Source organism: Bremia lactucae, linkage group LG3, assembly GCF_004359215.1.
Source record: "Bremia lactucae strain SF5 linkage group LG3, whole genome shotgun sequence".
Lineage (NCBI taxonomy): Eukaryota > Oomycota > Peronosporomycetes > Peronosporales > Peronosporaceae > Bremia > Bremia lactucae.
The window spans coordinates 3,994,395-4,064,144 of record NC_090612.1 but is presented as its reverse complement, the minus strand read 5'-3'; the positions used below and the strand labels follow the sequence as shown (position 1 = coordinate 4,064,144).

At 44.6% G+C, this 69,750-nt stretch overlaps 14 protein-coding genes across 14 annotated transcripts; 5 read left to right on the top strand and 9 right to left on the bottom strand.

Annotated features, from left to right (window-relative positions):
• Nucleotides 1-20,664: 20,664 nt before the first annotated feature.
• CCR75_003808 (uncharacterized protein) lies at nucleotides 20,665-24,933 on the bottom strand (the record flags this gene model as incomplete). The annotated part of the gene is made up of 1 exon (XM_067961901.1): nucleotides 20,665-24,933. One exon carries the CDS (start codon nucleotides 24,931-24,933, stop codon nucleotides 20,665-20,667), a length of 4,269 nt encoding a protein of 1,422 aa, XP_067817580.1.
• A 257-nt stretch (nucleotides 24,934-25,190) lies between these two features.
• Nucleotides 25,191-27,206, bottom strand: CCR75_003809 (uncharacterized protein; the record flags this gene model as incomplete). Its single annotated transcript, XM_067961902.1, has 1 exon — nucleotides 25,191-27,206. One exon carries the CDS (start codon nucleotides 27,204-27,206, stop codon nucleotides 25,191-25,193), a length of 2,016 nt encoding a protein of 671 aa, XP_067817581.1.
• Nucleotides 27,207-27,291: 85 nt separating this feature from the next.
• Nucleotides 27,292-28,288, top strand: CCR75_003810 (uncharacterized protein; the record flags this gene model as incomplete). The annotated part of the gene is made up of 5 exons (XM_067961903.1): nucleotides 27,292-27,424; nucleotides 27,495-27,652; nucleotides 27,714-27,815; nucleotides 27,882-27,998; nucleotides 28,062-28,288. The coding sequence occupies 5 exons, from the start codon at nucleotides 27,292-27,294 to the stop codon at nucleotides 28,140-28,142; spliced, it is 591 nt and encodes a 196-aa protein (XP_067817411.1). The 3' UTR covers nucleotides 28,143-28,288.
• Nucleotides 28,289-28,335: 47 nt separating this feature from the next.
• On the top strand, nucleotides 28,336-29,950 carry CCR75_003811 (uncharacterized protein; the record flags this gene model as incomplete). Its single annotated transcript, XM_067961904.1, has 6 exons — nucleotides 28,336-28,731; nucleotides 28,798-28,921; nucleotides 28,984-29,224; nucleotides 29,292-29,406; nucleotides 29,465-29,722; nucleotides 29,797-29,950. The coding sequence occupies 5 exons, from the start codon at nucleotides 28,336-28,338 to the stop codon at nucleotides 29,615-29,617; spliced, it is 1,029 nt and encodes a 342-aa protein (XP_067817391.1). The 3' UTR covers nucleotides 29,618-29,722; nucleotides 29,797-29,950.
• Nucleotides 29,951-30,012: 62 nt separating this feature from the next.
• On the bottom strand, nucleotides 30,013-31,377 carry CCR75_003812 (uncharacterized protein; the record flags this gene model as incomplete). The annotated part of the gene is made up of 1 exon (XM_067961905.1): nucleotides 30,013-31,377. The coding sequence occupies one exon, from the start codon at nucleotides 31,375-31,377 to the stop codon at nucleotides 30,013-30,015; it is 1,365 nt and encodes a 454-aa protein (XP_067817413.1).
• A 609-nt stretch (nucleotides 31,378-31,986) lies between these two features.
• On the top strand, nucleotides 31,987-33,324 carry CCR75_003813 (uncharacterized protein; the record flags this gene model as incomplete). The annotated part of the gene is made up of 1 exon (XM_067961906.1): nucleotides 31,987-33,324. One exon carries the CDS (start codon nucleotides 31,987-31,989, stop codon nucleotides 33,322-33,324), a length of 1,338 nt encoding a protein of 445 aa, XP_067817412.1.
• A 512-nt stretch (nucleotides 33,325-33,836) lies between these two features.
• Nucleotides 33,837-35,690, bottom strand: CCR75_003814 (uncharacterized protein; the record flags this gene model as incomplete). The annotated part of the gene is made up of 1 exon (XM_067961907.1): nucleotides 33,837-35,690. The coding sequence occupies one exon, from the start codon at nucleotides 35,688-35,690 to the stop codon at nucleotides 33,837-33,839; it is 1,854 nt and encodes a 617-aa protein (XP_067817389.1).
• A 6,936-nt stretch (nucleotides 35,691-42,626) lies between these two features.
• CCR75_003815 (uncharacterized protein) lies at nucleotides 42,627-44,119 on the top strand (the record flags this gene model as incomplete). The annotated part of the gene is made up of 3 exons (XM_067961908.1): nucleotides 42,627-43,017; nucleotides 43,086-43,137; nucleotides 43,199-44,119. The coding sequence occupies exons 1-3, from the start codon at nucleotides 42,764-42,766 to the stop codon at nucleotides 44,117-44,119; spliced, it is 1,227 nt and encodes a 408-aa protein (XP_067817388.1). The 5' UTR covers nucleotides 42,627-42,763.
• A 560-nt stretch (nucleotides 44,120-44,679) lies between these two features.
• Nucleotides 44,680-46,530, bottom strand: CCR75_003816 (uncharacterized protein; the record flags this gene model as incomplete). Its single annotated transcript, XM_067961909.1, has 9 exons — nucleotides 44,680-45,025; nucleotides 45,119-45,219; nucleotides 45,260-45,422; nucleotides 45,491-45,526; nucleotides 45,609-45,686; nucleotides 45,764-45,876; nucleotides 45,954-46,103; nucleotides 46,239-46,319; nucleotides 46,450-46,530. The coding sequence occupies 9 exons, from the start codon at nucleotides 46,528-46,530 to the stop codon at nucleotides 44,680-44,682; spliced, it is 1,149 nt and encodes a 382-aa protein (XP_067817390.1).
• A 1,211-nt stretch (nucleotides 46,531-47,741) lies between these two features.
• On the top strand, nucleotides 47,742-51,568 carry CCR75_003817 (uncharacterized protein; the record flags this gene model as incomplete). The annotated part of the gene is made up of 11 exons (XM_067961910.1): nucleotides 47,742-47,805; nucleotides 47,856-47,935; nucleotides 47,960-48,116; nucleotides 48,186-48,304; nucleotides 48,378-48,483; nucleotides 48,561-48,670; nucleotides 48,735-48,805; nucleotides 48,873-48,985; nucleotides 49,044-49,133; nucleotides 49,212-51,212; nucleotides 51,295-51,568. The coding sequence occupies 10 exons, from the start codon at nucleotides 47,742-47,744 to the stop codon at nucleotides 49,370-49,372; spliced, it is 1,071 nt and encodes a 356-aa protein (XP_067817550.1). The 3' UTR covers nucleotides 49,373-51,212; nucleotides 51,295-51,568.
• On the bottom strand, nucleotides 49,753-51,417 carry CCR75_003818 (uncharacterized protein; the record flags this gene model as incomplete). Its single annotated transcript, XM_067961911.1, has 2 exons — nucleotides 49,753-51,221; nucleotides 51,303-51,417. 2 exons carry the CDS (start codon nucleotides 51,415-51,417, stop codon nucleotides 49,753-49,755), a joined length of 1,584 nt encoding a protein of 527 aa, XP_067817415.1.
• A 20-nt stretch (nucleotides 51,569-51,588) lies between the features above and the next one.
• Nucleotides 51,589-52,988, bottom strand: CCR75_003819 (uncharacterized protein). Its single transcript, XM_067961912.1, has 2 exons — nucleotides 52,751-52,988; nucleotides 51,589-52,663 (listed from the first exon to the last, which is right to left on the bottom strand). Exons 1-2 carry the CDS (start codon nucleotides 52,879-52,881, stop codon nucleotides 51,625-51,627), a joined length of 1,170 nt encoding a protein of 389 aa, XP_067817414.1. The 5' UTR covers nucleotides 52,882-52,988; the 3' UTR covers nucleotides 51,589-51,624.
• Nucleotides 52,989-64,064: 11,076 nt separating this feature from the next.
• CCR75_003820 (uncharacterized protein) lies at nucleotides 64,065-65,294 on the bottom strand (the record flags this gene model as incomplete). Its single annotated transcript, XM_067961913.1, has 1 exon — nucleotides 64,065-65,294. One exon carries the CDS (start codon nucleotides 65,292-65,294, stop codon nucleotides 64,065-64,067), a length of 1,230 nt encoding a protein of 409 aa, XP_067817527.1.
• A 411-nt stretch (nucleotides 65,295-65,705) lies between these two features.
• Nucleotides 65,706-66,008, bottom strand: CCR75_003821 (uncharacterized protein; the record flags this gene model as incomplete). The annotated part of the gene is made up of 1 exon (XM_067961914.1): nucleotides 65,706-66,008. The coding sequence occupies one exon, from the start codon at nucleotides 66,006-66,008 to the stop codon at nucleotides 65,706-65,708; it is 303 nt and encodes a 100-aa protein (XP_067817451.1).
• Nucleotides 66,009-69,750: the final 3,742 nt, after the last annotated feature.

Genomic DNA, 69,750 nt, shown 5'->3' with positions numbered 1-69,750 from the left:
GATGAGCTGCTGAGAACCCGTTCGTTCTCTGCAAAAATTACCGCTGACCGAATGTCGGTTACGTAATCGTCCTCTGTGACGAGTACGCAGATCTGCTTGATTTTCCCACAATGCAGATCTCTCAAGAACCGCTTAGGTTCTAGGGTTGGTAATTGAGTTATCTCCGAAGTTAACTTCGGAGGCGCATACAGATCAAGAGTAGAAGCGCCTACTCTCGATCCGTCATTAACCAAGACATTTAATGTCTCGGTTTCTTCCTGGGATTTATCCACAGGCTGCCGGGGGATTAATCCCTCGGGATTTAGAAGTCTAGTAACTTCTACCATTTGAGGGGATTTCTCCTCAAATACGTGGGGACCTCTTCCCTCAACGTCTTCCGAGTGTGATTGCGCTATCACAGTCGGGTCCACTACGGTCGACTCTCTACTCGACCTTGGATCATCGTGTTGTCCTTTCTGGGCAACCGGTATACTCCTTGAATGTCGCCCACTAAGCGTACATTCATGTCCCAATCCACTCGACCTTTTCGAGTGGTGGACCTTCGGCGCTGCCTGTGCATTAACACAGCCGCCGGCAGCTGACTCCACATTGTGATTGGTAATCACACTGTGATCTTGTGCGGTTGTACTAACGACCGTACCACAAGTGAGGCCATCGCACTCACTCGTAGTACATCCACACGCTTGTGGACGCTCCAAGACGTTCATCAGATGGCCATCTGATGAACAAGTGGCAGGCATCTTTACGGATCGATGCTGCCAGCTGATCCTTGGCTCGTATTTTCTGAGCCAAGGTAAACCTAGGATGACATCAAATTTGTCATCCAAATCCAGTACGATGAAATCATCATCATACTGTAAATCTCTTAACGTGTAGTGAAATTTCACTACGCGTTTCATTACTGTTATCGATGCGCCTGTCGCTAGACGCACCGTCATCCTCGTTGGAGGGATGTCGCGCTCAACATATTTGAGCCTACGACCCTCTAGTGACTGGCGACGAATAAAGTTATTCGACGCTCCGCAGTCCACTTGGGCTCTAAGTGACAAATCATTTGTCCCTTATAATTTCAAGGTGATGAGGGATACCTAATCACCAGGTGTAGAGACACATAATGATTGCGCGCCTGGAGCAACTTTAGTCAAGAGATTTGCAAATTCTCTTGAGGTTGCTAGATCAGTAGGGCGTTGCGCCCCTATTGACCGCGACTGTTTTTTGGCGGTCCGCCTCGCTGTTGCGATTTCGCAACAACGTCGGACCCGCGACCGTTGCCCTTTTTGGTATACGGTCCAAATTACGTTCAGTACGTTTCGGTGCTGGGCGTGGGGCACTACCCTCATGAGCGTAATGTCCTAATTTTTGGCAGCTATGGCATTTCTGCAATCGCTTATTGCTCGAAAAGCGAGGTCTCTCGCTTTCGATGAAAGAGAGGTCCATGGGTTCTGGACCTCTTAACTCGTGTTCCACAACGGATATTGCTTCTTCGACCGTATCCAGTTCCAAGCGGAACAGGTGGCCCTTACGGGACCATCCGTAAGACCTTGTATGAGCACCGTAATCAACGTGTGTTCATGAACTGGGTTATTTGTTATACAACTAGCTAAGAGTCGTATGTGCTGGGCATATGCGTGAACATCACGCTTGCCTTGCTTGAGTTTCAGAAGCTCTGCACGAGCTCTGAACTCAGCCCTTGGCGGTTCAACGTCTGTTTGGATCGGTTTTAAAAGCCTCTTGCGACCCAAAGACGTATAAGTCGCGCCTTAAGGGCCGATGCCCAAGTTTTGGCACGACCTGCCAAATTTGATTGAGCGAATGCGACTTGCATTTGCTCGTCGACGATGTGACGTGCCCTTATGGCATCGTCCAACTCGACAAACCGTCTCAAGAGGGAGTCTTCTTCGACTCTCCTATAGTTGGAGGTGTCAATCTTTAAGGTGACGCGTTCGCGTCATCCCAGGTATAGGGGTCTGTACCTGTTGTAACCTCAACAGTTCTGCCTGTTGAGAGCCTTGTTACACTTCGCACTGCTTCAGTTGCAATTGGTGCCTTACGTTATTTCATGTACACTAGTACGTGCAGAGAAAGACTTTTTCTAAGGTAACTAGCTTAAAGAGGGTAAAATGAAAAATGTACTAATATAATTAAGTATCTCTTCTTTCTATCTGTTAACTCCAACTTAATCATACACTAATACTAAACATGCAACTGAATTCTTATCTTATCTTATCTTATCTTATATGTCTCTCTCTTTTGTTTGTATCTACAGCTGATTAGTCTGCGGAATAAATAGATATAATGGTCTATACCTATTTAAGGATAAGAATTCTGAGCATTACTATATAAAGAAATATCCTCCAAATATTATCTACCTTTTCGATAATATATTAATTAACAACCTTTAAGTATTAATTTCGTGTAACGATATGCTAACGATATACACCCCGTTACAAATTTGGTGCACGTTGCTGCGAGCTAATAAGTTCTTACTTATCCGCTTGCTGCATACACACTCCAGATCAAGTTCGGTTCTACCCGAATTTGTCTCTATCCAACGCAATAACTATTGCAAAACGCTTTATGGAACGGCATCGCATACCGATGAATAATTTAAAAATTATCCGAACAATACACAACCGTCTATAATTCACCTTTGCTCCAGCCCCGACAGAGCGTCGATGTAGTTTTTTGCAGCGTCCGCAGTATTTTATAAACGCAAAGATCCTACGCTCGGGTTACTACCCCAATAGTATTCACTTATTGTCGACTCTACACCGCTTTCGCACAAAATGCCCAGTGCAACGCAATACAATGCTTCAAATTAAGCAATATTCTCATGCATAGCATACGAACACAATCTCATTCACTGCTCGCACGTTAAATATTTCAAGTTTCCTCAAAAATCATTAACGCACTATACTATGTATTTGTTTCCTACACCAGTCTTAGGAACAGCGTAACTGCACCTGCAAAACCTACATAGAAAACCATTCAATCGCGTGAAACTTTCACTATCCAACTAAGAACAGCGAAAAAATATTCAATAGTATAGCAAACTTGTCAAGAACCAAAGATAATAGTATAGATAGACTTGCCATGTAAACTAAAACTTTTGTCCTCAAACTTGTAACTCCATATATATATGGGAAAGCGCTACAAGAACGCTGTCCTGGTGATTACACAGCGTGTAGTTATACTTTACTATTGTAGAATTCCTGCATTTTCCATACAAAAGTCCATTAATCTGAAAATGTGGATAGCATTCATTTGAGGGAATTCACGGTCTGCGAGTATCATAACAGGGAGCACTCCTTCAGAGAAAATCTTGACAACATGAGCAACTGCCCATGCATAGTCTGAATCTGTCTCCCGAGTCATTAAGCAAAATGCAGCATAGAACGCATGATTTGTGCTGGTATTCCCAACTATATGCAAAAGTGGCATTTTGAATTTATGCATAATGTTACAAGGTATCCGGTACATTTTTGGTGTTTTGAAGCTATGCTTGAAATTACATAGTACCAGGCTTGTTTTTCAAGCTACATTCAGACTTACGTATTGGTTTCGTATGTTAAATCCGTCAACAAGATCTTAGGAAATTCCCTGGCCAGTTTTACTGCTTTAACAGGTGCAAAAATCAGCTTTGTGATACAAACAACCATCCTACGAGTGTAATCATGCTCAATTCCATTGACATGCAACTGATCGAGTGGCATTTCAATTGGGGTGCGTCCGTTAATCTTGTTGTTGCGAAATTTAGCCCTTTCATTGTGAATGTCTCTTGGATTTAGAGGGCATTCTGGATAGGTTAGGCGCAGTGCTGCAAGAATAACTTTGGAGTGGCTGCCACCTCCGAAAGTGCTTTGATAGTTTATGCTCTTAAGGCTAAGGCTTTTGTGTCGCAGGATGGCATAGCAAAGCTTAATTTCGTCATGATTGGGCCACTGCAGTTAAAAACAACTGCCATTCCCACTCATCATCTGCAGCAGCTAAATTGTTGCGGAGGAAAGAACATTCTACTGCCTAGAGCTTATCTGGCGCATTCAGGTTACCTCTGTCAAATATTCTCTAGAGTTCTTGTACTTTCCTCCATGGGCACAAGCCAGCCGGACCTTTCGGACTTCATTGCTCTTGCTTTGCTTTAATCTCTTCTTTTTTAAAGACAGTGAATCCTTCGGACAAAGCATGGACCTGAACAGAAGCTTCAGCTTCCATGTGAGTTGGATAGACAAATTGTTCTGTTGTAAAAGGAGAGGCGTTTTTTTTCTCTCAGCTTTTGGGTGCTTTCTCTGGGCTATAAAGTGATTTCTGTTGAGATTCTATTTTTAATTAATTAATCCTGCGGGTCTGCGTCCTCTATCCAAGCGGGAAGGGTGTGTCTTCATCAGGGGGGTCCTATAATTCTTCTAAATATACAACCGACTTTCATCTGTTATGCTCTAATTTTTGTACTGCGCACTACTGTGACAGCCACCACCATTCAATTCAATTCAGCGCCTTTCCAACAGTTTGATTCCCTTTTGCCAAGGCCGTGCAATTCAGCGCTTCCTATCCTAAGATCCTAAGAGGGTCGGCCGAAACGCGATTGAAACTGCGGTTACATTGGTGTAACCTCCAATTCCGACACTCCTCCACGGTCGTCGCCTCCTAAGCCTTCGAATAACTTGAAAATTTCGCCCAGTTCGGCCATCCTGGGCGCCGGCATTGCCTTCGTAAGAAGGTCTGCCATCATCAGGCGTGATTCCACGTACTCGGGCTTTACTATGCCCTTTCTCGCAAAGTCGCAGGTGAATTTGACACGAATGTCAACATGCTTAGCGCTCGCCATGCTATCCTCTGACTCCAGCGGCCTTGAAGCCGCTTGGTTGTCCATGAACATTGGCATAGGCTCCGCTACCTCGGATTGCAGCTCCCGCAAAAGCTCCCGCAGTCCGAGTATTTCTCGACCGATGTGTGAAGCAGAAGTTAATTCTGCCTCCATTGTAGAAAGCGAGACTCCAGTCAGTTTCTTGGGCATCCACTAAAAAATCTCCCCGTCCATCGTGATTACTCCGCCGGTGACAGCCTTCCTATCGCTTTTGCTTGCCGCGAAGTCCGCATCACTCCAACTTTCAATACTGACCTGGCTCTTCTTAGTTTCCTTGATACTCATATCAAGCTTGAGGCCCTTAAGGGCCTTCAGATACCGCGCTATTCGCTTCGCCGTCTTCCAGTCCGCCATGGATGGCTGATGAGTGTGTCGTGTCGCTTTGTGGACGGCGAAACTAATATTGGGCCTCGTGCACCTGGCAAACCATAGCATACTCCCCACAAGTGACTGAAAAAGCCGTATCGTAGGTTCTCCACGAGTTCCCGTATTCTGCAATAGTTGCGTTTCCTGAGGCTCTACTTCTTTGCTTCTATTCCTAATCGGGGTTTTTACGCCATTAGCACTCTCGAGACCGCACTGTTCCAGAAGCTCCTTGATAGCAGCCTGCTGATCTAGCGTGTAGTTACCCAACTCGGCGTGTGTTACACGCATTCCCCAGAATGTCCGTACTTCGCCTAGGTCCTTGATGGACAAAACACTCATTTTTTCGAAAAACGCTTCCATTAAGCCGCCATTAAACAGTGACCAGAAGGTCGTCGACGTAAACGCCTACAACAGTCATCTCGCCTCCTTGTCGCTTGTAGTATAGACACGTATCCGTTACGCAGCGCGTGAAGCCAATTTCAACGAGCTTAGCGTGCAGCAATTGGCTTCATAGCCTCCCCGCTTGCTTTAAGCCATGTAGTGATTTTTGTAACCTGAGTGACAGTTTAGTGCAACTGTCTACGCCAAATGCAGTCAGCACACCTTTTGGAATTACCATTCCCTTCGGGATCGCCAGATAATTTCCAAGTGCTTTTTCTTCTCTGCCTTCACGTAGGCATTAGGAATATCGCCGTGTCTAGCGGGCACGCGCCATCGCCTCGCGAGTACCAAGACGACCTTTACGGTGCTCAATTCCATCACTGCTGCGGAATTCAGACTGTAAGCTACAACAAACAACTGCTCGTTACCACAGGCCACAAGCCTGGCCTTGTAACGTTCAATAGCTCCGTCGGCGTCCGTTTTAGTCTTAAACACCAACTTAGTATGCAGTACGTGACTCTTAATCGGTGGGGTCACTAATGTCCATACTCCAATCTCTTCAAGTACCGTCAGCTCGTCGAGCATCGCCACGGTCCACTTTTCCTTAATCCGCTCTTCATAGCTTGCCCGTAGTTTTCGGGTCCGGCTCCCGTACACTGTTCACTATATCCGGGGCGGGACCTCCCAGATGCTCATCGGCTGATGGCTGTACTGCGATAGCAGGTTCCTTTCTGGACGCTGACCTCGCGTCCAGCTGCTCTTCTTTTTGGGTTTCTTCTTCCGAGTCGTCGTTTCACCGCGGGCAGCCGCGCCTTCGGCATCATATTTCGCCTCCTCCGAGTCTTCGAGGTGTACGCGCCTCAACTGCTCATTCTGCACGTCTGTGAGAGTCTCCACGTCCCTGACATGCTGTGTAACGACAACCACTTTTCTTTCGGGATGAACACTCTGTATCCCTCATCTCGTCGCTCCGACCAATGATTAGTGCGAACTTCCCGCGCTCGCCTAAGGACTTGTTTCTTGCGTCTCTGCGCACAGTGCACGGTGATTTAAACATCAGAAATTCACCCAAATCGGGGGTGTTCTTCGTGAGCATATACAGCGGTGACTTACCTCCCGGGTTACCTTTACTTGGACTCCTGCCTGTTCAGAATATAGGCTGCGTACTCGGCAGCGCCTGCCTGTTCAGAATATAGGCTGCGTACTCGGCAGCGTCCCTCCAGAAACTCAATGGCCGACCACACGCAAACAGCATGCCGCGTATCATGTTCATTACAGTACGGTGCATTCTCTCAGCCTTACCGTTGCTTGCTTGATCTCTCGGTTCGCTTATTTGCCTTGTGATACCGGTATCCTTACACAACAAGTCAAGTGTCTGGTATTCTTCTCCGCCGTCCTTGCGCAGCACGTGAATACGGACATTAAAACGCCTCTCAAGGAAAGCCATCAAGTTCTTGAACTTTTGTGCCGCCGCGTCTTTAGTCTTGGCCAAGAAGACTCTGCAGTAGTGTGTGCAATGATCTGAAGTTGATCATGTACCGATTTCCCAGTCTATGGCGCGGAGTCATGGGACCTTTCAGGTCCGAGCAGATTATGCCCCCGATGACGGCTATAGGCGAATTTTTGCCACTATCTTCCTGAACTTGCTTATTCTTGGTCTGCTTGCTCTGAGCACAGGCCAGACAATTAGCACGCTTCTCATCAGCTAGAGAAATCCCAGAAGTCGGGTCCTTGGCCATCTTGAGTATGGTGTCGTAGTTCAGGAGCCCTAGTCGACCATGAAAATGCAATAATGTTCCTGTCTGTGCGTCTGATCCGACATCGTCCTGGTCTTCCACCAGCACCGACGTCAGCACGTTCCTCGCGTTCCTCGCATTCCTCGCATTCTTTTGTCCGTCTGCACGAATCATCAGTACATTGTTGCGTCTCTCCACCTCAAAAACTGCGGGTCCTCTAGCCGAATGTGCAATTACGCGGTGCGAGCCTATATACTCAATCTAAACCCTTTTTTATCCAAAATGCCATATGAGATAATGTTCCTCTCCAAATTTTCTGCGCACTGCACGTCCAGCAGTCGCACTTTAATCCTTTTTCCCAAAACCGTAGTTTCCAGCATCACGCTGCCACGTTTGGTCACTCACAGTGCTCCGCCGTCCGCGGCCACGCACTGACTTTCAAAGTCTCCGGACTTTCCAGCAGCTGCTCATCTTTACCAGATCACGACTGGATCCCGTATCCAAGATCCGCACTCCCTTTTCTGCTGCTTCATCGCCAGTGAGTACAAAATCCGCATCACCACCCTGGCTCCTTTCCTTTTTCTTTACCTTGCACGCTGCTTTTAGATGCCCTTGTTGGCCACATCTAAAGCACTTTCGCGTGTCCACCTTTCCTTCGTGAACGTCATTTACAACGCAACGCCCGAGTTGTTTCCCACAAAGCTCGATCTCCGTTGACTGTGCGAAATGCGTCAGTTCTTCCGCTTGGCGCAAGTAATCCGTGCGTGCCAAATTAAGCCGCGATAACACGCGTCGCTGGATCTGCATAGTGCACAATGTTGTCCAGCACCAAATTATTCGCGCCACCAGACGCTCCGCTGACCGCTACCAAGTATAGGTAGTGCTCCGTCCAACTACGTTTCACGCCCTTCGAAGCCGTGAGCATCTTCATACTCTGGGCAGGAGTAATCTTGGTTGCAAAGGTATGCAGCAAGCGCTGCATGGCGTACTCTAGTGTAGGCTCCTCCAACCACCAGGCCTCAACTTGTTGATTGTAGTATTTCTCCGTTATTTCGGCAAGATGGTGTCCGAGGATATCCACCTTCACTTCCTCTGTCCATTTAAATCCGCACGCACGTTCCGCGAACTGGATTTGCCGTACAAACTTCTTTTCCCACGATGTAAAACCGCTGCCAAGTCCCTGGTAGAGCTCTTTGCCATCGAAATGGTGTATCCTGAGCTTACGCTGACGCGTATCTGGAACACGTAGAAAGTTGTTTACCGGTGCCTGCGTGCCCTGAAGCATAGTAGGTGCCCTGACAGGCTGCTGATAGACAGGATGCGGCACGTAAGGCTGCGGCAGCTCTGGCTGAGGTGCTTGGGCTATTTCCACATTAATCGCAGCATTCCCGAACCCGTGCTCACGTTGCTTCACGCCGAAATACGTAGCCGGTGAAATTGGCTGCTGTTGCCGTGGTGGAGGCGTCTGGTCCAACGTCATCCGATCCATAGCTCTTCCGAGTCCCAAGGCTGACTCACGTCCCGTGAAACGCTCCTTCTCCTCTTTTCGCTGCTGCGACGCCTTTAGGCGCTCCATGCGTTCTGCAAGGTCCGTGAGGAGATCCAGGAGTTTGTTCTGCGTGTCCACCGGCTTAGCCGGCTTCTTGACTTCATGTATACCTCCATACTGGCCGTCGTCCTGTTCCTGGTCGACTTTGGCTTTCGGAGTGTCTGGAGCTTCGCTCCCGGCGACGGTGTTAACTGTTGGGCTCATAACCTGTTAGTTGTGTGAGGATGCTGTTGTGCATAAAGAAGTGAGTAGTTCTCTAGCTAACTACTTACATGCATCCTTCCTTATAACCACCCGTGCAATTCGCGCTTCCTATTCTAAGATCCTAAGAGGGTCGGCCGAACCGCGATTAAAACTGCGGTTACACTAGTGTAACCTCCGATTCCAACAATAAGTACTCCATTTGCCTTAGTAAAATTGTCCTTATTAGCGTTATCAACATCAATAGATGGGAAACGTATCCGAGAACGTGTTTCCAGAGCTCAATCTGTCCTCAACTAAATGACACGTAGTATTTATCGAAACTTTTAAACAAATATTTTGCCGCCTTCCGCCACAACAGTTCTTCCTCTATTCTTGACGAATAACGAACGCTTCGAATTTACAATCGTCATTGTTCCCTATGTAAACATCTATAAGTTTGATGAGGTCCTATAGTCCCAAGCCACATTTTAGTTTCCTAGCCTGTCACCATTGAGAAGAAACCATTAGTATAAGCTTGTCAAGTTTGAATTGGGAATTCAGTTTTTTATAAAAAAGGAGCTAGTGCCCTTTTTTGCATCTAGCCAGTATGCAAAAATTTTATCTCATTGAAACTAAAGACGTCTACTTCAGTACGTATTTAAATGCACGAGGTAAGCGAATAGAATAACTGTGGCGTAATGTACAAGACTACCTCGACATCCTCATCTGACGGCGAAGGGTTTCTCTGACGGCAACTCTCCGACGGTGACCGCATCAACAATTATAAGTACGAGCAGGAAACAATAAACAACCTAATTGAACACACTTCGCAATTTTCTTTGCAGCGCGCAAGAACGCAATAATAATCGCTATTATACATAGTGTATGAAGGTAGATAGAATGATTGCTGCTGAGAAGCATTTCTTTTTGTTTCTTCATGCATAATTTATATCTAAAATCAGTCTTTAGCTCACAAATATCCGTGTCCTTTCATCCAGTGGCGCGCTCTGATCTCCATATCAACATATTATGTGCAACAATTGTCATCGATCACTGCATATCCAATCTTACAATAATGCACATACCAATAATAAAACAATCACTTCCGCATCTTTAGTAAATGTTTACTTGATGGGTCTCCGTTCATTAATTTCGTGTTACGTAATATTTGATCTGAGTTTGCACTCACTTTACCCGCGGTTTAACAATAAAAGCGGTAAGCTCATCCCCTCTGTTGATGCTGGTCGAAACTCCTTCCAGCTACACTGGCTTTTTCGGCATCTCCTCAAATTCAGTGGCGGTAATTGTAAAGGGGTGTTTCGTTACATATATATTATTTCCAAAATATTAAATATTATTTCCTTTGGCATGAAACAAATGAGGAATAATTATCCTTTATTAATTTTGACTTAATAGAAATAATTCCAAGGTTGATAATAGTGACGCATTATGACATCAATTCTATTGATTGGTTGGTTAAAGTTCAACCCCACCAATCGTTGCATGACATGATTAGGCGTCGCGCAAGGAGCCGCCTTGCGTAGTTAATATTAATATGTTAAAGCCAGTAGATAGAAGATCATTACGTAGGAACTTAATGCACTGACACTATTTTATTTTTTTCCATTTTAAAGCCTTATAATTTACCTTTAGTAACTAAGCCTTCTTAGCTACTTAGAATTTTCCTCTGCACGTTATGTACGTGGAGTAATTAACTCCACTATACTTAGCGTAGGTTGACTAATACAGTTATCAGCACAAGCAAAAGGTTCCCCGTAAATTAATCCACGGTGTGACAGTTCCTCTCGGCTTGGTGCAACTTTGGCTCCAATTAATCTTGCTAAGAATTGCTATTTTATTTATGCCCTTATGTCCGTTGCCGCTTCCATCAATGACTCGACCTTTCACAAACTAAGATGCATTTTTATGGCAAAAGCATCTATCAAAGATAACATTTAATCGCGCACAATATTTTACAGCCCGCAATATGCATATCTCTTAAGCACGTCGTGATGGCACAAACGCTTGCCACTTCTTGATTAGGCTGACACCGCTATTACTACGCCATCTTGAGCGCTCCCATCGAGCCACTGGCTCTGCGGTAGTATAAAGCGGTGTCTATGCTATTATCATCGGAAATAATGTAAAAAAGACAGAATGATAAGGTACATGTTGTCTAAGAAGTTATACAAACTTAAAGTTGATAAATTGCAAAGTCAAATACCTGTCCCCAACATTTATTGTACCGCGAAGCCATGGAAGATGCGAAGCTTGCTTTATTGGCGTTTAAAATGAACCCATATTTGCTGCCTTTAAAGTCGAGGCGGGACATGATGATTATATTTGCTGCGTGTGAGTCAAGATTATTTGTTGCTTAGGGCCGCGCCAGGCAACTTCACCGTAGACCTTTGATGAGAAGGAGCGCCTCTGATTGGTTGGGTGGTATATGTGCAGTGGAAGGCAATTTTGAAAGAGAATACATTTTAGGCCTCAATTCGCTACTCTGTATTAATCTTCGGCATTTCCGCTAATAGCTTTTAAAGATTCTGACGTCATCTGCTACCTCGTGTAAACGGCGGCAGTAATCATAATTGTCTTAAGGTAAAAAAAATACCTCGTTATTTGGCTAGCGACACGCATCAGTGGATTAATCTGATTCCACTGTCCTTCTCCAGTTCTTAGACGGTTGTTCAACGCACTAAGGAAGAGTAAATTCTGGTGAAACATGATGCGCATTTTCGTATACATGGCTATCTAAAGCCAACCTCACGGACATGCTATAAAGTTTTAGGATGGCGCAGTGAAGAACTTTCTTTAATTTTGTTGGCAGCAATGTCGGTATCTTTTAATGACTCTAGCTTCAGGATCGTCGGCCTTGATACCGGCGCGAACTTCAAGCCTCATCACTCATGCTCTCGTTAAGGAAATCGCGCAATTCTCTTTGTTGGCTTCCTGTATTGAACTCGTGGCTCACCAGTCTGGCGCGTCGCCATGTGCCGTAAACGCAATGAGGGAAAACGTGTATGGTGTGACCAATGGCAAACTCCGGCCAGCGAAGGAGTGCCCTTCTGCTGAAGCTTTCGTCTCTGTGACGAGAAGGTCATCAACGTGTCCACAGACGCGCCAGTCAGACCTTTCCCGTCGTACTTGAAGTAAAGGTACATGTTTCTGATGCTCTGCGCAAAACCTGCGTCGGGTGAGAATTAAGTGCTGTAGCAGACCCCACAGTCGACCCGCCCATTTGAGGTCATATGAGTGCGACTTCGCTTGGTGTTACCACAACAAACGAGTAAAGCTGTTCGTCCTTGATATGTATGCCACTCAGCACGTAGATAAAGTTCAAAGGCACCTCCATGTCAGTTTTGACGTATGCATTCGAAATGTCGCCATGTTTTACCCGTAACCTCCACGTTGACGCGAGTACCTCTGCAGTCGATATGTCCATGACGGCGGCAAATGTCAGAACATAATCGATTTTAAATACAGCGGCGAGGAAGGCATCCCAATAGGATAACCTTGTTGTTAGTAGCGTATATGTTTTAAATTTGCGAATCCTTCTTAGTTCTTATGTATTTTTACGACGTCGTTATTGCAACGAAGAGATCGAGCATTATGAAACTGCCAATTATTACAAAATGTGTTGTAACAGTTGAGTCACCGGCTTGCAAGTAGTTTCATTTGTTTCTAAATATTCAGCAGAGTTGAATGTACACAAGCTTCACTTTCGTCGCAGTTGGGGAGGATTCTCCCTAAATAAAACCCCGTTCGCATCAGTTTTAGTCTTGAAAAATCTACATTTTAAGGGCACATTTTTTTTATTTTAAGGGCACATTTTTTTACTAGCAACACTTGCTGCGCAGCATGTCGGTACCAGATGTCTGTGATAACGTTGTTACATTGGTGTAGAATAGGAAGCTTATTGACGAAGTAGTAAATGGGAAACTAATCTGTATTATCTTAATCCTACTTGTGCGTCACTAATTAGCCTGTCCAAATTACGTTATAGGAGTTAAATAGTATCTGACACGTTATAGAGCATGCGACGTGTAACGTGAGTAGTGAGCCCTTAATTTGCGCTCACTGTACCTTCTTTGTTTCTATCTTGAAAAGTCGCATTACGCACTTCTCTGCACGTAACTTGAAATGTCGCCCTATGCACCTTCTTTGAGCATATTTCAACACTCCTCCTCTGTTATATGCTCACCTCTAGCCCTTAGTTGATATGCATCAACTTTCGCAATTCTTGAATCTTGCGCGTATCTAACGCCTTAGTGAGTAAATCACCTAGCATTAGTTCGGTCTTCACATAATGAGCTGAAATTACCCCTTTTTGGGCATAATCGGACAAAAACTTGACTTGCACATCGATGTGCTTGGCTTTTGTCAATGATGCTTCACCCGTAAGTTGACTTATAGCTGCTTGGTTGTCCACGTGCATAACCATAGGTAAGGCTGCTTTAAACCAATTTTCATAAGCATTTCACGTACGCCTAATAGGTCCCTTGCGGCTTCCGAAGCTGCTACAAACTCGGCTTCCATTGTTGACAAACCAATTCCTCCTTGTTTTTTGGATTTCCAACCAATAGCCATACCGTTGAGGAGTAAAATGCCTCCGCTAAGCGACTTGCGATCTTGTTTGTTAGCTGCAAAGTCAGCGTCACTGTACGACTCCAAACATATGGATGTTTTTCTCTTAATTCAGCTTCATTTATAGCTTTAGAGCCATTGGTTCCTTTTAGGTACCTGGCAATCCTTTATGCAAGCTTCCAGTCTTGTAGTCTTGGCTTGTGTGTCTATCTCGTAGCCTTGTGAACCGCGAAAGCTATATTAGGTCTAGTGCACCTCGAAATCTACAATAAAGATCCAACAAGTGATTGAAAATCCTTAATTGTGGGTCCCTCATCCTTCGGTGAGTTCTCGAGAAAGATGACATCACTTGTTACCACTTCGTAGTAGTCGGCGCCAATTAATGCACGCGTGGGGTTTGCTACCAGCATTCCATGCTCATGCAAAATTTCCGTGATAGTCTCCTCCTGATTTAGGATATTTCCTTGAGCATTTTCGAGTTTCACTCGCATTCCAAGAAACTTGCTAACTTGACCCAGATCTTTATTGGAGTGAAAAGATCTTCTACAGCCGTTGAGCTTGTCCCTGTAGCCAGAAGATCATCGACATATACCTACAACAACAATACCAGTATTGTCGAATTTCCAATAAAGACACATATCTGAGGTGCATTGTCGAAACCCTGCATCTTTCAGTTTCTTATGTAGTAATTGGCTTCATAGACGCCCGGCTTGTTTCAAGCCGTACAAACTTTTTCGTAATTCCAATACAACTTCTTGATTGTCTTTGACGCCCAATTGTTTTGAAATTTCAGTACCCAATTCCGTCGACTGCAGTACATGGAGGTATATCTTCAATCCTGGCTCTTTATCTGCCTTAACGTAGGCATTCGGAATATCTCCATGCTTGGCTGGAACTCCCCAAGTGGCCGCCAATGCCAGCAACACTTTAACTGTTGACATATCCATAACAGCAGCAACAGGTGAATTCATAATCAATTCCATATACCTGCTCGTTACCACATGCCACAAGCCTGGCCTTTAATCGTTCGATATCTCCATTCGAATTAGTCTTCGTCTTGTACACCCATTTAGTGTGTAAGGCGTTACTGTGGGGCGGTCGCTTAATTAATACCCGCACCCCATTATCTTCCAATGCCTTTAATTCTTCAGTAATTGCTATCTTCCACCCTTCGCATTTCGAACTTTTCATGGCTTCAACATAATGCTTAGGGTCCCTCTCATAGACATGGGCAACGACTTCGTAGGTCTCATTGGCTCCTCCCGAGCATGTATTACTTCATTTGACCTGGCCTTACTTCTGGTTTGATGCGCATCCCTTTTCCAGGTCTTAGTTTTTTAACACCTGTCTTGATCTTAGGTTTCGAATGGGATACTTCTTCTCATTGATCTTCAAACGTCAATGTTTTTTTAATTTGATTGTTCTGATCCGTGCTCAAAGTTTTAATATTCTGCACGTGTTGCGTAAGCGTGACCTTATTGGTTTTCTGCATGAAAACACTGAAACCCTTGACTTCATCCTTCTTCCAATGATAATTCCTACCTGAGATCGTTGTGCAAGTGAATTTTTGCCTGGGTTTCGATACACGGTATAAATAGAACCAAAAGCCACAATGTCCCGTAAATCTGGCACTTGATTTGTTAGCACTTCGATTGGTGATGCCCGTTTTGCATTTGCACTCGTAAGACTACGATTTAAAATTTAGGCGGCGTATCCTACGGCATCCCCCCAAAATGATAAAGGTTACCGACTCGCGAATATCATTGACCTTGCCATGTTTAAATTCGTCCTGTGCATACGCGCTGCTTTGCCTTTCGAAGCTTGATTGCGAGATTCGCTGACTTGACGAGCTACTCCAACGGTTCTGCAATAACAATCCACATTTTCGTATTCGTCACCCTATCTGTACGTAATACGTGAATCTTACATATCCAAATCTCCTTTTAAAAAATGCTAAGAAATGTTCAAACTTCTTCGCTGCCTTGCCTTCTGTTGGTGCCAAGAACACCCTGCAATTATTGGATTTGTGATCGATAAAGTTGACTAGGTACCCGATTCCAAGTCTGTCCTTAGGCGTCTTAGGACCCTTCAAATCTGAACAGACTACCCCCCCCCCTCCAATTCGATCGATTGGGGAGTTGATACCTGTGTCCTTTTTCGACTGAGCGTTTTTGGTCTGCTTCCCTTGAGCACACGAAATACATGTTGGTCTTGAGAATCTCGTAATCACAATTCCAGAGTCTGGTTCCTTTGCCGTCCGTTCAATGAGATCATACGAAAGGTGACCCAACCTTTGGTGAAAATGATACAATGTAACACTTCGGATGTCGGTCCTGGGTGACTTTGATCCTTCAGCATGCACCTCGATTATCACTTCTTTTGAGGACTTAAGGTTTGTTCCAGTCTCCACCACTTGCACGTAAAGCACATTCTGTTTCAAGTCAATGTCGAATATCACCATTCCATCTGACCTTCGTGTCAAGGTGCGAAAATTACCGATATACCCAAGACCAAAACCTTTGCACTCGAGCTTTCCAAACGAAATCACGTTTCTTGAAAGCTCGAAGCCAGGTATACCTCGGTAAGTGTGATTTTTTCTCACGACCTTGTGCCATCACCGTCAAAACCTCATTTCCGACTCGAGTGAGTCGTATTATCTCGCCATCAGCTAAATGACACTCCAGTTGACACGGTTTGGGATTTTTAGTAGAGATTCATCGTTTACGAGATGTCTGCTAGACCCACTGCCTAGTATCCAGGCATCTGAACTCAAGCTTTCAGTAATATCGTTTGAGTTATCGAAATCGTTGCGGTTTCCTCTGGCATCTTGAATCGCCAAAACTATGTTTTCGGTTGATTTTCCGTGTCGGCCATTATTTCGAAATTCTCGTTTGGATTTGCAGTCGGATTTCACGTGTCCGACTTTACCGCAATTGTAACACGTACGGGTCTCCTTGCGCACCATCTTATCTTCAATGTTAGCAAACACCTCTTTTCCAAAAGCACGGCCCGATCGAGATTCGAGCTCGATTGCTTGGGCGAAATGAGCCAATTCCTCAGCTTGAACCAAAAAATCGATTCTCTGAGTTGAGTACTCAGCCATTAAGATGGGAGCCAAATCAGGGGAGGCGTATCTGACAATATTGTCCAGTAATTGCTGCTCCTAGGTCCCTGCTGCATCGCTCACAGCAACCAAGTATAAGAAATGCTCAGGCCAAGATCGACTTGCCTATTTTTTGTTAGTAAAGCGTTTAATTGCTAGAGCAGCAGTTATTGTCGTCTTGAACGTGTCATGCATCCTCTGCATCACGTATTGTGGAGTTGGTAAAACTTACCGCCATGAATTCACTTGTTTGCTGAAATATCTTTCGGCAGTGCCCGTAAAATATTGTCTAAAAATGTCAGTTTTGACACTCAGTCCATAATAATTTACATGATTCTTGAGCCATGTCAACCTGTCTCCAAAACGTCTTTCCCCAGTCAAAAAAACTGATCCCAGACCAGCATATACTTCGGTCCCATCGAATTTTCGAATAGCCAACTTCGTTGTCTGGCATCCGGAGTCCTGTAATTTACCAGGGGTGGTCATTGTTGAATCGGCACTGAAGGCTTTGAGTTTGATACGGAGGAAAGTGCACAGATATTTGAGGTATTCTTGTTCCCTCTGTGCCACCCTAGCTCGTTCCCTTGGATGATACCGATTTTGGTCACCCAAAATTTCATATTGACCCCTCATCAAGGAATCGTCCAAGGCATCGCGGTGTAGTCGACCAGCGAAATCCGCACCTAGCATGGATGTAAACATTTCACTTTCAACCGCACCTCTTAACCTTTCATCCTCGGCCAACCTGGATTGAGAAGCTTCTATCTTCTTCATTCGTTCATCTATCCCAGTAAGCATATCCATCATCTTGGATAGCGCCTCAGTTTCCGTACCCCTTTCAGAGGTATGAGGCGATATGATTGTTGGCGATCCCGACCTAGCCCTTTCGTGACTAGAATTTGTCGGAAGCTCGACATCACTTGCAGGTGAGTTGGTAGTTGGCTCATAACCTGTTAAATTGGTGTAGAATAGGTAGCTTATTGACGAAGTAGTAAATGGGAAACTAATCTGTATTATCTTAATCCTACTTGTGCATCACTAATTAGCCTGTCCTAAATTATGTTATAGGAGTTAATTAGTTTCTGACACGTTGTATTAAGGCACTAACATCTCAACGCGCATTGCCTTTCTCCAGCGTTCAGCCTCACACTGCACATAGCCTCTCCGTGCGTCTTCAGCCTTACACTTGTAGTGCTGTTGCTACAGTAGGTAGTATCGTGTGCCATATAATGCGCTAGATGCGGGTGGCACGCCTATCGACAAGCAATATAATATTTTTACAAACTGGGCTACGTCAAAAAAATTCCCTTTGAATACGCACGCGAGATCCCTTCGTCGCTGTGTATTGCCCAACCTGCGCTCGCTGGGCGAGAGATTCTTTCTGTTGTCGCATTAGACAGTGCACGTCGCGAAAACCGACGATTTTGCGGAGGCGCTTGACTCGTAAGTACACGTGTGCTTGGCATTCGAGCTCGTAGGGAACACTCAGCTGCATCTTTCAGAATAACAGTGGAAGGTGCTTGCAAAGATCATATTCGGCGGTGGTTCCTCTTGTAGTGTAGAGCTGACGAGGTTCCCCTTTCCTAATATCTGTGCGTGCCATCGTTTCTTCGAGGTCAAAGTATATTACGCAGCGATGTGATGATCGTGTATCTCTTTAACAAGTGCTCTTCGTCTGCTTGCTGTGTGCGCACTATGAACGTTCCTGTGCTGCCTCTGCCAACGCCAACGTCTGCAATTTGCGCCTCCATACAAGCACGAGGTTCTGTTGCTACATTGAATTCGACGTGCCCAGTCTTAAGCGATGTGATTGCTCCCTTATTTTTTGCGAGTCTGTAGCCTAAGAGCTCGAGTTTGTCATATACCACAATGTTGCGTACGAACTCTGGCGCGCAGTAGACGTCCGTTAGACGTATGATGCTTGCGCTTTAAACGCGACCGATTGTGCGAAATGCCCAAGCTCTTTTGCGTGGATGTTTGACCTAGTAGGCATCAGACTTTGCCATGAGAATTGTATCTAGCTCGTACGAAGCGTAGTGTACAATATATAGTGTCGAGAACCTCGGTAGATCACGCCACATGCGTCTCTTACTGCCTTCAGGTACAAGTGCTGCTAAGGTCAGGTCTGTCTAGCGTCCTACTTAGCAATAAATAGTATTTTATCAACTAAAACGCGTTTATTGTCGTTTCGGAAGTCGGGTTTAGTCATAAAAGCTCGACTGCATTCCAAAAATACCGACCTCATGCCTAAATACAGCTCTGCCACATGTGAGCCTCTGTTGGCGCTGATGTGGTACACACTTGTGAGTGGTACCTCTGGTTCCATTCTTGCATCACGCATGGTTGTGTGCCGCCGTGTAAGACGACGCGCGGATCTGATCTGGTGTCACCGTTTCTAGTGCGGCTGAGCAGCTTGTCGTCTTATCTCAGGCGCTGGCCCGCATTTGCTCGGTTTTCGCCGTCTCTCAGCCATTGGGCGAGTGGCCTACCTCATCGATCTACCACCACGGTGCAAGATAAAAGTGCTCAGATTCAATTGTACCGAGCATGCGCTTGGTCTCATCTCGTTTCATTTGCGAAGCCTTCATCTACGCTTTAAATTGAGAACAGTTGTAAGAACTCTTGCGCTGGCGTCACCTCCGAATAAAAAGCAATACAGATCTTTAATAACATCACGTAGATTGCGCTCTGTTTGGCATTCAGGTGCCTCAAATGCCAGCTTGTTGGCTGTGTTCACATTAGAAAAAAATTAAAGGAAAATTTGAGCAATTAAATGAAGCGCAACGAGGGAGTCATGGCGCGAGATTAAGGATTATCGCGGAGAAAGATCCGCCAGAGGGATTATTTATAGCGATCAAATTAATTTCTGATTAAACCCACATAGCGTGATAATGGCAAGCGGCTACGGTTCTTTTTCAATTAGAAGTTTAAATGGTTTATACAGCCGGCTTCGCCATACCTAAACCTTTCGGTATCACCACACCGTGTTTGTTTACTGTCGTTAAATAAAAATTACACATTAATGAAAACATGAATATTTTCTTGGGATGAGTCTTTCCGCAAAATGATTCCTTTAGAATCGTCTTGAGACCCCCCTTTTAGTATCGTCACACGCCTTAACTTATATCAGGGAACCCTATTATCTTCGATAGCTCAAAAGGCCTGCATCTTATCATCTGGTCCAGTTACCAAAAGCTGAGAATACTTGAAAATGCTTTGGAAATATTTGTAAAACCCATCACAACCCTTATCAATACAGAGGAAATAATTAGATTAGACAGGCATTTATATAATAAGGGTGTGTTGGCTATACCGATTTCCGAATATAATTTACGGCGGTTCTCTTGATATATAATCGAAAAGTTAGGTTTTGGACGCGCCGGGGATTGAACCCGGGGCCTTCCGCATGCAAAGCGGACGCGCTACCACTGCGCTACGCGCCCCATGTCTATCCAAGAAAAATTTGTAAGTATATAAATATAATATATAAAACAAACCAAATTTCACTACTTCAAATATTGTGATCTTAGACATACATTCATATGCGCGTATCTTGCTTCCTGGCTTATAAAGTGGGACCGCACATCAAGAGTTTCAGTGTAGCAAAGACAAGAAGGACGCAAGAGCAATCAATCAGATTAAACCATTAAGACTGCCTAGGACGATGCAATTTTCGCTTACAAATAAATATCCCCTCTCGAGTGGCTATAAGCACAATAAGGGTCGTACGAGCGCTGTATCATCAGCAATTTATTGTGCGCAATTACGTTAAATTACCAGGCAATGCAGAGCTACCCGATAAAAAACGCATCGCTTAAAGCTGCAGAATAGTCCACCGACTCCTTTTAACACGCAAAGGATGCATTTCATACCACTTACACCTCGATCAGATCAATTAATCCTGCAATGCTTCCAATCGCCACGGCGAATACATGCGAGACTCCAATGCGTCACCATTCTTAGCATCCATATCTCGTGAATAATCCCGTTCCAGGCCTTGATTTTCAGCCACAAAGTGTTCAAAACGCGCAAGTTGTGTCTGTAATTTTTGTGCACGTGGCACGTATCCCAACACGACCAATATCTCAAGTAATCCAGTCACTTCTCGAACAAGTGCTTCATTTGGTCGCAATTCCAGCAACTGTTGCGCCACATACGCTTCTTCTTCCGCACTTCCCTCTTTCATTCGCTTCCGTCGTTCTCTCCGTCCACGCTTGGCATTTAACCCCGCATTCTTACACGCATCACCAAGCGCATGCGTCGCGTAAAAGTGACTCGCAGTGGCCATCGAAAGCGACTGCATGGCAAAATTCCCAATACTAGCAGCGCTATTGTGACTCCCCACCGAACTAGCCGAAGCATACGAAAGCGCACTGTCAAGAGCGCTTGATACACCCGAATGAATGCTACCAGCCTCCGTTTTATCACGTCCTTGGTTCTTGTCGAATTCCCATCGACTTCCGTCGATTCCATGGAGTTTAAAGAGCCGTTTTTGCTCACGAATGGTACTATACCGCTTCCAATACTTGCAATACTCTCGTTCCTTGACTTCCAACTCGTCCAAAACATCGTCAAAACATTGCAAAACACCAGGTTCGATATCACTTTCAATCAAGTCGTTTCGTTGATGCAAGTAACTCAAACGCAACGCCTCCGTCCATTCATGATGCACCACAAGCAACGCAATGGCTTCGTTGATATCATTGCAGTATTCAATATATATTCGCGAGACAGCTAGAATCAAGTCTTTTGTATGATCACGTTGCGGCTGATCATTAGACAGCATTTCTTGCGCAAGCACGTATGCTTCTCGACGGATTTCGTCGCGGCTTTCTTGATCACGGCCACAGAGTGCGAAAGCCATTTGCCACTTGCGAGCAGCAAGAAATGACCGTCGTGCTTTCTCCTTGTCTTCTGCTACTAAAAAGACATAACCCGCCGCTTCATATTGCTTGTGAACATGAAGGTATTCACCTTTAAGTCTCAGAATGGTTTGTCGAAACACACGATCCGTATCCCGTGGAGTGTTAAAGAATCTTGTCATCGCTTGGTCGTAGAGCTCACCTTGTTGAATTAAAGATAAAGCCATTTGGTGCAATTGGCTTCGTTTTGCTTCGTCATGTGCTTTCGTTTCCTCTAAAAGTGCAGCGATGTGATCCAGTGCTTGTGGATAACGTTTAAGATGAACGTCAATGGTGTATTTTCGCCACAAAGTACTTGACAAGGACGCGACGTGGTCAAGAAATGGAACATATTCCTTGGGATCTCGTTGAGAATGAGTTGCCACACTTTGTACGAGATCCAAATCATACAATCCCAGCGCTTCCGAGTACAGAGTGTCTACATTTGTCAACATGATTAAATGCTTGATCGCTCGCGTTGCTCTACTTTGATATTGTTTCTGAAGTGGAGAATTCGCATCTTTTGCCTGGCTGAGTAGTAATTGAATTGGACCAAGTGCTTCGTCAAAGCGTGGAGGTGATTGCTTCACAGCGCTTGTAATATAAGGCAGCAATAACGCTGCTTCGGGATCGTTTCCATCCCGTGTCACGTCTTGGATAACACGCATGACTTCTTGACACACAGTGTTCACTTTTGCATCACCAATCGCACTTTTAAGTTTGTTTTCCGTGGTAGACGAGTGTTCCACGGCAAAAGAATCCATTGTTGCAGCATATTTAGTAGTCCACACGTCAACAACATGAAGGTTCGTAATGAATAGACACAGTCGATCACTGGTTACAGTTGCGGGTCGTGTAACGAGCAAAGAATGAACAAGACGTTGTGATACCATTTCAAGAAAACCTTGAGGATTAAAGTCAACAAGAAGATTTAAATCAAGTCGATGGCGACGACATATTTCTAAGGCCATGACATATTCTCGAGCTTGAATGTGCTGAATAACCAGCGCTAAGACCAGTACACGTGGAGACATACACTCGAGATTACCACGCGGCATCTCGACAATGACACTGGCTCGACAATTCACTATTGCAACAAGCAGTGCCCCTCGCTCAATCGATCTCGATTCAAACTTTATCATTGCCATTGGACTACTTACAACGCGTTGAATACTCGACAAAGAGGCGATACAAAGTCGAGACTCTCGTCCTTGTGTCGTAAATAAAAGCACAGACGATGGAAGAGAATACTTGAATGACGTACACGCCGACGCCAGCACTTGATTGTTCACGTATAGCCGCGCACTAGATCTTTCATGGCCAATTACTAGGATACTGCCATCAGTGGAACTTGTTGTAGACAAACTTGCGAGCACCGTCATATGAGAAAACGTTGGAAGTTTCGGGCCTTCTCGAATCGGCACCACTTCATCATCTGTGAACACATTTAACGTGTACATGGCCCCGCTGTGAGTCTGTATTGCAACCTTAGTGAATGTCTTGTCGGCGATCGTTTCACCAGCCTCGTCGTGGATCCACAGCACCTCACACGCTCGTCGGACACCAAAGAGCTCAATTAAACGAACCGAGACAACAATTTCATCATCGGTTATTGTAGTAGAACCCCTTGATGTACAAAGCACAAGATGATCTCGCCTGCCAGTCTTTCCAGCAAAATCAAGTCGACCGGACACAGCATCAAAATGAATCCAAAGGATACTGGAAAGCGTACAAAATGGATCTTCCGTCATATTACCAAGCAACTTTACTGGCACTTTTTGCATTAACGCGTCGACATGACGAGTATGAGCTGAAGTCTTGATTGCAGGTGGAAGACCTGCAAATGAAGCACTTGCGTCGGATACGAGGTACTGGTTAACCAAAATAACGTCTCCAGTAGCAAGCAGTACGAGTAACACGCTTCCCTGGGCATCAAATGCGACCGAATTAATCGCTGCATCAAACGTGGTTTCGTGTAAAGCAAACGGCGGGGGTACAATTGCTTGATGCAGTGGGGTCAGCAGCAATTGAGCTCCATCAATAACTGCCGTTACTGCTACACTCGAGTGTGACAGCGCTGTTTCTTCACCATCTCGTAACGCACTCGACTGCAATCGCTCAGCTTCCAAGCAGCAACAATCCCACGCAAATTCGTATTCGTACAATGTCAGCGCTTGAGTACGGAATGAACACGCTACAATATTCAATCGACCACTTTTTTCTTCATCCCATGCTAAAGAAACGAGCCCGTCGTTACTCTTGAGTGTCAGCTCCTGTTTTAAAAACCAGTGATAATTATTCCGCGACCAGAGCTGAATCTTAGACAATCGACTCGAATCGTCTCCGTTTTCTGATCCGTGTAAACTCACTGCGAGGATATCTGACGATGAATTCCATCGGACAACTCCCACTTCGTACTCTGGAGAACAGTAGGAAGCAGGAGTACTAAACTCTCCATGCCGTAACCCATTGGCCTCGAAAAACACCACATGCCATCGCCCTTTTCTCACTTCGCTACTTGCAATTAATGCAAGACGTTGACTCCAATCCAGCGCTTTTCCAAGTGTTGATAAAGCGCGTCCATCTTCATGTCTTCCAAGCGCGTGGAACTCGAGCTGTGCCGTAAAAGTCATTAGTTTCTGCTCCATTCGATCCTCTCCCTGTATATTAGTAGCAATATTTAAAGCCACAAACGCACTATCGTCACGCCAACATAATTCACAGAGCCACTTGTTGTCGTATGGTTCACAGACCCAGAGCTCTGATCCCGATGGCAAAAAAGCATTAATCTCTACCTCATAGAGTATTTTCCAATCGTTGCCCATTACAAGTAAGGACCCAGCACCTGTAATCAGTGCCACGACCTCTTGATTGTCACTCCACGCTACTGCACGCAATCCGCTATCCACACAACCAACTTCTTCCCCTTCCATCGTGTCGAGATCCACAGAAACGAGTGCGCCACGAGTTGAAGCACATACAAGCGCTCCTAATTCAGCAACATAATTCATCCATTTCCAGGAATGACCAACAGTGTCGTTGAGCTCGATGCACTGGCGTAGATCCAATTTAAAGGCCAAGTCTTTGCTTTGACACTGCACGTCTTCTTCGTCAAGATGGAGCGACTCGATGCAGCCGCTGCAACGCAAGAAAAACACATGATCATCGCCTGATATTGATGCAGATGCAACACACTGGTCAAAAGAGGCGCTTGATGCCTCGAGCGCCCATATGCGACGCTGTAGTAACACCAAGTTATGCATCGAATTCAAAAAGACTGACCACTGAATTAATTCCTTGAATAAACATTTTTAATCTCATCATCTTACATAGTAGTGCTTTTGGCAATAAATGATGACAAAGAGTAGTTTATAAGATCTCACGGTCAAAACTGAAATTGTCATTACATTGGCCCAATTTTACAAAATCGTACCAGCAAATTATCACCGACCAAAGTTTTGAAATCTCGACGAAAGCACCCCTTTGTTTAAACTCCGCATACTTGTGCACTTCTTGGAGCTTATAAAGGCAAAGCTTTGGAAGCGAATGAACCATAGTGCGTTGATCGATTACCGGTTACAGTAAAGTATTTTTGCATCCAAGTAGTCTGCAATATCTGCGCAGTATTGCCATCGATCGACAAGCGTACCCCTTTTTGAAAATGCCATGCATCATCAAGCTGAAATGTTTTAAGATCTTCTTCGTCGTCAAACCCATGGAAAATCGCACTTTGTCCGTAGTACTCGGGAGGTTTCTCAATTTCCTCGAGTCGAAAAACACGAAATGTCATTCGACGCAATTTAATGTCACAAGCCCAAGTTAGGGATGAAATTAACGAATCCAAAGCGCCATCAATTGCTGCTGCAATTTCGTTGCTGCAGCTTTGAAGACGCACTTCTACATCTTCACTCAGTGGCCAAAATAGTCGTTGCATATCACCTACGTAAGGTGCATTGAGTAAAAGATCTTGTTGCGAGTGTCTTGTTTTCTCAAGCGTACTTGTTGCATTTCCACTCTCTTGTCTTGTATTCATTTTTAAACGAATCTTTTCGCATTCAGACATTGACAATCGTCGAGAATTGACCCAAGTTGTCACGCGTAGCTCACCTCCAATCTTTAAGAGACTTGATGCCATCGTAAGCATCACATCATTACTGACAGGAGAATCCGACGCTTGCATCGACCAATTGCAAACAACGACGTCAATCTGACCGCAAAAGCTTTTAAATTCATCACTTTCTACAGACGATAAAGCGTCATGTGTGTCGTCATTTCCGACTTGATAAATCTTCAAATTCACTCCAGGTAGTCCCAATGTACCAAGACAAATATCTTCCGCCATCTGTTCCGCTATGTAAACATTGGAAGAATTGACCTCCACACACGTCACCGATCCTCGCGGTCCAACCGCTTTCGCAAGAAGAAATGCGTCAACAACGCTGCCACGTCCTAGAACCGCTACTTTAAGCCCACCAATTGCTTCAATAATACCATCGTATTCCTGGCATGGGTAGGCCAACTCACGAATGGTCTGTGGGATCTGTTGCAGTAATGCATCAGTTTTTGACGAGTATTTCGACAGCGTTTCTCGTATCCATTGCGCCGAGCATAAAGGCCTTTCTATTGAAACAAATGAGCACTTTCGATCCGCTATTGGTTCTACAGAATTGCTCTGTTGACTCGATGTCGGCAAAGAAACTTCGTGCTCCCCCTCTGGAGTCATGATTAATGGGTCTTGAGAGATTAATGGATCCATTGATGGCAACATAGGAGCCGACAGAAGCCCCGGGGGCCACGAATTGATCAATCCATGACTATTTGCTTGTTGCGGAAACAAAGTCGTACTTTTGTTTGCCACTCGTCCAGGTTTGCGCAAACGAATACAATGTCGATGCTTAAAACGTGCCAACCATCCCACTGAAAGCACAAGCATTTCATTCGATATACTGTGCACTTGTTTCAATCGTTGGGCTTCTTCTAGAATCAAAGCCTCTGATAAAGGTCTTTTGTGCTCACTTCTCGACAAAGTGTCCTCCTCCGTCGATACCGTTTTAGTATTGTCAATACTAATCACGATATCGCTTCCAAACGCACTCTCATGGCTTTCATCGACATGAGCAAGAATAAAATTAAGTAAATCCGCTTCAAATGCCGGAAACAGCGGACGACGTCGTCGCTTCATATTCGAGTTTCGAGGTGCTTCGCCACCCTCGTGGCTCCCACGAAGAAGTTTCCAGTCCATTGCTATGATCTTTGAAAGCGTAGATCGACCACAGGACATACCAAACTGAAGTGCCACTTCCTGTCGCAAAGTCTCCTGCGAAGGCAAGGGCTCTCCTCGAGCTTTACACACTGTCAACTTCTGCTCACAGAAGCTCTTGACGATGGCTTTTTCGCGTAATGTTAATGCGGTTCGAGCCACTTTCTTGCGCTTAGCTTCTGGTGGTAACGAAGATGCCGTGACGGCCTCGCTGCGAGGGACTCGAGGAACATCGGTCTGCGGGTTATTAGTCGAATCGGGTGCGGACTTTGCCATGGGATCTGAATGTGTGTTGTTCTCTTACAGGGAGACATTATAGGATGCATTTTATCCAATAAACTTAGATTTAGTTTTCAGTATGATGGCGACTTTGTCGTCATCTATGGGACTAGTGGGGGATCCAACGCGGAATAAGGGCGTTGAGGAGGATGGTGACTACGAGGAGCTCATTCCACCGGAGAATTTTGCTATGATTGAAAAAGGCCTTTACCGAAGTGCGTCTAACAGCTAGTTGCAAATTAGGCTTACGAATCAATTGCTGATTCATGGATTGAATGGAAGTAGGTGGATTTCCGAAAAAAAAGAATTTTTCCTTCTTAAAAGAATCGCTACAACTTAAGTCTATCCTGACACTCGTGCTGGAAGACTATCCGCTGGCAAATACAGAATTTAATAAAATGCACGGGATCAAGCTGCTTCAATTTGGTGTTCCAGGAAACAAGGTCATGCGATTTGAAAAATATAAAATCTTGATGACGAAATGACGTAATTTAAATTCTATAGGAGCCGTTTGTCGATATTCCAGAGGATGGTATCGTAGCAGCGCTGAAAGCAGTACTCGACAGGCGCAACCACCCCATGCTAATTCACTGCAACAAGGGAAAGGTATATATTTTTTATTTTTCAAAAAGCTTAATATATTGCTGATACGGATTTTTTTCCTGTTGGTAGCATCGCACCGGTTGCTTGGTCGGATCTCTGCGCAAAGTGCAGCGCTGGGCGTTCAGTTCAATCTTTGATGAATACATTCGCTTCTCAGCCCCCAAACCCCGAATGATGGATCAACAGGTAACGTTTGCTGTTTGCACCGACATATGGCTTCCTTCCTTTTTTAACGTACGTATTGTTTAGTTTATCGAACTCTTTAAAACGGAAAGAGTCTTAGAGGAAGAGAGTCTGGTGGAACATTTACCAAGTTGGCCTGGTTTGTAAACATTTAAAAATTGCCAAAACTTATATTTCATATAATTTAAAATTCGTGACAAAGTAAAGCCGATTGGGAAGTTAAACTCACGTCCTCAAATTACGAAATTACTTTTTTTACTGTACTTCCGTAAATAAATTATATTCTACGTCTGATATCTCGTCCTGGCATCTTAAATAGTTTACATAACACCAATGGGCCATGTCAATGCCCTTACGTCTAGTGTCCATTTTTACATTATCTAAGCACACTGTCATGCGCCTGCGGAGTCATGCAGCACTAGTCAGTGATGCTTATCTCGATGATGATCTTGTCAATGGTGTCGATAGTAAAACTGTCGATAGTGTCAAGCAAAAGATTAAAGTCGAGTTTGGTCAAGAAGTGCCCACGCAGCATCCAGGTCATCGCCGTAAGATTGATGATAATGCTGTGACCGTGAAGATTGAGTTGACCCCGACGAAGAAAGCAAAGAAAAAGATTGCAATGAAAACCGAGAGAGTTATTCGTCAAGAACCCAGCAATTGGAGGGAGCTTTTCCAAGGAATTGAGCAGATGCGAGCGAAGAAGGACGCCGAGGTGGATAAATTCGGCTGTGAGGTGCGTGTGTGCTTCAAGAGCTTTATTTACAGCGTTCAGCAAATGATACACGACTTATGGTCTTAGAGTTTCTCTACTGAGCGCTTTCCACCTCACGTGAATCGCTTTCATGTGCTTATATCGGCCATGTTAAGCAGCCAGACCAAAGACCCAGTGAATGCAGCCGCCATGACTCGTCTTATCAAATATGGTGAGTATTTACTTGCTCGCTTACATGCTGAATGAATAGATTTAATTGAGTGCCTACGACAGGACTGACTGTGGAGTCGATGCTGGAGATTGACCAAGAAAAACTCGCACGATTGATCCGGCCAGTGGGCTTTTTTAATTTAAAGGCCAAATACATCAAACAGACGGCATCGTTGTTGTTAAAGCAAGCGGAAACGGAGGGTCTAAAACTTGTTGATATTCCAAATTCTTATGAAGCGTTGATTGCGCTTCCAGGGGTCGGACCAAAAATGGCGACACTAGCGATGACTTACGCGTGGGGAAAGTATGTGCATTTGATGTATTAAAGAATTGAAAGTGCACAGTAATTGACGAAGTCATGTTGCTATTAGTACGATGGGAATTTGCGTGGATACACACGTACATCGCATTTCAAATCGCCTCCAATGGGTGAAGACTTGGAACATGAAGAATCATAAATCACAGGATCCGGAAAAGACTCGAGCGGTAGGAATGTTGCTGCACATTTAATTCGTTAAAAAAATTGACACGTCTATGAATCCAGGAACTTGAAGATTGGCTCCCAAAGGAATATTGGGGTCCCATTAATCCGCTACTTGTTGGCTTTGGGCAATCAATCTGCCTCCCACGACGCCCAAAATGCAACGAATGCCTGATCCGCGGAATGTGTCCATCAGCGAATAGCTCCGCGATATGATAAATTCAAGACACGCCGTATCGAGCATACTTAGAGCCTGTCATTTACAAGCCCCGTTACTTCTTTCTTACAAAATTCATTAATAGACCGACAACTTTTAAATGGGTGCGACTATTGCCACAGACGTTTTGACTATTGCCACCTCTGATTGGCTAAATTGTTTCGTGTTGGGGACGCAAAAAGAGTGTGTATTTAGGATGAGGGGTGTGATTATCAGAATTCGCAGGAACGCTGTGAATTTAAGAAAAAAGGTGTGAAATAGCCTTTTCTAATATCGATAAAGGCTGCAGAATTAAGAGTAAGAAGCCGTATGAATTGAAAAGTAATTGTCAAATTCGTTTTATTTCGCCTTTAAACAATTTATTCAATTCGCCTTGTTCCTATCTATTCTACTGCTACAATGTTTTCTTGTCGCCTCGCGAATTGTTCATGCACTTAAAATAAATCATGGAGCCAAACACGAGCACAGTAAATATTGCGGCCCAGATGACCTTGACAAACAGTGGAAAAGGCTTGGTAAACATTCCTTGGCCATGTTTCACGATCACAAGCAACTCGGTTACAACAACAGCGATACCCAGCCAGGCTCGCGGCCCAAGCTTTTGCACTGGCATTTTTTTACCTTCATAGTTCATCGTAAACGAGCAAAAAATGTAGTATTCCGCGACAGCATAACTTCCAGCAGAGTACCAGATCGCAAGGCGATAAAGATTCACATTGCTGCTCGCAGGAACCCACAACACCGTCTTGAGAAAAAAAGAGTTCAGCATCATCATCGAAAGAATCGCCACCATCGACATGACACGCCAAAACCGGTCAGCTGATCGAAAGATCTTCCAGTCATATGCCATCCAGTACGCTGGCGTGAATTGTGCAAGCGCGCGCTTGGCCTTGCCACTTAAGTTTGGAATCTTCCGAATGCCGACCCAATTAAAGCGACGCATTTCAAAAAAGTGGCAAATTTGCATGCCCAAGTAAATTCCCGCGGCATTGCATGTGAAAATATCAAAAAAAAGATGATCCCACCAGCACTCATTGAAATTTGCGAGCCAGTGGCTAAACGTGATTTCATACAGTTCAAATAGAATGCTTAAAAGCCACGAAATCATCTTGCTACGGACCATAATGGACCCAACGATCCACCCAAAAAAGTGCATTAAAACAAATCGATCTAGAAATGTTGCTTTAATGTTGGCAAAATGTGAGTCGGGGTTTTCAGGGGTATACACCCTACAATCACCTGCGTACGATGTCTCGGGGAGCTCGACGCCAAGGGTCGAGTCAAAACCTTTCATAAATTGGCGCGCATCGTGTGTTTTTAAAAATAATAACACGATAAGCAGCATTTCATAGAGAATAAACATGCCTGTTAATAAACGCCATACGATAGGATGCGGGCGCTTAAAGTGACCGTCGGGTAATTGAAGACTGCAGTACGTAAGGAAGAAGACGCAGGCGTATTTAACGCCACGTTTGACATCAGCGGCGAATTGTTCGTTTGGATCCGTGTACGAAGCAACTGATTCATGGAACGCGGCGTAAACGATCCAGAGAATTAGCAAGAAGCCTGCGGTTAATGTGTGGGGACTACTTATCCATTGGCTCTCGTTGTCATCGCTGACCTCAACCGTCTCATCAACGCTCCACTTGCGGTTTTTGTAGTTTTTGCTGCTATCAGTGCCATAGATTGCAGCAGCGTCGTCTACATCCGAGTCGCGGCGAGAGCGCAGTACGGGACTCTGAGCCACTTTGTCCTCCATTAGTATTTGACGCACTTTTGGTTGTGCCAAATTACAAATGACGACGTCAATCTATACTTTAATTACACAAAAGCACATGGAATTTCTTAAAAACAAACATCTGTGATGCCTACCGCGCGTCGTCTATCCATGAGCTTTTCTAACCAATCGTTATGAAGCACATATTTGGATTAGTCACTGCATCTGCTTTGTCTATGGCGCAAGGGAGGAACATACTTGCAAATCAGCGACAACGGACGAAAACAAAGATATTGAATAGGAGCGTGTCTTACGCAGCACAATCGACAGAGAAGCAGTTCACAAAACTTTCGAGATGCGCAGCGCGTCGACGATGGTCAAACCATTCGGACTTTGAAGCTCAAAATTGTAGCAACGAGGGATCCTTCTCAGACACCTCTACTTTTAATTAGCGACGAGAGAAATATGTTTGAATCAATACCTGAAAAATATAGGGGGGAGTTCAAAGTTGAGCTGGCTGTTTTTACATAACAATGAAGCAATATCCCTATCACATAGCTTTCATTTTCACTAAAACGTACTGACTTGTGGGAAGCTTCATTGATCTTACTTTTAAATCAACCTCGCAATTTGCTACCCACTTGTGCCGCCATGCGCGAGCGAAAGTTTCTTATTATAGTGGGTGCTCTTGTTGTGTGTGCGCCAGCGCATTCTGCTGCTGAGAAACACCGCATTGGCCTACGCCAAGAGACCACTTCAAGCAAAACTAAGCTTCCGTCAGCATCAATAGAAGACCGAGCCATGTCCGACTGGATAAAAATTTTCCGAGGAGCTGCAAATGTTGATCCGACTGATGTAGCTGTCCCAAAGAGCTCGGTCATTTCAAAAGTCCAGCAAGCTCTTCAGAATGCTGCAGACGGAGCAAAACTAGCAGAGGACCTGGACACTTATAGCATATTTACGCTCTTACTCTCCGGGCTTCCTACAAGCTGGTTTAAGTCGCTATACGGAAAAGCATTTACATTTAATCCGGAAAAAGCGACAACAGTTCTCCAACGTGTGTTTGCTGAAGTCGGTAAGCTGCCAAGTCGCTCGGAGGATGTCGACATTCAAAGTGCACTTCTTTTTACCACTACCCAAGTATCGATTTCCCTGGCCAAGACACTCGTTGGAAAGTATGCATCATTTATACCGCATCTAGCAACGTTAATGGACAGATCGTTTGGAAATCCGACGGCTCCGGCTATTGAAAAGCTAGCAAAGGATGTCGGAAAATTTGCCCTCATGGATGCTGGGTCGTGGGTCCTTTCCAAGTTTATTAATCCACTGACCGAGAAGAAGCTTTGGATATCTTACGGTTCGACGACGGCGGGCACGAGTCGAGGAGGTCACTTCAGTATTGACATGCAACAAGGACGTGTTAAGATTTCAATGAATGCGTTGGACGAGACTTTGATCCCCAATGCCGGCATCAACACGAATCGAGCACGTGCCCCGAGGTTACGACTAAATCAGCCGACGTCAGTTGCGAGGCCGGATCCGACGATAAATCGTTTAGGTTCGGCAACAGTTAACTTTGACCACGTGGAACCCAATGTGAATCCGGCTAAAGTTAGCTTGGACCCAGTGGGACCCATGGATCATCCGGCCAAATTAAGCTTCGACCCGGTGGAACTTAATGCTGATTCAGCTAAAATTAGCTTGGATGCGCCAAGTCCCAACTTGGCTTTTATTGATTCGAAACCTAATTTGGACCCAATTAAAATAAGTTTGGATCCGGTTGCAACTCGTTCAGAGCCGGTTGCAACTCGTTCAGATCCGGATGCAATAAAGTTGGACCCTTTTAAGACCACTATTGATCAAGCCAAACGCAATATGTCCAAGAAACAAGCCCGTTTAGTGCAAAAATACGGTATGCACTTTTTTATAGTCGCAGTGCTCCTCGCTATGATTAGCGTTTTTATAGCTGGAATGGCCATACAACAGTAAATAATATATGTACAGTATGATCTGTCAGTGCCAAAAGCAAAAAGGCGTTTGCTGTATAGTCCCGTCTCCTAATTCGAACATACAAAATTTGTAGTACTTTTAAGGTGATGCGGGTGTAGTAGGCAAAGAAAATACTTTACGACGCAAAGTTTTGGCAACTTCGACTTTCGATTTGTTTCAGGAAAAAGGCTCGCTCTACATCTACAGATCCATCTGTTGATCCCGAAGCGCTGGAGAATCAAACAAAGGAAGATCCCTATATGGCTAACGCGACAGCTGGTCCTGAGCAGTACAGCCGGACCTGTGCGACCATTCGGCTGCACCAGCGAGTTGCCAAAATGCTCAAAGCAAACTTTTGCCTACGCTAACTACGACATTTAATAAATTTCGCAAACTCACAATTAGAACTCTTACTCCAATAGTATATCTAAATGTATTTATTAAGAAAAACTCGCAAATACGCGACATTTATATAAAAAAAGCGCCAGTAAGTCCGCATCTCCTCCCTCGCTTTAGTGGTGGAAAAGGCGAAGATTCGAGAATGCCATAGTAATGCCAAATTCGTCACACGCCAACTTGACGTCACTATCGCGAGTACTTCCACCCGGTTGGGTAATAAACTTCACCCCAAGCTTTGAAGCGTGGTCAATCGAGTCACGGAACGGGAAAAACGCGTCGGATGCAAGACTCACGTCCGTTAATTCTTGCAGGAAGTCGTCTTTTTCTACCGTCGTGAACGGATCCGGAATGGTCTTGAAAAGTGTGTGAAATGTCGCAAGCTCCGCAGGCGCCATGTCTCCTTCAATGTATCGCACCCGGGCATTCACGCGTTCTTGACGCTTGATGTGATCGTGAAAGGCGAGGTGCTGGACCTTGGGATGTTGACGCAAGTGCCAAATCGCGACTTTACGTCCCGCAAGCTTCACGCAATCCACACGCGATTGCTGCCCCGCACCCACTCCAATCATCTGTCCATCTTTCGCGTACCCAACCGAGTTTGACTGCGTATATTTAAGCGTGATCGCCGCCAAAGTCAGGTCGCGTTTCTTGGCGTTCGTTAACGGACCTGCCCCTGTCGTTTGGACGTCTGCCAGATGTTTTTCAGGCGAGAAAAGAACATTATTCCGTTTCTGAGCAAACGTGACGCCAGCAATCTCTCGGTACTCCATTTCTGGTTGACTATACGTGCGATCATTGGCTTCAAGCACAATAAATTGACCCTTTTTCTTGGCTTTTAAAATCTCAAACGCCGCAGGTTCGTAGCCTGGAGCAATGATTCCATCGCTCACTTCTCGCTTGAGAATTTTCGCCGTGGCTTCATCGACAATGTCACTGACAGCAACAAAATCACCAAATGAGGACAACGGGTCGGCATTGCGAGCGCGTAAGTAGGCAAGTGACAGCGGCGTAAGCGTCCCATTGCCGACCTCATACGCTGCATGCAGACGTTCATCCAGAGCGACCGCGACGGCAGCACCGGCAGGGCTCACGTGCTTAAATGAAGCGGCAGCGGGAAGGTTTAACGATTCGCGAAGCTCACGTACGAGCTGGTACGCATTAATGGCATCTAACAGGTTGATGTACCCTGGGGTACCATTGCGTACTGTAAACGGGAGTTTACTTCCCATTTGGCTAAGGATACCAGCTGGGGTCTGATGCGGGTTACATCCGTATTTAAGCGGAAATTCGTTCTGATACACTCGCGTAACAATTGGGACCGAAGTCCCGAGTTGGCCATTTAGCCACGACGAGATGGAGGAATCGTACGACGCGGCGAGGGCGAAGGCAGCAGCAGCACAGCCGCGACGGAATTCAATTGAAGTACTAAACGAGTTCATATTTGTCTCGAGCTCTTGCTTGAGCGTCGGGTACTGGGACGGACTTGAACAAATGACGACAGCTTTGTGGTTCTTGGCCGACGACCGCAGCATGGAAGGACCGCCAATATCAATGTTTTCAATACATGTGTCAAAATCACCGCCATTGGCCACAGCAGCATCAAAAGCGTATAGATTAAGCACAACGAGGTCAATGTTCTGAATGCCATTGGCAGCCATGTCTGCTTCGTGCTGCGCATTGCCACGTACACCTAAGAGGCCACCGTGAATCTTAGGATGCAATGTCTTGACTCGGCCATCCATAATTTCTGGTGAGCCCGTGTACGTGGACACATCCACTACGTGCAGTTTGGCATCGCGCAATGCTTTGGCTGTACCGCCAGTGGACAAAAGCTCTACGCCGTGCTGCGACAGGTACGTGGCTAATTCCACGATGCCCGTCTTGTCCGACACGGACAATAACGCACGTTTGATGGGCACGAGAGAAGCTTGTGAATCCGTGGACACTGCGTGCAAAATGTGGCTCATGATCGCGTTAACCGGTTTTAAAATGGACTGGATCTGCACCACGCAAAATTTATGGATAGTAATTGGCCAGAATTCGTGTGCGTTTTAGTTAGATATCCACTGTGATGCACATTAAGAAGACTAAAATATACTTTTCTGTTCAAAAGCTAAAATATCGCGTTTGAATAGATCTTCACCAGGTTATTTTCTAGACGAGTGCATCAGAAGGAAACGCAGTTAGCTTTGCGAGCATTCTTCCTATTTTGGTATTGGTTAGTCTTGTTTGCTGCGACTTTAAATAACATTTGATTTGCGGTTGTGGGTTGAACGCTTCAAAAGTCAAAGTAAGACGCACCGCAAATGTAACGGGGTGTATCGTTACATGAAACAAACACTTAAAGGTTGTTAATTTATATATAATCTAAAAGGTCATAACAATATTCTAAGAGCTTATCCATTGGTAGATATAGACCATTATATCTACTTTCTCCGCGGTCCAGTCATACAAACATGTACTAAAAGTCTTATGTATCTATATGTTAGTTTATAATTTAGTTAGTATTAAGTACATAGACAAAGCGAACCTAATTATATTAATGCATTTTTTTAATTAACATTTATTAAAGCAAGTGTTTTAAAGACAGTCTTCCTCCGCACTCACTAGTGTACGTGAAGTGACGTAAGGCACCACTCGCACCTAGGCAGTGCGAAGTGGACTTGTACTGAAGCAGTACAAGTCAGTAGTGCCCCTTTACACCTGGAAGCGCTTTGTAGTCCGTCCAAGGACCACAGTTCCATCTTCTAACATGGACATGTTCGATGATTATGTAAATACGCATCACGTTTCCCCTCTCAACAGGCGGAACTGTTGAGATTACAACAGGCACAGACCCCTGTACCTGGAATGACGCAAACGCGTTGTCCCAAAACCTTATAGATTGACATCTCAAAGTATATTGGAGTCGAAGAAGACTCCCTCTTAAAATGGTTTGTCGAGGTTGACGATGCCATAAGGGCTCGTCACATCGTCGACGAGCAAATGCAAGTCGCATTTTGCTCAGTCAAACTTGGCAGGTCGTGCCAAAACTCGGGCACTAGGCCTTAAGTTGCGCGAACCATATGTCTTTGGGTCGCTAAAGGCTTTTAAAGCCCGGCTCAAATAGACGTTTAAAGCGCGTAGGGCTGAGATCAGAGCTCGTTCAGAGCTTCTGAAACTCAAGCAAGGTAAGCATGATGTTCATGCTTATGCCCAGCACATACGACTCTTAGCGAGTTGTATCACAAACAACCCAGTTCTAGAACACATGTTGATTACGGTGTTCATGCAAGGTCTTACGGATGGTCCTGTAAAGACCCACCTGTTCTGCTTGGAACTGGATACGCTTGAAGAAGCAATATCCGTTGCGGGATAGGAGGACTATAGCTTGAGACAGGCTCAAGCTAGTTTGTCTTCGTGTCGTCCTCCAATTCGACACGAGCTTGGAGGTCCAGAACCTATGGACCTCTCTTATGTCAGAAGCGAAAAACCTCTTTTTCGAGCAATAAGCGATCGCAGAAATGCCATCGCTGTCAAAAGTAAGTACACTACGCTCATGAATGTTGTGCCCACGCCCAGAACCGAGAGATACTAAACGTAATTATGGACCAAATGCCAAAAATTGGTACGGTCGCGGGTCCGACGTTGTTGCGAAATAGGAACAGCGAGGTGAACCGCCAAAAAACGGTCGGGGTCAGCAGGGGCGCAACGCCCTACTGATCCAGCAACCTCAAGAGAATTTGCAAATCTCTTGGCTAAAGTTGCTCCATAAACCCAATCATTATTTGTCTCTGCAGCTGGTGATGAGGTATCCCGCAACACCTTGAGGTTAAAAGTGACAAATGATTTGTCACTTAGAGCCCTTGAGGACTGCGGAGCGTCGAGTAACTTTATTCGTTACCAGTCACTAGAGGGTCGTAGGCTCAAATATGTTGAGCGCGACATCCCTCCAACGAGGATGACGGTGCGTCTAGCGACAGGCGCATCGATAACAGTAATTAAACACGTAGTGAATTTTCACTCGCATTAAAATATTTACAGTACGATGATAATTTCATCGTACTGGACTTGGATGACAAATTTGATGTCATCCTAGGTTTACCTTGGCTCAGAAAATATGAGCCAAAGATTAGCTGGCAGCATCTATCCGTAAAGATGCCAGCCACTTGTTCATCAGGTGGCCATCTGATGAACGTCTTGGAAGTCCACAAGCTTGTTGATGTACTACGATGAGTGCGATGGCCTCACTTGTGGTACGGTCGTTAGTACGACTGCACAAGATCACAGTGTAATTACTAATCACCATGTGGAGTCAGCTGCCGGCGGCTGTGCGAATGCACAGACAGCGCCGAAGATCAACCACTCGAATAAATAGAGTGAATTGAGACATGAATGTCCTCCTAGCTGGCGACCTTCAAGGAAGATGCCGGTTCTCCAAAATGAACAACACGATGATCCTAGGTCGAGTAGAGAGTCGGCCGTAGAGGACTCGAATGTGATAGCGCAATCACAGTCGGAAGACGTTGAGGAAATAAGTCCCCACGTACTTGAGGAGAAATCTTCTTAAATAGTTAATGCTGAAGTGACTAGACTTCAGCATCCCGAGGGATTAATCCCTCGGCAGTCTGTGGATAAATCCCAGGAAGAAACCGAGACATTGAATGTCTTGGTTAATGACGGACCAAGAGTAGGCGCTTATACTCTTGATCTGTATGCGCCTCCGAAGTGTTCTCATGTGCAGACTCGGATTAAAAGTATACACCTCTATCCTGGGAGTCACTAAAGAAAATCCTTTATATAACAATTTGATTGAATTCAGGGATGTATTCCCTGAAACAGTTTCATGCGAGTTGCCTAAGGATAAAGGCACTCGACATGGGAACGAGCTCAAACCGGGCTCGAAGTACTGTGTCAAGAATCAGTGGCCACTGCCTCGTGAACAAGTACTTGCGATCGAAAAATTCTTTATCGATCGATTAAGACCGGTGCGAGAATTCAAAACGAGTTATTTTGACGATGTATTCGTCCATGGCCGAGCCACGGATGGAAAGACGGACGCGGAAGTTCATAAAAGTCACGTTCGTCAGGTTCTTACACTTATACGAAAGCATAAGTTGTACGCAAATCTCAAGAAGTGTATATTCGCTGCAAGCGAAATACCACTTCTTCGGTGCATCGCCGGTAAATACGGCGTGCCCTGATCCCGAAAAGATCAAGGCATATACCGACTGGCCATTTACAGTCGATGTCAAGAGACTCAAAAAGTTCCTTGGATTAGCGGCGTACATGCACAAGTACTCCCGCAATTATGCCGAGATGACAGTTCATCTCTCTCTTCTCTTAGAAAAAGACGAGAAATGGCTATGAAACGCTGATTGTCAGCGCTCCTTCGAAAGTATCAAAGAAAGCTTGATGCCATCGCCCATCTTGGCGATTGCAGATCAAGACAGACCATTTCATGTGGTCTGTGACGCCAGCGATTTCGCAATTGGCTGTGCGTTAATGCAATACGTTACAGACGGCGCGGAGCGCGTCATCTGTATCTGAACGCAGCTGAACGTAATTACCCAGTGCATGACAAGGAACTCATTGCCATGAAATATACATTGGCTAAATTTAGGGTCTATTTCCTAGGAAATAGACCGTTCATCGTATATACGGACCATGCATCATTACGCACGGCCGTAAACAGCCCACACCTCTCGCAAAGAATGGCGAGGTGGCTATCCTTCTTCGCGGAGTTTAACTTCTCCGTCGAATATAAACCAGGACGATTTAATGTCGTCGCTGATGCGTTATCACGCTGACCCGATTTCGAGTCAGCAGTGCACCCCAACAGTGAAAGTGATCCTACTGTTGCAACACTCACTACGAGTGTTCCATCATCAACCTTAGTTGATGAAATAAAGAAAGCCTACAAAAAAGATAAGGACCTTCTATGTCTGATGGATCATTTAATGAATCCATATAAATCTTTTAAAGATTTACCGGCTTTATATCGATCGTCATCCGATCGATACACAGCACGTAACGGCTTATTGTATTACACAGCCGTTACCGGCGACACCCCACGTGTCGTCGTCCCAACTCACAATGATTTGCGCTTGCGCATCATGTATGAGTGTCACGATGCTCCAACAAGTGGACATCGTGGACGTGAGAAGACTTACCTCACAGTAAGTCGCGACTTTTACTGGCCCCGCCAGTATCAGTTCGTGCGCAAGTACATTCGTGCTTGCGAGGTATGTCAACGGGTGAAGCCTAGCCCTTCATCCCGTGCACCTCTTCAACCTCTACCACTTCCGGCAGAGTGTTGGCAGTCCGTATCTATGGACTTCGTCTTCGGATTTCCCGAAGACGACCACAAAAACAATGGAATCCTTGTTTTTGTAGACAGATTCAGCAAGATGGTACACCTTGCTGCGGTACCAAAGTCAATTACAGCTCCGGGTTGTGCCCGTGTCTTTATCGACACGGTATACAAACTCCATGGGTTACCCCGTGAATTGGTTTCGAATAGAGATCCGAGATTCACGGCGGAGTTCTGGCAATCCGTGTTCCGATCTCTCGGAACATGGCTGACTATGTCAACATCCGATCACCCAGAAACGGATGGTCAAACAGAATGCGTAAATAGCGTCCTCGAAGAACTACTTTGAGGTTACGTCAATCGTATCCGAATTGGAGCGAGTTTTTACCGATGGTCGAATTCGCCATCAATAATTCGGCGCATGCTTCTACAACGCATACACCTTTCTTCGTGAATGGCTTACGCCATCGACTTATACCCACCCAATTAAAGGAATCCTCTAGTTTGAAGGGGGGTGGACTCGCACGAGCAAAACCATTTCTGGCTCATGTTCATCACGCGTCGAAAATATCAACGACGCGAGTGATATCGATGTCGAAGAAAACGACATCGAAAATGAGAGTGATCTCATGGCAGTACGCACTAAGCGTACTGAAAATGACAAAACAAATGAGTTAGCAGAAGAGTTCCTGCTAACTCGAGAATCAATTATCGGTTTCGTTCAGACTTCCATTGCTAACGCAGTGGACCGACAGAAACGGAATGCAGACAAACATGGAAGAGCAAATGTTCCTTCATTTAAAGTTAATGACCTAGTACTACTCTCTACGGTAAACTTACCTAAGCTTATAGTCACTAATGTGGGTAGCAGTAAGCTACTACCCAAGTTCATTGGGCCATTCCGTGTACTGCATCGCAGAGGCAATGCGTACACAAAAGATTGCCACGTAGGATGCGAACGCATCCTACGTTTTACGTTGGTCGGCCCCGCCCGTACCATCAGTACGCGGTTTCTTCCGAGGACGGATCTGGCCACCCTTTTCAAGAATTCCTATGAGATTCTTGTGGTCACGAATCAGATTCTCATGCTGAATCTGGAGTTTTTCATGTGAAGGCCAGGCTTCGCGTCCAATGTCTTTGACATTGCGATTCAAGCTTGCATTAGCGAGACTTTATATCGCTTATTGTTGCCACTATACCATCTATACTTGAAAAAAGCATCTCGATAAAAAGCTTCCTCAGCGCGGAAGTTCTTCGCGCTGGGATCAAGGCCGTGAGCTTTGTCGCAATACATAAGGGATATTTATTGTGAGGAGTAGTCTCTCCAGACAAGCTATTAGCTGGCTGTTCTGGCAAAAGCCACGGCTTTTTCTCAGGGGCAACACACAGAACTATGTGCGAGTGACGGCACGGGAGACGGTGCTAGCGATGAGGAATCATCATCATCGTCGGAACCGAACATGCTGTAGCGAATGCTACCTGCACGTCTACTCGAATGAGCCCCCTCATTCGAAGGCTTATAGTCAGACGCCTGACGATGATCAGGTGACTGTTCTGTTCTCCCCGAGTCGGCTAATTCGTCAGACTCGCATTCGTTGTCGACCTCTAAAGAGGAATCGCATTCACGTGGTGTACCATCACGTGCACCCGCATCATTTAGAGTTGCGGGAGAAGATGGCACTACGGCAGACGGAACGTCTGCCGCAAGAGACAATTATGCGTCGCCCGCGGCTGCATCAACCGCAGCCGAAGTTGCCGCACTATTCGCATACCACATGGACTCGTTAACCATGCGATAGCATTAAAAGTGATGAATCTGACCAATCAACATCCTTTTAATAAAGTGGGCTTAAGCCGCTAGTGACCACTCTACCCACTGACAGTCAGAGTGATTGTCGTTTAAGGGAGGGGTGATGTAACGGGGTGTATCTTGTCATGAAATTAACACTTAATGGTTGCTAATTAATATAATGATTAAAAGGTAGAGAATATTTGGAGAATATTACTTTACATGGTAATATTCTATAGGCTTACCCATTGGTAGATATATACCATTATATCTAGTGTCTCCGCGGTCCAGTCGGCGCTGGACGCGCGCAAAGAGAAAGACAGATAAGACTTTTAGTACATATTTTCGTATTAGTTTATAAAATAGTTAGTATTAAGTAGATAGACAAGAAGAACATAATTATATTAATACATTTTTTATTCAACCCTCTTTAAAGGAAGTGTTTTAAAGATAAGACGTACTAGTGTACGTGAAGTGACGTGAGGCACCACTCGCAATGAGGCAGTGCGAAGTGGACTTGTACTGAAGCAGTACAAGTCGGCAGCGCCTTGTTACAAAATGGGCAGTGTGTCCGAATAGCAATTTCCTAATATTATATTTTCTAACATTTCCTCTTATAAGAAATTATCTTCATCATGCCTCTTCTAGAAAATAATATTTATGTGATAGGAAACCCCATTACAATAATGCACCCAGAACATTATTAGATTGCTTGTAATTGCATGCGGTCAAATTGTTACGATCACCTTAGATCGTTGCTGTTGCTTAAACCTTGCTTTGTCGTGACTATTCGTTGATCAATAAATCGTTAATTTATCTCGTAATAATTTGATGATTTTAGTTTTCTTTGACCTGTAGAACGATATTTTAATTGCATTTTTTTTCAAGAATTGGGAATATCATATAATTCCTAAAGACAAGCATTTTTTTAGCCACTCGTCGTATCCCAGGCAAGAGCAATGGGCGAGGTGACGACTACGTCACTGGCAATAGCCGTCTCGGCAGCGGCTGCCGCTGCATTCATCCTGCATCGTCAGAACGAGGCAAAAAAACACTCGATTAAACAAAAACTTCCGTTTCCCATGACACGCACACCGCTCGTACGCGTGCCGTTAGACGACTTGCCAAAGCTTAAGAACGATCTACTACTTCGTGCGCTTCGTGGCGATCGCACAGAGCGTGTTCCTGTATGGTGCATGCGTCAAGCGGGTCGGTACGTCGATATGATGTACCACTTAGCAGCTACTACCGCCTTAACATGTATTACTTTTTTCTGGCCAGACACCTTCCTGAATTCCGGGAGTTACGTGACATGGGTTACGATTTCTTCACAGTACGTATCCCTTTTATTTTTTCAAAGTGTAACCGTAACAATAACCTCTCTTTGTAACTAGATGTGTGGCGTACCTGAATTAGCAGTCGAAGTGAGTCTTCAGCCACTAAAGCGGTACCACCCTGATGCCGTCATTATCTTCTCGGACATCCTCATTATTCCCCAAGCCATGGGCATGAACGTCACCATCAAGCCAAAAGAAGGACCACTTATACATGACCCAATTCGGACACCACAAGACATTGACAAGCTCAATTTGACGCCTAATATTGACGACACACTCGGGTATATGCTCGATGCATTAAATCTTGCGCGTCAGAAAATCAATGGCGAAGTCCCGCTTATTGGTTTTGTGGGTGCGCCCTTAACGCTCATGTGTTACATGATTGAAGGCGGTGGTAGTCGTACCAAGGCATTGCTCAAGACATTTTTATACCAGCATCCAAAGGACGCTCATCGATTGCTTCAGGGCATTACAGACGTCTGTGTAAACTTCCTCGTCGCTCAGGAGCGTGCAGGAGCCCAAGCACTGCAAGTCTTCGAGACCGTAGGCGCCGAAGCACTCACTCAAGACCATTTTTACGAATTTGTCTTGCCATATCTCGCTCAAATTGCTACTCGTGTGAAGACGGCGAGTCCGCGTACACCCCTCGTATGCTTTTCCAAAGGCACACCGTATGCGTACGAGAAGCTCGCGACGACCAAGTTTGATTGCATTGGACTTGACTGGCAGTCGGATCCCGTCACTGTGCGGCAGCTTGCACGGGGTCGTGTATCGCTCCAAGGAAATCTGGATTCGAGTGTCATGTATGCGTCAACGGATGTAATTTATGACGAAGTCAAGAAAATGCTCCAGCGCTTTGGAACCCAAAAGTACGTGGCGAATTTCGGTCATGGTTGTTTCCCCGACATGTCGCCTACGCACGTCGATGCGTTTATTAAAGCAGTCCAACAATTGTCGCTCGAGATGAATGCACATTAAACCGCATGCAAGCAGCTTCCAAACGCTCGTGTTTATCTACACGCATTCGTACGAGGGGTTTTGAAAGTCCTTGCAACGAACGTGCTTTTGATTGACGCTTCCTCATTTCTTGGTAGCTCGTGCAAATCGACTGGTGTCTTTTTTTTTAAATCGTCGTACCAAAGCAACGAATGATTCATTGTTTGTCGCTCGAATTGTTCTTTCATAACTCGTTGCTATTCGTGCCTGTTTGATAGCAATAGAGTGGGCAAATGGAGTATCGAAAGGAGTCTAAAACCCGGTAGGTAGCAAACGGTAAAGTAGACTTGAGGTAGGCTATTTAAAAGAGCTAGCTCGTCGCACTTGGGAGGTCTAACAACAACAGGAAAAAACACGTAAACAAATAAATAATTGCCACGACAACACCGAGAAGAGCAGGCCATACCGAGGACGGATGAGTGCGTGCAATTAATGCCGTCGTTCTCTCGAGTGGATGAATTCTATCTGCTAGCGCTGTCGTTGGTAGCTCGTGCTTCTTTTTTCTTGCTGCTATAAGCTTTCATAGCTTTACAACGTGGATCCTACGTGTATCGTAGACCATAGTCCTCTGCTCCATCCAGTAAGGACATGGCTTCCTTGTCTTCAGCAGATAACGTGGTCGTTTCGACTTCTGGATCGGGATCCCATTGATATAGCACTTTGCCAGTCAAGATGATGAGACACGCAAAGACGTCCACAAAGACCGAGTCTGGAATCCAATTTCGAAGTCCATCGTGTAGATTAATGAGGCCAAAATTATCCGGATCCACTTGGTACCATGCGAGGACGACAAAGGACGTGACAAAGCCCAGTAACGTGCATCCGTACATGGTGGAAACACTCGTGAGTCGAAGGAGTTGTAAGAGAAGGGAATTGACGACAATGTTACTGAAAACGTAGAGAAGTAAGATGCAAAGTCCCATCTACATCGACTTGTTAACGAACGGTATAGCTTGAAAGCACGCGTGTAACGATACGTACGTAACAATGATCTGTTGACACTTGACTCTCGCCATGAATAAGGCAAAATAATCCATTGGATTGTTGGTCCAGATGAAGAAACTACAACGCCGTGTTTGGTACTGAACAAGTCATTTCAAAAAGTCGAACGACACTACGTACATTGATATCAAAAATAAGCGGCGCTGCGAGAACTCCCGCAATGAATTGATTCACCGAGACCCATGCATTCAAGTACGACATATCAACTGGCTGGTCCCGGATGACGCGTTCTTTATACAGCATCGACAAGGTGCCTGGAATGGCCGCTGCGAGGTACAAGACACTAGAAAAAAAGGTTCCTAGTACGTGATTGATCCAACGCGTTCAATATTCTTGTGAGATATTACGCACCTGTTCCAACCAATTTCTCGATCCTCAAATTCGGTGCTATACATACTTCCCAATGGTTTCAAGACAGAGAACACGTCAGATTATACTCGACACGATTCTACGATAGTTCACACTGTACTCTTCAATACAAGGAATCACGGAAAGCACGAGTCCAGCCGTAATGATGAGCATGCCAGCGACTTGCAGTTGCGTGTACCTATGTGTTTTTAAAAACACAATAATAGTGTCAATGGTTTTTTTTATTTTGATCGACACGAGGAACGCCACACATACCTGACGCCATAGATCATGAACGACATACAAGCGGAGACTGGAATGGAAGCCTGCATGAATAAAAGCGTTTGCGTTGGATCGGTTCGACCACCGGCCATGAAGAGCATCAGACCCTATGCGAGTTCACAAGTAGTTTATAAAATCACCATTAGTTGGGTATAGATAGCATAGGTATACACGTATAATGTACATGACAAAGGTCGAGCAGCCCCATGATTACAAAATGAACTTTTGAAAGCTTCGTGCCATCTTCTTCCACGACAGTCTGGTCATTCTTGTACGTAAAGAAGCTAAAGGGTATGAATTGGGTGTGTTGAGTATGCACGGACCTTATGGGTGGCTTTGTAGCTCACAAGACAAAAGAGTGGAGGAATGTATAGAAACGTGATGAGCTGACATAGAAAGTATCTTGGGAGAGGTCCAATCAAGCGTGTTAGGATTGTTCGATAGCAGGAAGAAGAGCAGTGCTGTGTACCTGTACGACTCCATACGATCGACCATGATCTTGAACAGGAATCGCTCCGATGACATGGCTACGAGTAGCAGCAAAATGGCACTAAATGATAAAAGTGACTGCCACGATCACGTGCCAGCAAGTGGGAGAGTTGTTAACACGTGCATTTTTAGTCGAAAGAGGCGCTCAGAGTCGGCCTGCTGACTATCAGCATGCGCGGGAAACAACGTACTTTGTGCGAGCACACGTGATAGGATTTGCCGGTCCTGGCATCGATACCCAGATGGATAAAAGGTGGCGTGCTAAACGTCATGGTGCTGCTCGACCAAGCTTTTGTGGATTTCTATGTATCTGAGGTGCACCACATATCGGGGACTTTACGAGCTCGGATGCTGTACTATTTTGCAAAAGTTGTATTGTAATTGAGACTTTTTTAAAGCCGTTTTAATCCGTCATGTCATTTTTCATTACCTGACCGAGCGAATAGCGTCACTGCGAAAGAAAAGCATGTAAAGCTCGTTTTAGTTAAGAGCACTTTAAAATCATTCATTGAATGAATAACGTAACAATGCGGTGCGCCTCGAAGACATTTAACCTACTGATTGCAGCTGCCAATGAAACAAAATCAGCAGACGTTCGGTTGTCTGCTGCGGGCAATAGTAACACTGCAATTGTGGTAGCAGGTGGTTGAATACCTAGGCCCAAAATATTCGGCAGACCTGTATGCTGAACTAAATACTCACAGTTGCGTCCACCGCAAGTTACGGAAGGATGGAGATCATGAGCGTTGTAACTAGTACTAAACAGTACTAGTCTGATGAATGTGAAGGTTAGGTGCCTCGAAACTTCACGCACACAAGGGTACGGAGGAAGATTCCCCTAAGAAGCTAAGGTAACAAAGTAATTTAAAGTATTATAATTAGGGAAAAGTAAACCTGTATTAATAAATGAATTGTTTCCTACATAACGGTCTTGTAATGGACCACAATGCGCCAGATATAAATCTGGCTAGACATCCAATTTGGAAATATTTAAGTCAAAATTAACAGAGATAATAATTTTCTACTTCTTTGTTTATTTCCTCTTATTGGTAATAATTATTTCTATTCCTCTTGTAGGAAATAACACTTATGTAACGGGATACCCCATTACAAATACGGTATGGCTCATCTTTTGGTCTGCCGCTTTCTTTCGGGAGATTTCACTCCTCTGATTGAAGGTGAGGTGGACCTGAAAAATAACAAATTATGATATTTGATTATTATGAACTTGTTTAGAATCATGGTCCCTATTAGCATGCTGATCCTCCTTAAATCCAGCTGTAGATATTGATATTTAAAAAAAAACAAATCAACTGGTGATATTTATGCTATTTCTTATAATTTTCACTACTTCATAGGATTTGCCTGCTATAACATCGCAGAGGAATGACTGTATTGTGGTATCGATCTCTACTTTCTGTTAATAAATAGAAAACAACAATGAGATTTGGTGAAAAATCATTGTGTTGAGAGCAAATCGACAATGGCCAACAACGAAGTGCCTCCCTTCTCACTCGGTGTGACCACTTTGTCGCAGCACTTGCTGCGTAAATCATGCAATTCATCCTCTGAGAAAAACATTGAATGCATGCTCTAGATAAGCCACGTTTCGACACTTCGACGTACCGTGGTCGTTGGCGCACGTTTGCAGAGCTCGTATCGCCAAAGTACGTCAAGGTGCTACTATGAGACTGCACGTAGCAAAAGCAGCTCTTAACACATAGAAACAGGTGGCTCTTTTTAAGCTCGAAACAAATCCAACACGCGACCAAGACACTAGACGATTATCGCAGCGGGAACCTTGCCCCTGGCCAAGTGACCCCTGCAGAACTCTGGAATCTCCGACAGGGCACGAGCTGTATTGTGCGCTTACAATTTCTTTTTTCCTGACTAATTCTTCCATCGATCATTGTCGACGTGAATGCAGTGCAAGAAGCTGCAGTCCACCCTCAAAGTGGAGAAACGATTCCAGCTTTATTTCGACTATCAGCGTTCGTGCCAGTCAATATTCCCATCTGTGTCGGGATGCTACTAGCCACTCCCACGGTACATTATTTATTGAGTAAAGAAAGTGTATTCCAATAAACAAAATATTATTTATTGTATATTATTGTTGCAGCTTGGCAACACTATTTTGTGGCAATGGATCAATCAGAGCTACAGCGCAGGATTTAATTATGCCAATCGCAATGCCAGCAGTGATCAGGATACGGTCACTATCTTGAGTACGCAATGCCCAGTATATTATTACGTACCCACGAGCTCTTAATGAATTGTTGCTATTCATGGATTATTGCTATAGAATCGTACGCAACTGCGACGTTTGTATCGTGCTCAACAGCCGTTGGTTTGGGTAAACTCGTCGACTCAGCAAAGAATCTTTCGCCAAACATGCGTTCGTTTCTCGCAAAAGTGCGCAATAAAGTATTGTAAATGGTGTTTGGAACGCTTAATTAATGTCAGGCACATTTCGTAGATGGTTCCTTTTGTTGCTGTTGCCAGTGCAGGTGCTTTCAACGCCGTGTCGATGCGTTTTAATGAGTTCACGTACGTATCAAATTGACACACATTTCACACTGAATACGCGACATCTTTTGAACGCATGTATACGTAGGGAAGGCATTGATATTATGGATGAGCATGGCACTGTGCATGGCCGTTCGGTAGCTGCTGGACGTCACTCGCTTGGCCAAGTCGCACTTACGCGCGTAGCTCTTCCAATGCCCAGTACGTTTTGAAGCTGTAGCATTTTATTTGTGAAATATGTTTTTATTCTGTTCCATAGTTTTGTTACTCCCGCCATATTTGTATGAGGTTATGAAGAAAAATAACCTTATGCCCCAGGCCAAGTACCCTAAGCTCGCTGTGGAACTCAGTATGGCTTACGCTTTTATATAGTTTTATTATTTTGATATCGCGCTAAATTGCGATTACTATTGTGCTGTTGACTTAGTCGTGTTGACGCTGTGTCTTTGGGGCGCAATGCCAAGCGCTATTGCGCTATTCCCGCAAATCGGAACGATCTCAGCAGACAATGTTGAAGAAGAGTTTCGGTCTCGAACGGATTGCCACGGCCAGCCGATTCGCCACTTTATCTACAACAAGGGGATTTAAGGGCACTGAATTCTTAATCAGGTGTTTGGTAAAAGTGTTGTATATCAGACCTTTCTAGCCTGTAGGTTTTAGTTTCATCAGTAGCCTAAACAAGAGGATTTATTGTGACGATTCGAAGAATATTCCCGATGATTAGACAATTTACCGGAGTGCATATGAGCTCGACCTCTCATACTTTCCCTGTGTAGGTAGAGCAGTGACGTTACTTTTTTTTAATGAGGGAACATTTCGAGAATAATTGTATTGTTCTATCCTTTGCTTTCATGTTGGCTTTCATGTTATATTAAATCTTGTTGACACGTCCAGCGTGGATTGCCTAAGCATTTCAAAAATTATTAATCGAAATAGCGTAAAATTTCGTTTTTGTTTCATAGATTAGTTTATTCGTTGGTTAAATCTTCAATAGCCGCGCCTTCCTGCACTTCTTTATCGCGCCGGCGTTTCCGATCTTGATCAATCACTTTGCGTTCGTCAACTGAGTATCCCGTATCTCGCGTCGCCAGTGGCTTCACTTTTCTTTTCTTCGACAACACAAGCAATGGACTCACATCCTTCCACGTTACCATCCCACCTTTGTCCGTCAGAAGATTACGCTTCCGCATCAGTTGCTCTAGTACAGGTGCATAATGATTCAAATCCTTCACCACACGATCTGCCGAAACCTGAAAGTTTTCTAAAGCATCCAGGTGGCTTCGGAGCATTGCCGCTTGCATGCTCCGCTTTTCCCACTTTTCCGTGAGCTGCGCATGCACCTGCATTAATGCAAGGGGCGTGTATTCAAAGCGTGGACCTGGTCTTTCAGGATCGTCCGGGTCTGGAAAGTAACATTCGTGCAACACAAGCGGCAAGTCTGAAGCCATTTGGTACTGTGGCTTACGTGGTGTTTGCGTAATATCCAGCAACTTTCGAATAACATTCGCCTCTTCTTGTCCCGTGCCAATTAAAAAGAGCACTTCCACCATGCAACGCACTTGGTGCCATAGAAAGGCACGACCAAAGACCTCGCAACGGTACATTTGCTGGCTGGGGTCATGGGCCCGTTGCCCTAAACACGGAACAATTTCGAACGATTGCACATTCCGCTCAAACACATGGCAATTCGGATCAATGCGGCAAAAGTTGCGAAAGTCGTGCTTTCCCACAAGGTTCTGTGCTGCTTCTTGCATCGTTCCAATGTCCAAGTCACGTCGAATGAAATAATAGCGATACATGCGAGCAGTGCAATTGAATCGAGCGCTAAAATCAGGACGACATGAAGCTACTGAGTAGATTTGAATATCGACCGGCAGGGCACGATTAAGTTGCGAAGCGTAATCAATTTCAGTCAGCACTTTTTCCTCTCCCGTGGCCAAACGGACTCGGAATTTGGACCCGGGCCGTACATCATCAATACACGGATAAGTGAGCAGCTTGGCGGTCGCTGGCATATTTGAGCGTACACGGAGTGCTATAACTTGTCCAAAGGCGCTTACTCCACGATCAGTCCGTCCACAGCGTGAGTAGTTGGCTTCATCAACATTTGTGATTAGCTTGGCGCGAACAAGTGCTTCAAGTAAATAACGCTCGACCGTCTCGGGCATGTGATCCTGGCGTGCAAATCCGGCATACTTTTCCCCAAGATACAAAAATTTCATTGCCACTGAACGCATTATGTAGTTGCTCATCATAAATTCGCGTTTCTTGCATTTCTTTGGGATGTTTGCACCCAACTTGTTTGCCATTATCTCATTTTTTTGCTTCAATAATTGTTTTTCCATCATCATTGGCGTGCTGTCATCGCTCAGCGCTAATTGTTTAAACTTATTCTCACGAAAATGCATCACCTTTGCAATAGCATTGCATACAATTTCTAGCAGCAGCACATTAAAACAGCACAAATTCGTTACAATAATAAATCAATGGTTGGCTGCATTTCGCTGGAGGTACCTACTCGGCCCAACGGAGTTTCGAAGCTCGCGCAAGATGGCCAAAAGCTGTTCGGTCGTTGTATTGTTGGCAGTTAACGAGCCCACGTCTATCGTTGTTAACGGAGTCGCAGGCGCCATTGATTAATTTTAACGTTTTTATTACCGACTCCGTTAATTTGTACATGCTCTTATAAAGAGCGAATACCGCGTAATTTATGCTGGATTTTTGTCTCTTAAGTATAAATCTTTCATAAATATAAACATAACTCGAAAATATTAAGAGAGCACTTTTCGAAACTGCTGTTATCTGGAAAACTATAATGATTTTTTTTTTTAAACCATTTATCAAATTATTGTAGCAAGACTCGCATTTAAGTAAGTATTCGGATGCATCAAACTTGGAGTCCGTTTCAAGCCAGCAAAGGCATCTTGAGTCCCTGCATGCACGTTCTTGATGGTCGAAGAATGTGTTTTCTCGAAAAAGATGCTACACGCATGCTGGCAGTTGCCAGCAGAAGCTTGTTGCGTAACTTCCATTGCGGACTCCAACGACAGACCACGACGGCGCAATTCATCTTGCAATACTGAACGATCCCAATGCCTGAAGGGACAGCCGTGATATTGTCCGTGTCGAGGTGGACTTTGTGAGATAATACGTTCACAGTCGAGAGGCGCATAGTCTATTCGAGATCCTTCAAGTCCATAACTATGGCGGATGTGGTAAGTATACTCTTTATCAAATTTGGTGGCGGGAATTGATTTAATAAACTCAGAGCGAAAGAATTGAATGCAATCGTGTACCGAAATCCCTGCGCCTTTTAAAAACAACCGGTATTGCACGCGTCCATCGTACTTAAGATGGTGATTTGCGCGAAGTTTGCGGTGTAGTTGCACCATGCACAATGGAAAGTGCTTTTCTGCAATTAAATCGATTGCCTCTACTTTAAGCGTTGGCTTGTTAGTAGTTTTACGTAGTAGATTTGCTGTACCCGTCAAAACTTTTGCTTCTTGAACAAACTTATCAAGGATCGGCGTCAATCGTTCCACTTCCGGTCCTTGCGCAGGAAGAGCACTTTGCAATTCCCGCATTTGCTTCAGCAAACATCGTCGAAAGTGATAAATGGCTACATTATTCATTTTGCGGAGTGGAATCAAGCAAAATCCGTCACGAATCACAACCTCACGATGTTTAACCAGTTGGGGTGCTTCAGCGAACGGGACACGGAAAATTCCTTTATCTGTGATATCACCTTCCGATAAAAATTCATGTTGAATACCTTCACTAGCTAGCAACTCAATTGCTGCCAAAGGCGGTAATTTACCGAGTCGAATGGCAAAAAGTTTCGATTCGGTGGCAACGAACCAATCCCATTCACTCGTTATTCTATATTCTTGCACAGGCAAATATGTAGTTGCAACCATACGATAAACCTTTCTGAAAGACAAATGAAATGATTGTACAATAATTTACCTGCAAAATGCTAGTCGCAACGCGTAATGAGATAACAAGTCGGCATCTGGACCTTCGGAATATTCTGCGATTTCATTCAAAAGGTCGTCTGGAGGATGCTGTATTAAACTGGGGCTCCATTTTGCACTCATTCTGGAAAGAAGCTTTACGCGCCGTTGCCCTTGCTCTTCGAAATCATCTAAGGATACGCGTTGTTGAGGAGCGAAGCGATAGAAGCTCAATAAATTCTTCGCTCTTGTACGGATAAAGTCCATAAGAAATTTTTTTTTCATCGGACTATTAAAAAAATAATGACAATTTCCAATATCTTTGTTAATTTATATTAGTTCTCAAGTTTTTATCCGCAACAAGTTACAACCCTAGTGGGACATATTTTGTCAATGTGACGATGATATGCGAGGGTATCATGTCAATGATAGATACTTGCCCTAGTGACCCTACCAATTTAGAAGTGGTCAGTAAAATTTTGTCCTATCACCGACCTCTCTGCGGTGTCATAGGCGAGCTAGATGCAAAAGCGTGAGCGTGGCTCAACGCTTTGTGGATGAGTAAATAGCCATTACACGAAAAGTCCGTGAACCGATGACAAGCGCACAGGACAAGCAAAAAGAATATGCGGACCGAAATGGTCGCAAAAATAATGAACGCTTTAGAGTGGGGTAATTTTTGTAATAAGTACTGCTGACCTTCCTAAAAATGCGATTTCTGTACTACCTCGAGGTACAACGAAGTTGTTGCCGCATTTCATTGGGCCCTTTACGGTGGTGGAAGAGGTTGCAGACCAAAATTATAGGCTCATCCTTCCCCCTTAGCACTTGTCGAGTCATCAAGAGTTCGAGACAAGGGTACTCGTGGCCACATAGTGGGAAGCGAGTTTTCTAGTTGATATCGGTTGCGAGTCACATAGTGGGGAGCGCTAGAATACAAAGGTTGTCTTATTAGCGAACGAACGTTAGGTGGCTAGTTAGTGTGGTTGCACTCTAAAATGGTACATACACTTCACTGGTTTGTGGTTTTGTGATTTTTGCTTCGGCAAGTCCCTGTGCCGCCTTTGTAACTGCAATTTTAAAAACGAACTACTACACTTCGGAGCTGCTTGGTCAGCACTCGTGCTACTGACCTGTTTCTGGTTGCACTCTGTATCGTTAAACGCAAATCACATAACCCGCAAATCACACAAGCCTACAGATCCCTTTCCGGACAGAACTGATTCATTGTCGTCGAATCTCAAAACAATCGACCAGCTTCGACGTGACTTGTGGCTAACAACGGCAAAGCAATTAAAGCTTGTCCAGCTTATTTAATTAAAGATTACAGATTGTAAAGACTCCTGGCTCGTAACGCAGTTCACGAAACGACTGAATTGTTCAAAAAGCGAATCGACAAAATTCAAAAGACATTAAAAGCGTCGCCACACACCATCCATCTGTACGAGAAACTTAGACGTTACGAGTTAATAAGTTCTTTTCTTTGAGAGTTTTCTTCGTTTTGGTTTTGATATAAGACAATACGCCGCACTGAGAGGTGTCCAGTTCATGACCACAAGATGTCGTGCAACTGAGTGCCGTCCTCAAATCCTAGAGCTCGTCAACAGAGCATTATAAGCTTCTTCTTTTTTATTTTAAATAAGCTCTTAACTCACAGAGGAGCTTCACGTCTACATCGCAACCAAGGACGCCAATGCATACGACGCTAGCCGAGGATCGTGCCACTTACCAGGCTGGTTGGTCGTCTACGGCAGATGCACCTGCAGGATTGATGTCCATACAGCAGCTGTTAATGTACCACACACGATAGCAACAACAATATGAAGCCCTAGTTCAAGCTTAATGCAAGCGCGAACGCAGCAAGCTAACAAACGCTTTGAGTATGTCATTGCATCCGGCTGGACGAATGACCCTCAGCTGTACGAAGGGATATTTGGCAACGATATTGAGTTATGAATCATCGCTACTGAGCAATATAAGGCCAGTAAACGTCAACTAATGGAAACAGATTCATCACTTTTTGTATTCTATACCTAAGGGCAACTTTAGCCCGTTGCACAGTATTCGGAGGTCGCAAAAAGTTTGCGAACTGACACTAATCTCAAGCAATCTAGGTAAGTCCGTATTGAGTTGGTATCGTGCCTTCTTGATAAACTTCGAGCGCATGAAAGTTATGGTCGGTCTTCACGAACAAACTACGCGAACGCTTTAGCTTGAGGTCAATGAAGGAGTAATGATGCAAGTGACCTTGAAAAGGACCAAATTGCCCCCTTAGCCCCGTCAAACTGTGGAAAGGAAGCTACGATACTTATTTTCCACTTACATCTGGAACATTCCAATTTATGTCCGATCCTGAGATAAAGGATGTCATTTTGGGCATGATGTGGCTACTAAAACAGAACCCAGATATCGACTGGGGTACCGAAAGAGTTTCGCCTCATATCAAGGTGAACAACTCCGACGAAGCCAAACGAAGACTGCCTAAGCAACGTTCATATCAACGTACATGGACGACGTGAAGCTCGCGTAGCTCATAGCCGCGAGATATCAAAGTACTATCAGCAGTATGGTCCTTGGGCCAACATGGCACGACACGGCTTATTACATCTAAGCAAACGATGAAGATACTGCGCCATGATAAAGATATCGAAACCATCTTTGTCTTCAATCCGCATATTCCAGAGAAAACTGAACGCTTTAGGAGTCAAGGATAAGAATCTCTTCAGGGTCACCAGTGTACTTAATACTACGCAAGTATGCGAAACCCGTTTTCGCACGTAGCTTCCGAATGAGACTCCTTCAGTTTAAGAGGGAATGGAGCATGAAATTCAGCTCAACCGGGCATGAAGCATTTCAGTCAAACAAGGCGCTAACGTCCCGAACAACGCCAAACAATTTAAGACTGGACCATTGAGATGGTTCAAGCTGGCATTATCGACCAAATACATTGGCTTATTCAGCTCCGAGATTGTGTGTCAAGAAACCTGTGGGTTGACGCTGTTGAAAGGCAAGCTTCAAGTTGATGTACCAAGAAAGTGGTACTAGTATCATTTTTTGATATCATCTTTGAGCCGAGGAACTGTATGAGTTTCATCTTATGATTTCTTCTGTTGATAGCTAGCTAGAAGATAACAAATTTTAACAATACTCTCTCTTTCGCATTTAATTGTGTGCCCACTGTCTCTACCTCTGTGTATTGACTTCTAATAGGTTATGAGTCCATAGCACGGGGCACTCAGGGGTGACCAGCGCGACGGCGCGTATGCGGAAGCAGACCCTGCCACTGGTCACGAAAGGGCCAGTGAGCATGAAGATTATGAAGAGAAGAACAAGCCGAGTGTTGTCCACGCGGTGAACAATGCTACCACCAAGAGTGACGACGCATCAGAGCTCCTGGTGTTGATGAGAGGCATAACCGGACGTCTGGATAGGCTTGAGGAGTCACAGAAAAGGTTGATGAAAGCCGAGGAAGGGCGTGGGAGACATAGGGACACGCCTATGACTTCGCCTAGACATTCAAGTTTGTTTGTTTTGGCTTTGGGAAGAGTAACAAGAACGCATTTGGATAACTTGGAAGGGTCCATTGATGCGCCGGTGTTTACTCCGAGGAGGACGATTGAAGGACATATGTCGTTTGGCGCTGGACAGCCCGAATCAAATGGCTTCAACCAGGACGTTTGCGGTGAAGTTGCACCAGGACTTGATATTCCTGGTATGTTGCCAAAAGCAGGAGGGCAACATACCAGGAATATCAAGTCCTGGTGCAGGCATGGGTACATGCAACATCAGGACCTTAAGGGATTTGGTCATGCACAAGGAAATATAGTTCAGGAGCGATATCCTGATGCAAGACAAAAAAAGCTCGGCATTCGGGCGTTTAATGGACGCGAATTGTACGAAGCACTTGGTTCTGGTTTTGTGGAGTAGGATCGGAGATTCGAGCGACAAATTGCTTTGGCACTGTCGTCTTGTGGATTTGAATGGCCTGAAGATGTGAAAAGTGGATGAAACTCTTTACGCAACGTAAGAACCCGAACCGAGGTTGGCCAGAAAATTATATATATCGGTATTAGGCCATTTACAAAGTTTGTGGAAACGGTGGTGATTATTTAATTTTGGATAATATTGTGCAATACGCCTCTGATGCTATGCGGACAATTTTACTGGCAAGAGTTGACCACACGAGAACGGATTACCTGGTACAAGCAGAACAGCTCGCTCACTTTGCGCAAGCATATGAGTTACACACTGGGAGAGATAGATCTCTCGGGCGAGAAAAAGTGAGCACGCGAGAAATCTTTAGTTCTGTTTCCTATCGACTTCGCAAGGAAACGCTCAAATGGCATTTTTGTCCCGAAGTGGGACATTTGCAGGGAGCGTGTCACAAACGCAAACGACCACAAGGACCTCAAACAAATTTTTCGCTTGCTGTGAATGAAGTCTCAAGTGAACAAGACGATGTCTGTATTTGGATAGCGGATCCAGTGGACACTTGGTCAGTGATGAGTCATGGCTCCAAAATGTTGAGCCGTGTGAAGGGGTTTGTCATCAACCCGATGGATAGCCGCTACATACAAGCAAAAAAGGCACTGTGACAATTAACGTCTTGGCTTGTGGAGTTAATCGTGTGCTGACTCTTACGGATGTATACCTTACTGAGGGCGTGAAGCAAAATTTAAATTCTTATGAAATCTTGGACCGAAAGGGTTACACGCTTGGATACAATGGTCAACTACGTGTTTTGTCCGACACAATAACTGGATCTGTGGTCTCTGATGTTAATTTGGTTGGAAACGTTCTTGTGGTGCTGTGTCGAGTGATGGACAACGATGCTGAACCGGTTAGAGTTATAATGGCGGTCATAGCTGAAAAAGCATGTGTCCAAGTCTTTTCCGCTGTTCAAATAGGCAGCTTTTTGGACTTTCACAAGCATTTTGGTCATTTAAATTACGAAACGATAATAAAGTTGACTAAATATCCGAATTGTGATTTTTTGCTTACGGATAAGCGTCGGGAATTTTGTTACAATTGCTCACAAGGCAAACAGACCAAGGACAAACAGCAAAGGTAAGACTCTTGGCAACACTCACCTATTGACAGTGTTGGAGGTGTTATCTGTTCGCACATCAAGGGCCCGATGACTCCAAAAGGATCGGCTGAATAATCTTTATATGATCAACCTTGTAGATCATAAGAGCAATTATTGCCGTGTATTTCTTGCTCACGCTGCGGCAACGAAATTTAAAGCTACTCTGATTTTTTTCGAGAAAAAAATAATTGTCGTGTGCAAGTTCTTCGCACGAACTTAGGAGGAAAGTACCAGAATGTAGATTTATTTTGCAAAAAGTCGGGCGTTGGAAGACAGCGAAGTGAAGCAAGAAACCAAGCCAGCAATGGAAAAGCCGAGCGCATGCATCGGACCATCATGAATATGGCCCGTTGCATTATATTTGCTTCAGGATAACCATTTAATTTCTGGGGAGACGCGGTTGAATATGCTGCTTATATTTTGAACCGACTCTTTACAAATTCGAATGATGAGAGAATGTCGCCGATGAAGGTGCTGACGAACCAACTCGTCGCTCGATGAGATTTGTCGTCTTTGGGTCACCATGTACACTGAACAGATATCTTAAGAAGAAGAATGTTGTACCGAGAGGACAAGAAGGGATTATCCTTCGCATTGGTGAAGAGCCTAAAGGGTATAGCGTTTACCTGCCAAAAAATAAAGTGGTCGTTGCCTCGCAGCATGTTCTAATATTGAGACACTGAACAAGACCCAAAACATGCAAGTACAAGAATTGTATCTGCAGAATACTACAAGTCTGGAAGATAATGCCTCTACGCGAGATCAAGTTCAGGAGAGGGGGGGGTAATTCAAAATATCAAGTTTTGGAGGAGGCTACGAGTCGACAGGACCAAACAGAGAAGATGAAGAAAAGGACTCCGTGGACAGGAAAGAAGAAGTTTTGACAAGATCGGTGAGCAAGAATAAACGTTCAAGCCAGGGACAAAGAATTGAGAGTTCAGCCATGGATGACGACGTTATCAATGCTGTCACAATATCTGACCTAAAAAAACTTTGGTGAAGCTATGCGTAGCAGTCACAAGGAAGGGTGGATGAAGGTAATTTCTGAATAATTGCAAGCTTTGGAGAACAGTAAGGTTTGGAATATTGTGTAGGCTCCAAAGATATTCGAGCACTTCATTCGTAGTGTTTTTTTTAAACAACGCGCGACGCAGAAGGTTCTATCGAGCTACTGAAGGTGAGATTGGTCGCGTGTGGAAGTGAACCAGTCTTTGGAGTGAACTATGGAGTTTCTTTTGCTGCTGTGATTGACATGTCCAGCGTGAAGATGATTTCGCACTGGCAAGAAAATGGAAAGTGCCTGCGAATTATGGAGACATTTTCAATGCTTACCTTAAAGTAGACAAAGAAGACAATCTCGACATTTACATCCACGTACCGCGGGGAATGCAGAAGACTTGCGGAAGAAAATTGGTGTTTCACAGAGCAATGAGATTGTTTTGGAGCTGAAGAAAGCACTATATGGATTAAAACAAGCAGGAAGACTTTGGAGTAAATTGCTACACCGAAAATTGGTTGACAATGGTTTTAATTACAGTCTCACGGACATGTGTGTCTACTTTTTTTAGATGGACATGATCATCTATTGCTTGTTGGAGTTTACGTGTATAAGCTTCTGGTAATAGGAAGTGATCAGGGTTCTATGGATTAATTTTTTGACGAGCTCACTTCACTATCGGTTAAAGATCTCAGATGTGCTCGCATGTTTTTGGGTATGCGTATTCAATACAAGGACGATGATGGGTACACTTTTGATCAAGAAGTTGGAATTATGGACATGCTGAAGGAGCACGGTCTCGAAATGGGACATAGTGTGCGTGTTCCAATTACTCAAGACTGGGACGATCCTGAAGAATCGGTAGCTGTGCTGTCACCGGGATTTGGAGGAGATGGTGTGGTTACGATGAAGGTTTCCCAGTCACTTGTGGGAAATTTACTACGGATTTTGCGTTGCACTAGACCAGATATTGCTTTTGCAGTGGATAAAGCGTCAAGAAGGACTCATAAGCCCACGATGGGAAAATATATATTGGTCAAGAAAAATTGCAATGTACCTGTCTGGTGCGAAGACATTGTGACTTTCTATGATTGGAAGAGAAAATGAATCAGAGGTGTTACAAGTGGTTGGGTACAGTGATGCGGATTTTGTTGCCGACAAAGGTGACAGAAAATCTGTCACGGGTGGTTCAATTACGATTGATGGCATGCGAGTGAGCTGGATGCGCAAGAAGCAAGGCGGTGTATCACTCTCGACCATGGAGGCTGAGTTTACAGCTGCATCCATCAAGGCTCGAGAACTTTTAGCATTCGCGAACTGTTGCAAGAGTTAGATTTGGGATTTTAAGAAACTATACCACTGCGAGTGGATAATCATGCAGTTTTGAAACAACTTGACGGTGAAAGAGTTTCGGCCAAGGCCAAACATATTGATGTGCGCATCAAGTTGTCGGCGATTTCAGCAAGCGAGATGCGTCAAGTGATCGCTTTAAAATAAATCGATCGGAGTCGACAATGACAGAGCAAAGATCAAGTGTTTTGTCAGGACGGTCGACGAGGGGAGTGTTGAAAGGCAAGCTTCATGTTGTTGTGCCAATAAAGTTGTACTGGTATTAGTTTTTGATATCATCTTTGCGCCAAGCAACTGTGGGAGTTTCATTTTATGATTTCTTCTGTTGATAGCTAGCCAGGAGATAACGAAACTAATAACACTCTCTCTTTTGCGTTTAATTGTGTGTTATCTGTCTCTACCTCTGTGTATTTACGTTTAACAGGCGCATTGTTCATAACTATCAACAGCTAAATCTAAAAGCCATCTTGCCGGCGGAACCAATGCCGGGTAAGGAAGACGCCTTCGACGCCATGGCGGGCAGTCAATGTTTTCATGTATTGAGCTACTACCATGTTAAGGTACGCGAATCGGATATCCGATTACAGCTTTTTCAATAGCTGACGGTCTTTTCAAAGACTTCGTCACTCCAATAGGCTCACTAGTAGTCCTGGGACGTTTAATTGTCTCCTGCAAAAGGTTGTTTGTGACTTTAGGACATGATGAAGATCTATTTTGACGTCATCTACGTTTTCACACAAAGTAAAGATGTAGAAGAGCACATTCAGGCCTTAAACAGACTGAAGCGATGTGAAGAACAACAAACATTACATAAAGTTGTTCAAGTGCCAGTTCTGCGTGGACGACATTTCGTGCCTATGGGACTTCGTCGAACGAAAAGGCGTCCGATTGGATTCCGACAAGGTCAAATAATTCTTCATGAACGCGTTGGCAATCTTCGTAGCTTTGTCGGTTGTTTTTATCGCAACAAATTTTGCTCGCTTTGTGATGCGATCGACAACTACCAAAATGGCATTGTTCCCTCCAGCACTGGTTGGAAGTGACACGACGAGGTCCATCGATATGTCGGTCCATTGACCGACAGGTATGTCTAACGGTTGCAGTAAATCTGGCGGTTTTGTTTGCCTTACGCTGCCACACCTCACATGTATTGACATGTCGCTGGATGTACTTCATCATATTTGGCCAATTCTATCACTCAAGTACTGCCAAGCAACTTTTGTAACCCCCAGGATGGTCTGCCGTTACTACACCGCGACTCTCACAGGAATCTCGGTTCTTGAAATTTTTGTCATCGGGAATGTACGTGGAGTCTCGTCTTCTCTAGCTTGTTAGTACAGCATACCAACTTGTAAGGAATACTTAGGCATCGTATCACCTTGCTTAAGCTTCCTTATTATCCATTATAGCACCTAGTTCCACGGATACATCAATTTTGCTGTTTGTGCGACTGTCACCATGTCTGGGGCAGTAGTTGTCACAATTTCACAATTCTGAGCAGTATCCACTAGCTCTTGCAAGCTGACTTGTGCCGCGTTTCGCTCGGACTCCGGATTTTGTGATTTTTCACCTGGAATTCGCTTGAACGGTGGTTCGAACTCAGCGAGCTCAATGAATCATCGTGCAACTTGCCAGTTCGTTGTCTTCTGAGTTGGATCATCTCAATGCTTTTGCATTCCGTTTCCACCATAAACGGTCGATTTAGAAGGAATACTCGTTACACTTTAAGAGCATGCATAATCGCGAGACACTCCGGTTCCCGAACAGGATAGTTCAACTCGACTGGCTTCATCTTTCGACCGGTAAAAGCAATTGGATGCTCAAGCCCTCCCTCCTTTTGAAACAAGACGCACCCGATGGTGAAACTTGAGACGTCCATTCGGATGCCAAAGATTGCGTAAAGTCTCTAATAATTAAAACCGATGACGCTGTTAAGCGTCGTGTAAGCTCTTCAGACCAGTTCAATTGTTTGATCGTGAGCTGTATGTAATCTCGAGATAATTTGTCTTTGATACTGTCGTGTAGAGTCCCGCAAACTGGGCAAAGTTCTTACAGAACCGAGAAACGAACACGGTAGTCCCCAAAAAGCTTTTCATGTGCTTTTTCGTCCTGGGAACTGGCCAATCTGCGATTATCTTAAAGAGTCATGGCCTAGCAAAAATCATTTATCCGAAAGCGGCTTCAAATTCACTTCTAAGCTATGACACAGTATTGTGAGTGCGCTTGGGACGCAACACAACCTGTCATCCGCGTTTCGACCTCAAACTGACGGCCAAATGGAAATAACGAATCGTATTATCGGTGACTACCTTCGAGACGTTATTAATCCAATCCTGTCTAGAACTAGAGACGTTGACCAAGCTCTTTCAATTACGGAACAAGATGACTTCAGGCTGCCAGTGGCTTTCATTCACTCTGGTGCTTATTGTTCGCCGAGGCGGCAAGAGGTCGAAGGTCCAGTATTTAGGGACCTCTTGTGTGTTGTAAGCGAGATACCTTATTACTTACAAGCAATTGCAAATGCGCAGTCGATGTTAAAAGGCAGGGCACTACGCCAATGAATGTAGTGCCCTACATTCCCTACGCCCAGTGCCAAGAAGAACTGAGCGTAACGATCAATCTCCCGCTATAAGTAGCGGAAAACGCGAATCCGACGCTGTTGCGAAATCGCAACGGCGAGGCGGACCTTTAAAAAGCAATCGCGGTCAGTAGGTGCGGAGCGCCCTACTGGTCCAGCAACGGCAAAGGATTTGCAGGACTTCTGACAAAATATGCTACTAACACAAAAATTGTGTGTAATTGCCCCTGATGATGAGGTTAACATCATCACCTTGCAAACCAAAGTGGCAAATAGGTTACTAGTAAAGTCCCTAGCCGATTGTAAGCCGTCGAATAATTTTGTCTAACACCAATCGCCAAAACATTGTAGGCACGTAACGGTCTTCTATCTCCTACTGACTGTATTATATTAATAACAAACTATGTATGGCGCCTACTTGCACACCGCACAATCGTGTCTTTTAACGATTGGTGGGGTTGATTTAGAATTAATTTAGCTAAATAATAGAACTAATGTCTTATTGCGTCAATATTACCGAATTTGGTACGATGGGAAGTATTTAAGCTAAAATTAATAAAGACAATAATTTTGTGCTTCTTTATTATTTTCCTCTCATAGTAAATAAAACTTCTTATTAATGCTTCTTACTTTTTGGTTTATCTTTATTTTCTTTAGGATTTATAGAAGCCTCAAAAGTGCGTAGCTCTATTATTGTAAAATCTAATTTTCGGCTTTAATATTTATCGTGATGTCTCTCCCCGTTGTGAGACAATAATGCTTGATACACTTGTCCTGCCTGTCATGACGCAGCTTGCGTATACATAATCATCAAATGGCCCATTGCATGGCGTAATCGAAATTATCGAATAAGAATAATTGCGACCAACCAGCTGCTTTCGTAAAACGCTTTCGGGAACGTTATTCGAACATTATTTCCAGTCGTAAAAGGTCGTCGTTTTATTTATCGCATTTGCTGGCCAGTCAATCCCAAAGCCGCACAGACGAAGCGGGTTCACTTCAAGTACAATACAGTAGAATGACGAGCTCTTCAATCCAAGAAAAATCCGCGTGTCTCTGTCCTTCCTATCCGGTCAAAACAAGCACATGGCTACAGCAAACAAGCACATGGCTACAAAGCAGGCACGTAGTACATGGCTACATCCCAAAATGTTCCTCCAACTTTTTTCCTTAGCAAGACTGCGCTCTCTCAACTCGTCCATGTCATTAAAATTCCACATCAGCGCTGCTTGTGAAACGAAATCATCCATATGAGGCCACTTGCTAGTGGTGCTTGGTATCAAATAAGAAAAAGTTGCGACAAATAAGCGTATTCAATCGGTCGCACGCTTTCGTGCTTCTGCGGCCTGTGCTGCTTCAATGGGCGTCACAGGCACGACATCGTGTTGGTTGAAACACACGATAATGGCACTCACATTATCAGTCGATCCAAGGGCAATGGCGTGGCTCACGAGCTCTTCGGTTGCGTGTTGCACGTTGTTGTGCATTCCGAGTTTCATGCGCACAAAGTTCACGACATCCTGCGGTCTCATGACGTCGTAGAGTCCGTCACACCCAAGCACGACAAATTCGTCGAAACTTGTGATTTCGTGCACGACAACGTCGGGGGTGGCAACAACCAAATCGCCATTAAATCGTTTCTTAAATGCACCTCGTCCGGTTTTAAAATCATTGTCCCCAAAGGCTCGGGAGACCCCAAGCATGCCGTAGATCCGACCTTTAGAGATTTGGCCTTTGGCGGCAAGGATCCGGTCCCGTTCACTGGAAAGCTCGGGGGTGTGGGCAATGCACATGTCTCGAGCGTGTCCATTTGTGGATAAAACCACTTGCGAGTCACCTACAGACGACACAAGAGCCGTGGTGCCACGAATGACAACGGTGACGGCAGTAGATCCACTTGGCAATTGGTGGTTAAAAATGGCTTCATCAGTTGCCGCATAGGCGGTTCGTAACGCATTTGCAAAACTTGCCGTTTGCACGGAAGTCGCCATTTTCGATTCCATTGGCAACTTTTGCAATTGGCAAAAAACATTTTCGTGCAGGTTTTCAGCTAAGTACTCGGCCACTTCTGATCCACCGTGGCCATCGTAGAGTCCAAAAAACGCCACCAAGTCGTTATTTACTTTTTGGGAGGCAATGGCTTGTCGGTCTTCATTGAGGTTTCGCATACCGGTATCCGAGTAGTTGCCGTAACTTACTCGAAGCTGGGGGAAAGATTGCTCGGGGGCTCGGGGCAATATCAAAGTACGCTCGGTATCCGACGCGGTCGTGGCGGTGGAAAAGACGCTACCGTTAGGGCTTGCAGGCACACAGTCGCTGGCCGAAGGGGAGTTCGCCACGGCTTCGAGCGCCATCCCCCTTTCGCCAAAGATAGTAAAGACGTCACGATACGAGTCGCCCGCGGGCAGACGATGGGCACCGACGCCAATTTCATCGCGAGCTTGCTGTTTGGACGCCGCCTGGAGGAATATCTGACTGAGACTGGGACGCTGGGCGGTGGGGCTGGTGGGTACAGCAGCGTCCTTGGACGTCTGACAGCCCATGGAAAGTTTTGGGAAGCGAATGTTTGTTGTTGCTTAAGGCAAAACTCGGTGCACGAGTTTTGGGTACAAAGGTGCTAGTAGTACACATGACACGAAGATGAGTTAGTTGGATGCAAATAAAAACCGAGGCAAGCAAAAGAAAAAAAAAGTGTTTATATTTTCGTTGCCTTTCAGGTCTAGTAGTGCTAAACGTACCGAAGGGGCAAAGGCAAATAAAGTTGCACGCGGCGCGAAAATGGACGAGGGTATTGAAGCGGCGCTGATGCGAACGAAGCAATTAGGGCTGACGTTGAGGAAATACAGTACCACTTGTTGTCGAGGTTGCCGTTCTAGGAATGGTGCCATCTTCCAAAGTGTATTTTGCAAACTTCGGGGCTCGGGCTGAAGAGCCAGCCAATCGCGATACGACGGTTAAAAACTTTGTAGGTTTATATGGCGCAAAAACGCCATCGTGTCTGATCGCCGCCATGGCGCAGAATGCGAGCCAGATGCTTCTGTGGCTATAAGCCACACGTCCATGCGCGACACCACAAAGACTCCCGGCTTGATCCGTTTCAGCGCAGTTTCCTCTCTAAACTTCGTCTCGGATGTTGAGACAGTGGGATGGCACCGAATCTCGCTAAATCGATGGCGGTTCCAGATGTCACTGTTGCGGACACTTTTTATGCGTTCGATTAACACCCGGTTGCCTCGATTTTCACGAAAATCCAACATTTAAAAAAAAGAATTCCAGCTTCCTTCACTCGTCGGATATTTTCATAGGCTACTTATAAAATAGCCATGGCAACAATGAAATGTGTACCCATCGCTGCAACTGAGAATCCTGGCGTACTTGACAAGATTTATTTCGAGATAGAAATGCAGATTAAAATTGCACAGGCACCTCTACATCAAATCTTCTGTCAAAAATTAAAAGGTGGCGCTGTGCCGTATTCAATATTATTGAATGTATAAGTAAATAGCTCGCAATAGCGTCTTTATTGCAGAAGATGAGTGGGTATTTTTAACGCCGCGTGGCATTTGCCTGAAGGGTGAGCGTCTCGTCACGCGTGTCATCGACGCGCGTGACTAATGGACAAGAGTAGCTCATGCGTAATCAGACGCACGTGCGCAAGGGGCATCTGCACGTCGCAACCCTGAAATGGTGCCTGCCGAGCGGGCCCGACCCCGCCTTGCTGCGACAGTCATATTAAGCGGGACTATGACCACTGCCACTACGAAAACTGTCAAGAACCGTTTGCAATCTACTATCTATCACAACGATATGGCCAATGAAAAAGCTTTTTGCCAACGCAAACGATGTTCAATTTTAAGTCCGTGTGTAAATAAGTTTCGGATCCGACCCGGAGAGCCCCAGATCATGGCGTGCGCCGGATAAATCAGTCCGTACAGTATACTTGTCTCGCTGATGCCCGAATCTGCGATTCTTCGCTTAAGTTTCTGGAAGTCAGACGCGACCTTTCCCATCTTCAACCCTGACTCTATTGCAAGGCTCAAATTTCACAACCAGTTTCGTCGCCTCATGGTGGGACCAAGTGAAAACGGCTGGAGCCACGACTGTCACGCTCGCGAGTGCGAAAAGTGTGCAAACATAAGCTTGAATAAAGGTCCTTGACATCATGGCATCGAATTCTAAAGAAGTTTTTTTTTCTTTCTCGACAGCTGGAAGATACGTCTCGTCGTATTGCTGCATACGTCATCTAGGTACTAATTAATAGGTTTGGAATTGCACATGCTCGAATGCCCTTTTCGTGCGCGAACAGCCTGATGAGGTGCCATCCGTCAGCAAGATGGATCGTTGATTGGTGCAAAATTGTCGCTTCGATGTGGGTGACAGTAGAATGGGATGAAGAAATGATAATTTGTGAAACGAAGGCATAGGTCTGTATGGCTACATACTTGCTTGTAATGCTTTCGATTGGAGAGTTTACTACGTGCGATCGAATGCACATGCCAAGAGCTGGCATCCCAATCCCTTTCAGATTCATTCGTACCCCTTTACCTTGTAATATAGAAGACGTGTAAGAAACGAATGATTTCTTAGCTCAAGAAGTAATTTTATACCTGTAATTAATATCCTGGTATTCATGCACATCGTTACTCGCACTTCCCGTAGAGCCTAAAAATAATTTCTGTGACACTGCAGCGTGCGTTACTGTGTTACACCCTTAAAAATCATGAGATCAGAGTCAAAGATTGAAACATTTTAAAATGCATCCGCACGAATCTATCCGTCACGCCTACGTACAGAGGTACCATGCAGTCTGTCTTAATTTTACAGATGGAAATGTCAACGTGGAACGGAGCCTCCCATCTTGTAAGAGGATAGTTCGAAACCGGTAAACATTCAATTAACAGACACTAACTTGTCATCCTTTCACCCTTTAAAGTTCTCATGAGTATGTTGCACTTAACGACGTCGTTGTTTTTCAGACATTTTAAAATCCAAACGAGTTGCCTCGATTTTAAATCTAGATCATAAGAAATGATTTTATAGCTGTAATAAAATCTTTATGTAAAGGCAGTCCGCTCTTAAATTTAGATAATGCCCCTGTTGTAACAGGAATGTCAAAGAACAATCCTCAATTTTACAATTTCTGACACTTCGCAAAATAATTTAAAATGCGAAGGTGTTTCGTTATATAAATAATATTTCCTATAAGAGGAATAAATTAATTATTCCTTACGAAAGTGAAGAAGTACAAGATTATCATCCTTATTAATTTTGATTTAATAGTTCCAATATTATCAAATTTGATAATATTGACGCATAAAGACATCAGTTTTATTGAATGGTGTGTTTAAGTTTGAATCAACCCCGCAAATCGTCACAATACCTGATTGTGCGGTGCGCAAGTAGGCGCCATACATACTTCGTTATTAATATAAAAGTCAGTAGTAGATAGAGATCGTTACGTAGTAATTAAATATATTAAAACATTTTTACTTAATCTCTATTCTAAAGCCTAAGAATTTATATTTAGTAGCTAAGACTTCTTAGCTACTAAGAACCTTCCTCTGCACGTCGTGTACGTGAAGTAGTCGAGACTCTAATCAGTGTAGGTTGACTAGTACGTTATCGGTACTAGCAAAGGGTGCCCCGTTACACCTGGTAGTACTTCGCACGTTCTGTAACGGGGTGTATCGTTACATGAAATTAACACTTAAAGGTTGTTGATTAATATATTATCTAAAAGGTAGATAATATTTGGAGAGTATTACTTTACATGGTAACATTCTAAAGACTTATCCATTGGAAGATATATACCATTATATCTACTTTCTCCGCGGTCCAGTCAGCGCTGGACGCGCGCAAAGAGAAAGACAGATAAGACTTTTAGTACATGTTTGTTATTTGTTTATAATTAAAATAGTATTAAGTAGATAGACAAGAAGAACTTAATTATATTAATTCAGTTTTAATTAACCCTTTTAAAGCAAGTGTTTTAAAGAGTAGACTTCCTCTGCACATACTAGTGTACGTGAAGTGACGTGAGGCACCACTCGCACTGAGGCAGTGCGAAGTGTACGTGTACTGAAGCAGTACAAGTCGGCAGTGCCCCGTTACACCTGGTAGCACTTTGTAGTTTGTCCACGGACCACAGTTTCAATTATCTAACATGGACATGTTTGATGATAATGGAAATACCCATCATGTTTCGCGTGATAGCTACTCCTTTCGAAGTGCCATAGAAAGGAGTGCGGTCAAACGAATGAGTTAGACCGTAGGGAACGATGCCATCTTGGCCATGCTGTCCGGTTTGGACAGAGATGCCCTCCATTCAGCCATCGCCAAGTTCATACAACAAGAGCTTGACGAGGCGAAGGAGAAGGTAGCCTTGCTTAATCAGCAATGCTCTCAACAGGCAGAAGTTGAGGTTACAGCAGGTACATACCCCTGTACCCGAGATGACGCACAGGCGTCGTCCGAAAACCTTAAAGATTGACATCTCTACGTATAGGCTAGTCAAAAAGACTCTTTCTTAAGATGGTTTGTCGAGTTGGACGATGCCATAAGGACTCGCCACATCGTCGACGAGCAAATACAAGTCGCATTTGCTCAGTCAAATTTGACAGGTCGTGCCAAACCTTGGGCACTAGGCCTTAAGTTGCGCGACCCATATGTCTTTGGGTGGCTGGAGCCTTTTAAAGCCCGGCTCAAACAGACATTTGAACCGCCTAGGGCTGAGTTCAGAGCTCGATCAGAGCTTCTGAAATTCAAGCAAGGCAAGCGTGATGTTCACGCTTATGCCCAGCACATACGACTCTTAGCGAGTTGTATCACGAACAACCCAGTTCATGAACACACGTTGATTACGGTGTTCATGCAAGGTCTTACGGATGGTCCCGTAAAGACCCACCTGTTCCGCTTGGAACTGGATACGCTTGAAGAAGCAATATCCGTTGCGGAACAGGAGGACTTTAGCTTGAGACAGGCTCAAGCTAGTTCGTCATC

Excerpts from the sequence above, each read along its gene's own strand:
- CCR75_003819 (XM_067961912.1), bottom strand. The coding sequence starts at position 52,881 with ATGAGTGCAAAATGGAGCCCCAGTTTAATACAGCATCCTCCAGACGAC. Across the intron at positions 52,664-52,750 it reads TTGCGACTAGCATTTTGCAG|AATAACGAGTGAATGGGATT; the intron begins GTAAATTATTGT and ends GCAAGAATATAG.